We start from the raw sequence: 64,103 nt of genomic DNA, 5'->3' as shown, positions 1-64,103 counted from the left end.
TCAACTGATTCACCCACTAGAGCACGCCCAGATTTCGACTTGTCATTCGGAGGGCAACATTTACCATTTGGAGGGCGACCATGCAATTTCCAGCACTGATCCTTCGTGTGCCACTGTTTATTGCAATGTTCACAAACTGGGGGTGTTTTACTATTCTACTTGTCACCATCAGCTCCAGCGGACTTTACCCCGAAGGCAGCTGACTCTACAGTGGTAACACCCGACCCGTTCATTGCACTCAATCTATCTTCTTCCAATCTAACCTCTGAACAGACCTCCATGAGAGACGGAATTGGTTTCTGCCCTAGTATTCTACTACGAACTGTATCAAATTTAGGGTGCATCCCGGCAAGAAAATCATACACACGCTCAACCTCTTCTATCTTGGAGTATTGAATTCCATCTTATGGGCAGTTCCAGATGATCTCCCGACATAGATCCATTTCTTGCCATAACAATGAATCCTCTGCCTTCCAGACACGCTCTTGAGGATCCCCAGGATTCAGTCGTGGTATCTCTCCAGTTAAATATCCAAACTTATGACGTCCCTCAAGAACCATTTTAATTGTTTGGGACCAAGAGAAGTAATTTTGCCCATTCAACTCTCTCCCGTGATCATTCCTGCAGAATTTCCAATTGTTCCAGATAAAAAATTAAAAGTTGGAAGAGTAGGAAACATTGATACCGGATTTTCTGAATACATCAGAGAAGAATCATGGCCATTCAATCTGGCTCCCAGGGCGACCATCTGTTGCTGGAGACTAACTAATTTTTGTTGGAGTTCCCCATGAGATTCAGATCTGGAATTTTTCTGTCTAAAAAACATGGGATTGTCTTCAATGGAATCACCCATTCGAAACTGGGGCTGAACTGGATATACATGAGGAAGAAGCTGTCCACCATGGTACTGTGAAGAAGCTACTGTCGAAAGTCCACCAGCGGCAAAGTTCGGCAACCCGTGACCAGCGCTGCTCCCAGACGGCTATGATGGTAGGTAACGAACAGAAGGCTCGGTGATCGGCTACGAGGTTGAAGAAATCGCGCCGATCTAACCCGACCCGGCAGCTGTATGCAAACCCAGTGACCGTTCTGGTGTAGATCCGGTTTCTGTTGCGACGCCAAGGTACGATCGGTGCTGAGATCAATCGCGTGCACCGGTTGGCTGAACGTGGGGAACGTGTTGGGCTGAAGACGGTTGCGTGCAAAGTCGAAGGACCGATCAGTTGTGATCCGTTCGCGTGCGTCGGCTGATGCGAAGTCGAGAGTTCCGTATCGTTGTGACCAGTTTTGCGTGCGCCGGTGGAAAGCGTGACCTTCCTCGATGGTGTTGCGATTGGAACGGCTGAGACTGGGAAGCCATTCGATGTGCCAGCTGGGCAAGCCCACCAGCCTGCTGTTCGGTCTCGCCTAGCAGTGATCTGTTCGGCTGAGCCACCTGAGAATGATGGTTTCGGAGGTAGTGGTCATACTGTGCTTGATATCACAGAGCCTCAATTAGTGGCAGCGTGACCTCAACTTATTCAAGTTTGATGACTAAGTTTCTTCTATCGGGGCTAGGGTTTCATCACCTTGCTCTGATACCATATTGAAAATAGAAGAAAAGAAGACGACACAAGGAGTTTACGTGGAAAACCCTAATTCAGGGAAGAAAAACCACGGTAGAAAAGGACTTATTATTTTAATGTCATATTTACAATAGAACCAACCTCAGATATAAATAGAATGAGGTGAAACCCTAATTTAGCAAATATAACAAAAATTACAAAAATGCCCTTAGGGCTAATTCAACGTATTTCAACACAAAACATAGCTCTTTACAAGACCTATCATTCCTCGAAGTGCATTTTTAGTTAAAGATGTAAATGGGAGGAGGGGGTTTGGTGTGGATTGGATAATTGGAAATGCATATAAAATAAGCTGCACGAAAGTAAAGATAGAAATGCAATTAAATGAAATGACCTAGCTTACATGATCGAAATTGCCCAATGTAACCTTGATCATCGAATTGTGTAAATATAATTTTACCTTCTTGACTATGCCTAGCCCAATTGGTTGGAAATCCAACTAATGGTCATAATTACCTAATTAGCTAAACATGCTAGATGAATCCATACGAAACATGATTACCAACTGCATTACATTAGGATGAACATTTAATTTTCATCGTCTAATAAAATATTCAATACGGTTTCCCCTAGGTTAATAGGAAAAATACTCTTCGTTATAGACAACAAAAATGCAAGCCTATCTAACCTATTGCTTCTCAATGATTAACTCATAATTATATGTCACATATTGCAAGTCAATTCAAAAGCATTCAAATCGCATAATAAAGCATTGGTTGTGAATCAATAAAAAAATCATATCATTCATAAATATTAAAATTTAGAATGAAAACCCATAGCCAAGATGAAAGATTACATTCAAACAAAAGTCCCAAGATTTACATTGTTCCAAAATCCTCTAAACTAGAAAATAACTAGAACTTACCTTCCTATGGAGGTGGAAATGACAAATTCTTGCATCGTTCCATTAATTACATGAGAGAAAGGAAGAAAATACAAGTGGAAGGAATTCGGCTGAAGGCCATGGGAGGTGATATACTACCCTAAAAATCAAAGAAGGTCATTTATACCAGCTGACAGCGTTGCGACACTCCAAAGCGTAAGCCTCACAGCATTGCAACGCTCGAGGTCATACGCGCTTCTACCTTTTTTGTCAAGAGTGCTCGCCCTTAAATTGATATTCTTCTTCTTGTTAGGGGTTCCTACAAAAGCAAAACAAGAAGTTAAACTAGAAAGCAGTAAAGGAAAGTAGTATTTCACCTGGCTCCCTCTAGGAAGGGCAAATTTTTAACGTCAATTGCTTAACGTGACCTATCCCCTGTCAAGGCATAAAAAAATTATGGTATTTCTCTGTTCCATTCTTAAATGAGTCGATATAGCTCAGTAAGGCTATAAAGCTCTTCATCTTTTGAAGAGAACCAGATAGGTCAAATTTGTATTCTTAAAGGAACCTCACTTTTATTCTATTTTTATCCTTTTCGCAATCTTCTTACTTTACACAAAAGAGGAAATATTATCTAAAGCAAAACAAGAAGTTATCCTTCGTTTTGGCTTGCCCACATGGGGTTACGTAAAAGACATCCAACTACGAGCAACGTCTCCAAACAAGGTGCCGAAACTTACTCATTCCTCAGGGGTACTTTAGCATAGAGGGAAACTATGGGTGGATAACCGCCCCGAGTTAATCATGACCCCAAAAAATAGGAGTAATCCCCTTAAAAAATAACATAGAAACTTACTTTTACTCTACAACATGCTTTGCCTTTTTACAAGCTTTCTTTTATTTACTCTACATTTGGCTTTTACAATACAAAACAAGAGTTTGGCTAAAAAAGGTGTGCATTGCTAGGTTGAGTTTTTAGTCACATAACACTGTTGAAAAAATCGGCATGCGCAGCGGAAATGAGGATCAATTTTACTCTAATTGCACAAAATTAACATACAACCCTAAATTAATTAATTGGGTTTTTTTTTAAATATTACCTTTGAAGCTTCCGAAACTCTTCTATCTTCGCTCGATCATGAACTGGAAAACCACTAGAACTGACCTACTATCCTCTGGACTCAGAACCGGGTTGTGGGACCCGATGGATGAAGAACCCAAGAGAGAGAAAGAGATGGAAATAGAAGATGGATTTTTGGGTTTTGAATTTTTCTCAAAAAATGGTGATTTTTTCCAGCCCAAATTTAGAAAACAATTTTGGCAAAATGTCAAAAGTCTTTTATCCAAATTGAAAGCCCAAATTTATAGAAAAAAGCCATACAAAATTGCATAAAACAAATTCATAAAAACCCAACACCTCAAAATCCACTATTTAAGTGGGCTTGATGTCTCCACTATAAGCCAACACCTAGGCCACTATCTTATTAGTGGAATTATCCAACAAAAGTTTGGATTTTCCCACTAACTTTAGTCAAAGGGCAAAATAGTCATTTTGTCAAAGTCAAACTTTCACCGAAAAGTCGACATTTTGACTTTTTATATTTTTTTTCCGTGTTGACTAATTTTGACCTCCTGAGCATGAATCCGCATTAATTTTCTCAAAATTCAAATCACATTTGAATATAAGATCGGTCAAAGTTTGATTTTTCAAAGTAAAAAATCAACTCTTTGATTTTTTACATCTTTAACCATTTCCATTATTTTCGAGCTTCCGAATATGAACGTATTCATATTCTTGATATTTAAATCACGTTTAAATATTAAAGTTGTATCTTTAAACTGAAAAAACGACCATTATATCACACATACTTATCAGTTTATCTCTCTTCACCTAATTCGAATAATTCAAATTATTCTATCATATTGTTCTAAGTTTATTCCATATGAGCTAGTAGGGGAACTTAATGGACCTATAGATCATGGGCTCCAACTATCCGAGATTAGTTGGCTAAACTCTTTAGATGGAGCTAATCAACATTCGTTAACTCACGGGTCATTCCACTATAGTCCCGTAGTTGCACTCCCCTCACTATAGATATATTTGTGTCCATATGATATAACCATGATTAGCAAGCTAATCCTTCACAGGTTGTTCATAATCTCAGCTAGGTCATAAAAACCGTTTTACCCCCGAGACTACGTCTTATTCCTTAAGTTCCACTGATTCTCTAATGAACAATTGGTTTAAGGTCCAACCTATAAACCGAATCCCTCTCGGGCCAAGGAGAGGGTGGGGCCCCTTGTTCAAGACCTGGATTCAGTACTAAAATGAACAACCTATCTACTATCCCTATAACAGGTAGGAGTGAATTCTGTCTTGCACCCTATTTTTCCAGCTATCCACCTGATCTTACCCCTGAAATGGGAGGCTTATTGGGCCAACGATAATGAGCTGCCCTCACCTATGTAGATCTAAGGATAATTCCGAGTGAATAGAAGTTCATAGTTAGCTCAAGATTAAGATTAAGTTACCTAGGTCATCAATTAACGAAATAGTCAGTTTTATATATTAAACGACGTTTAGAACATTAAAAGTGACTATTTCATGGTTCAGTCTTATGTAAACTCTTTACATAGGATACCCCCAGTTTCATGTCTCCACATGAACGGTTTAGGATCACATCGTTTGTACTAACTACAAAATGGACCGCATCCATAGTGTCCCCAGAATAAGGCGTCCAATCTTATTCATATACTATAGACCATTTTGGCTATATATTTGAACTTGATCCACATTTATGTCACTACATAAAGTTCAAACTTGAACTTAATAGCCTCGGATCCTTAGTTTATTGGATTAATGAATTTAGAATTTAAATTTACTAAAGATTTTCAATAACAGCTTTATTGAACAAGAATATGATATAATCTTGTTAGATAAAGGACCTAAAGATGCATGAGAGATAAGAAATTGTATTAAAACGGGTTAAAAATCATGATTATAATCTTCAAACATCATCTCATACAAATCTAATCACAAAGAGAGTGTGTCACAACTCTTCATCATAACAAACAAACCAAAAGATAAAGCAAGGAATTCAAGCACACAAACATTGTCTGAGTATAGCGCTTAAGGACCCCATCAGATCTATACCCCACCACCAACTTAAAATGATATATTGTCTGCAATATATCTCTAATATAAGCCCAATGAAATAAAAGAGTCAAGGGAACAAAAAAACTTCCCCTGATGAAATTTTCAAGAAAGTAGTATTTGAGATGAAGTAAGAGGGTTTGCCCTTGAATTGATCTTCTTCTTTTTTAGGGGTTCCTACAAAAGCAAAATAAGAAGTTAAACTAGAAAGCAGTAAAGAAAAGTAGTAAAATTTTCACCTGGCTCCCTCCAGAAAGGGAAATTTTTTAACGTCGGTTGCTTGACGTGACCTATTTCCTTTCAAGGCATAAAAAAATTTTGGTATTTCTCTAGTCCCTTCTTAAATGAGTCGATATAGCTCGGTAAGACTATAAGGCTCTTCATCTTTTGAAGAGAACCAAATAGGTCGAATTTGTATTTTTTTTTTAATTAAGCAAAAAAGGGAAAAAGAAAGAATAAAAAAACTCAAGTGACCCAAAATGGTTGAAAGAAAGAAAAGACTCAACAAACTTTTGAGAGCTAGAGGATGAAAATAAAAAAAAAAAAATATATGAAATATTAGGCATTAGACTAGGGCGAGGTCTTTTGACCTCTAGCTCTATCACTTAGATGTCGTGGGGTTTAGGCTCGGGATCCTCCTTAGCCTCACAAACTGGAAAGCATGGTGTGATGTCCTTATCATCACTAGAAAAGTAGCACTCCACAAGAAATTCTACCTCAGAGGTACAAACAATGAGCTGCTCTAGCACGTTCTCCAATCTCTGTACAATATCAGTCAGTTGAGCAACATGGTCGGCCATGCTTTGCAGTTGAGCTTGAGTGTCCACTGAAATGGAAGAAAACTATTAGCAAGTTCATACAGTAGAAACTCCAAAGTCATATATGGGTACGAATCTCGATGAAGTGGTTCTTCCTCCTCCACCGAGTCAACATGGACTACCATGCTTTTGAGCCTTTGACAAATCCAAGGAAGAGTCTGACAATGACTCATCTGGCCTCCTAACTGAATTTACAAGCTGAGCAACAAGGTCACTCAGACTTTGCAAATTAGTTCTAGCCTTTGCCTTAGGGCAAAGACTTTCCTGTTGGAAGTGCTCAAACTTCTATTGCCTAGAGAGCTTGTCCTGTTGAAACTCAAAACTGTTGTCAACAAGCTCCATAATCAAAGCCTTTAAAGACTTACCTAAACTAGACGATTGAGCATAGGTCTTAGGTTGGGTGCTGTGAAATCTTGGCTATTCAAGCTTTGTTGTCATCCTGAGTGTCAATGGTCAAAGAACTCCTTCCACCTAGGATGGTGAGAATCATGGTTCAAATGACCATAATACCCCTCTTCGGTGAATCCTAGTGATGTTGGGATCCACTGCAATCTCAAGCATGCTTGTGTAGGGTGTCCCTCGAGTAGGCAACTCTTGTAAACCTTTGCTTGTTGCAAACTCCTTCCCATCACATGGCCAACCAAGGAGGTTAACTCGATAATTCGACAGTGAAGCCCACTTACCTCATCGTCAGGACCTGCAACTTGGCTTTCAAACATCCAAGATCAATTCAGAAATTCGGTCATGCTTAACTGACACAAACATAAAACAAATCAAAGCAAAAAAAACTTTACCTAAAAATTAACTAATTGACTTCCTCGGCAACCATCTCTCTGCCTATCTAATTGGTTAGATCTCTAACTAATTAGCTTCCTCGGCAATGACGCCATTTGAAGGAATGAAAGAATGGGTGTCGTAAACCATCTCTCTGCCTATCAAATAATATTTATAATCTCGCAGACTAACTATCTACACTAACTAGTAGTACAAGTGGCAAGTTTAGGTCGAATCATAGGGAAACAAAGAATATTAGTTCCTCAAAGCACATTTTTTAGTTAAAGTGGTAAATTTGGGGGGGAGGATGGGGGTTGGAAATGCATAGAAAATAAACTGCAAAAAAGTAAAGATAGAAATGCAATTAAATAAAACAACCTAGCTTAGAGGATTGGAATTGCCCAATGTAACCTTAATCATTGAATTGTCTAAATATAATTTTACCTTCTTGACTATGTCTAACCCAATTGTTAGAAATCTAACCAATGGTCTCAATTACCTAATTAGCTAAACATGCTAGATGAATCCATACTAAATGTGATTAACCAACTGCATTATGCTTTAGAGCTTACGCTAGGATGAACATTTAATTTCCATCGTCTAATTACATATTCAATATGGTTTCCCCTAGGTCAACAAGAAAAATACTCTTCATTGTTGACAAAAAAAAATGCAAGTCTATCTAACCTATTGCTTCTCAAGGATTAACCCACAATTACATGTTATATATTACTAGTTAATTCAAAAGTATTCAAATCACATAATAAAGCATTAGCTATCAATCAATAACAAAATCATGTCATTCATAAACATTAAAAATCAGAATGAAACCCATAGTCAAGACGAAAGATTACATTCAAACAAATTCCCAAGAGTTACATTGTTCCAAAATCGTCTAAACTAGAAAATAGCTAGAACTTACCTTCCCATGGAGGTGGAGAGGACAAATTTCAGTATTGTTCCATTAATTACATAAGAGAAAGGAAGAAAAATACAAGTGGAAGAGAGAAAAGTGGAAGAAATTCGGTTGGGAACCAAATGAGAGGTGATAAATTGCCTTAAAAATCAAAGAAGGTCATTTATACAAGTTGCGCAGCATCGTGGAACTTGGGATAGCACTGTGGAGCCCTTGTCAAAGCATAAGTCTGGCAGCATCGTAATGTTGCGTGCAACGCTCGAGGTCGTGCATGCCTCTAACCTTGCTATCAAAGTACGTAGCATCACGACACCATAGAGTAGCATCGCGATGCTGTCTTCATTTTCTCCAAAATAGCATTCTCTTCCTTTGAGCGTAACATTACGCTATGTAGAGCGTTGCAATGTTCTCCTCGGGGGCATTTTGATCATTTTACATCCTTTGAAGCCCATATGCTCAATTTCACTCCTAATTGCTCCAAATTAACCTCAAACAGCCCAGAATGGTCGATTCTACCTCCCAGGCACCCAAAACCTGTAAAAACACTAAAAAAAACACATTAAACACAGTACAACCTCGAATTAAGTGAAACAAGATAACACATTTTCGGTGTTACCACATGGGTAGTATCATATTGTGGAGTACATCTAGATTGGATGTTGTGACTAATCCAAGCTTCATTTCTATCATCCTCTAGGTTACATGGTTTAATATTCTCATCTAGTGAAGACAGGATGGGAATATTATGTGTTGGAATGGTTGCAAACCCAAAGTTTTGACTGGTTGGAATGGTTTGAATTGTTGGATTGCGCTGCTGGTACATATTATCTGTGTCTACTTCATGACTTTCAGGAGGTGTAACTGATACAAACAAGACGTTCGAGATGCATCACTCCCTTTTAAAAAAAAAGTTAAGGTCTTCATTGTTGACTATGTCAATTGGGGGAGCTTGGACCAATAGATTGTAACAACATTTGATGTGTATATCAAACATATCTGAATTGATATTCAGTCATTGGTGCAAAATACTCACTAATTCACTACAAGTTATATCATTTCCAACCTTCAGACCATTCATATGCCCCCAACATAATTGCTTCCGGACTGATCCCATTCACCACCAAATCATACAAAGATACGAAATAGTGTCATTGATCTGTAATCAGAAAATTGACAATTGGATTCGAATTGCTATTAAAGTAATTGATTGCCTTGTAAGTAGTAAGCGATCACTCAGTAAGTAATAAATGATCGCCAAGTAAGTAATAAGTGATTGCCTATATTAATTTAAGCAATCATTTAGTTGTATATAAGTGATCGTTTACATAATACTAAATGATCGCTTACATTATGGTGAGCGATCTTCTATCTTTATGAAAGCGATCCTGGAGGAAGAATATTTCATAAACACTTACATTCTCTGACGAGCAATCTTGCTCTATACCCAAAGACAAAATGAACTGAACGAAGATGAAAGAGATCAACAATGAGAATGTTGGATTGAAACTCTGAGAAAACAATGGGAGAAGAAGTTGGAAGTTCAAAATAAGGTGAATAACTGAGAGTGACCTTCCATTACTTATCCCATTCTTGTTATCAATTGTATTCAATGCTGTTGGTAGAATGTTAGTTGAGAATAAATGCTTTGGTGGAATATTAGTATTGCATTGAATACATATGTTATTAATCGCTGAAGAAATCATTGAAAGAGAAAGAAGATAAGGAAAAATGTACAAAATGCCCAAAACGCTTTTTCTATGATTGACCTCTTTTTAAAAACTTGTTTGTTATTGATACTTTTGGCATGTGAAATACCACTTTTATCCTTGATATTAATGCTCTCTTCTCTCCCTTGTATTACCTACGTCTCTTTTGCTCTTCCCTTCCAACAACAACAAAATGAAATTTCAAAGTCATTTAAAACTAAAGATACTTTAACATTTTGCTTACGTTATAAGCATCGTTGGAAAGAACACAAAAAATTGTTTGAAAATGAGTGTTCGTTTAGTTAAAACGAAGTTGTATCAACAAAGATATGACAAAGACAAAATTATCGTTTGTGTAGAAAAAGTATGTGTTCACTGACACATCAATATATACGATCGCTCACATTAGCATAAGCAATCGCTTACATCAGCATATGTGATCACTCACATCAACATACGTGATCGCTCCAGTTTTCGTTTTGCAATTTTGTTTTGTTCATATTTTCATAGATATAATTCCCTTTTTGCTAAATGCCCACTCGTTTTTATACTGTTTTTCATGTTCTTTCCAACTATGCATGTAAACTCAATAAAAACTTAAATAATCTTTGGCTTTATTATCTAAAGGTAAATTTTATCTAAGTTTAAATGTTATGATGTAATTTATATTCATTATTCTTTTAGCATTTTTTTCTCAATTTATAAGCATAATCAGAAATAACATGAAAAAACGTATGAAAATGAGTGATCATTTAGCTAAAACGGAGTTGTATCGATGAAAATATAACAAAAACAAAATTGGAAAGTAGTTGCCCTCCATGAGGTCAGTAATCACCCACCATGATGTAAGCGATCGCCTACCATGACGTCAACGATCGCCCCCTTTTCTGCACGAACAATAGTTTTGTTTTTGTCATATCTTTGTCGATACAGCTACGTTTTAGCTAAACGACCACTCGTTTTCATATTTTTTTTGTGTTCTTTCCGATTATGCTTGTATATTGAGCAAAATGCTAAAAAATCATGAATACAAATGGGATTATAACATTTAAACTTAGATAAAATTTAATTTTAGAGTAATAAGTTGTCATTTAGTAAAAACAAATTATATCAATGAAGATATGACCAAAGCAAATTTGCAAAAAGAAAAGTGAGTGATCGCGTAAGCTAATGTAAGCAATTACATACGCTGATGTCAACAATCGTTTACGTTGATGCCAGCAATTGCATATGCTAATGTAAATGATCACGTACATTGATGTCAGAGATCGTATATGCTGATATCGGCGATCGCACACTTTTTCTACGAAACTATAATTTTGTTTTGTCATATCTTTATCGATTCAACTCCATTTTAACTAAATGACCACTTATTTTCATAGGATTTTTCACATTTTATCAACCATGCTTATAAAATAAACAAAATGTTAAAGCATCTTTAGTTTTAAATGACTTTGAATTGTTGTTTTGTTGTTGGAAGGGAAAAGCAAAAGAGACATTGGTAATATAAGAGAAGAGATAATTTAATATTGAAGGCAAAAGTGGTGTTTCACATGTCAAAAACGTCAATAACAAGTTTTTATAAAGGTGTCGGTCATAGAAAAGTTTTTACTTTTTGGGTCATTTTGTACAATTTTTCATAAAATAGGCTGATTGAGTAAAAGTTTTAAATTTAAGGATAAATTTGGTATTTCACATGATAAAAAGGTTCATAGTAATAAATATTATTAGCAATTGGTCAATGGTAAAAAAGTTTATTATTATTATTATTTTGGGGTATTTTATGAAATTTTCCGTATACATGGTCTTTGCTTTCAAATCTCTCTCAAGGCAGACAAAAGAAACACAAAAATGGCTGAAAATACTGATTTTGAAGCGAAAGCCGCGGATTTGCTGAGCCAGTTCGAACGAATTTTACAATCTGACCCTCTGATGTAAGTATCCAATTACAAAAGTTAGATTTTCCTTTGTTAGAGTTTGATTTCACCGAAAATTCTTGTAATTTATCGTCTCATGATGAGGAAAAAACCTTTTGTTAGTTATGGTCTTAAGATCGTCGTAGCGGAATACAAAATTAACGTCTAGTTACAGTTATAGTTGTAGAGAAGTTTCATTTTGTTGAAATTGGGAAATTATCCTATTGACAAGTTCTGATACTCCACAGATTCGAAACCAAATTTGTTCGATCATGGAGATAGCATTTCTTTGAATACTAGTACATAATTTTTGTTGTTCGAGTCTTGTCATATTTGGTTATTGATTGACCTTCTTTCTGCCCTACTATTGCATGAATCCAGCGATGAGATTGGATTTGTACATCCATCCCAGTTTGTCAAATTGAATGAAGAGGTAGGCAACTCTAAAAGTGCTACCTCTGGAATTACGGGGAACGAAAATTCAGATTTTTGGCTACAAGATCATAAGTTAGGCATATCAACGCAAATCCTTCATCCTTTGTATATAGCAACTAGAGACTCATTTATGGCTGCTACTAGGAAATATAGGAGCTCTTGCAACCAAGATGATCAAACTGTGGCTGGAAATTCTTCATGTGGATTATCAAATTCATTGAACATTGTTGAAAGTGATGTCATGAAGTATAGCAGGGCTCTTTTGTTGCTGAGCTGCGATTTTGGCACTGCTTGGAATTCAAGGTTTTTGCTTGTTTCTTATTTGGTTTACCTTTTCCCAATGTTGAAATGCTAATTATTTATTATAATTATTTTATTGTCTATCACCATGTCCTACTTCCCTTTTTAAGAGTTTAGTTCTAAATTTGGAAGTATAAATCCAAGTGTTCAACTACTAGTTTGTTACAAGCAATTCACTTTAGGAGCAAAAGATAGTATGCCCTAGCCTATCGGTGAAAGATCTGTTGCTTATTTAAATGGAAGGACCATGGCTTATTTTAGAATGGAATAAGAAACATCAAACTTATATTGGTAACAGTAGTTATTCCAAAATTAAACCAAAGAACCGGGCCTCCTTTGGTTTAGAAATTTCATTGACTTGCTATCTCGTGGTGTAAATTGGAATAGGAACCATCTCTTCTGATTGTACCATGTATATAACCTGCAGGAAATTCATATTGTCAAAGAAACAAAATCTCTCGATGTATTTGGATGAACTCCTCTTGTCAAAGCTTGTACTTTCATATTTCCCCAAGAGTGAACAAGCATGGAGCCATAGGTATGGATTCAGAAATTGTTGCAAGTTTATCATGTTTGTGGATGGGATATTATTACCCTTCAGGCACTCTAATTGGGGATAGTTTTATTAATAAGAAACCCAACCCTTTTCTTTATGGCTGCATTTTATAGGCTTCAATTCTTTTACAATAAACAAATTTTCTTTATTCCTTGAAGGAGTTGCTGCATTGGTATATCGTAGGGTTTTTTTGCTTTATCAAAATGTTTTTAAGCTTGTACTGTTTAATGATACAGAATGAGTGGGACAAAGTTTTTGAGATGACCAAATTTTATCATTCCTCATGGTGTTCCCTTATCTAATTTGTTCTTTAATCATCCTCCTTTTGTATTTAGTTCTAATTGTGGAATATTTTTGCAAGCTTATGTAGGGAATGCGATATTTTGTGTATTATTTTTTACAACCTCGATAAAATAATAATAATAATGATGAGTTTCCTAATTTTCTTAAAAAGATTAAGCACGTCAGTTCTTGGCAGGCGGTGGGTGATCAAGCTGCTTGTGGAAAAAGGCTATACTGTAGAAGAAATTTTGAAGAAAGAATCTGAGCTAGTGGAAAGAATAGCTGAGGTTCAAGGACCTGCATATTACTAAAATTTGGAGGTTCACTTAACTTTCTTTGTAAAGTGAATCTGTATGACATGCATTCTGTTTATTGCTGTTCCTCTGGAGGATTATTCATAGACTTCACAATGACTTCCAATTTAAGATTGAGCCATTACTTTTTTCCTCTAACTTTTAATTTTAATCAAACATGGAACAAGGGCTGTAAAAGATCACACTCAACATAGGATGCTAAAAACTCAACTAAAGAGCTCCCACTGAAAGCATGTTTTTTTTTTGGGCTTCAGTTTCAAAGACTTTATGTAATTATTCTCTTGGTAACATTTTACTTAGTTGGAAACCTTCCTTTAGTGGGGTTTTCGTGGGCTTGCTTATTTATATGCCTTGTATCATTTCATTCTTTCTCAATGGAAGCAAATGTTCTAATATATAACTCAACTAAAGAGCTCCCAGAACTTGGAAATTGATTGGCATGGAATTTTATCTTTCCTAATTTTATCATTCCCTGTCAACCCCTACTCAATAATATGGAGAAATGCAAAGTTTATTTAGGAATAGCTGCCCTAGCGATGAAGTCAGTCTTGTGGCAGACTTCTTTGCTATTAAGTTGGGCATTTGACTTGAAAGGAATAGTAGAATCTTTAGAAGGGTTGAGAGATCGGGAGAGGAGTTTCAGGAGGCAATTAGATTAATTCTGTCTTTGTGAGTGTTTGTTGATCAGACTTTTATTATGCAAGTATCCACTCAGATTTCACCTGCAATTTTACTAAAAATCCCCACAACAAACAGAAAACTAGTGAAAAATGTACTGTTCTGTTGAGACAGCTGGAAGCATTCAGAATTTTTGGTCTCTCCCTTGAAGGTCCCAGTCCCAGTTGGAGTAGAAGTGTTACTGAATGATCACAGTAGGAGTAGCTGCTGTTTATTAGGTGGGGAATTCTTGGATGATCTTTCCTCCACCTCAGTTCGCTTCAAGGGGTTGGGCCTTCCACCTGAAGGACTTTGGGTTGTCCTTTGGCTTGCCTAGATACCTGGATGAGCGGCTACTTGAGATGCTAAATGGTTGCCTTCTAAAGAGCAAAGCTAGAATTTTGAGGAAGTGTGCTGCTCATGCCTTCTAGAGGTCCTAAATGGTTGGTATTTAAGAGCCTTTCCCCTAGGCTGTTAAACTGCAAACAGATACATCACTGGGGTCTAATAAATTGCCGGGCTTGGTCGTTTCATAGCAGAGTTCTAGATTTTAGATCTGTAAGTCTTGTTAAATTCTTGCCGAAAGATGCTTATTTATTTTGAACTCTTTTTGCATGCTGCAATTATGTTCGAACAATAGATTGTCACTGATCCCTTGTTACTACCATACTGTAACAGTAGGAACTTTGTCTCATCTAAGTCAATTTCATTATGGTGTAGATGTCAAAAATGAATTATCGTGCGTGGAATCATCGACGCTGGTTAGTTTCTTACATGTCAAGAGAACAGGTGGGATTTTCTTCTTTTTTCTTGTTTGACATCTCTGAGTCTGGGGTATACCATTTGTTATTGTAAGACATTTGCATAGAATTGAGGGTGGTCCTGTATCCATGAGTCATGCAGCCCCCTTGGCCGAAAATGAATTAATTGACCCCTTCAAAATTGAAAAATGGCAAGTAATTATTGGATGAAAAAGAGAATTTGCATGGGAATTCCAAGAATTGCCAATCTATTAGCACATGTCAAGATTTCTAATTCTTCACACATTTGGTATAGTAAGGTACAGCATGCACCTTCTGTAGGGATTATTATCTTGTTTGCGAAAAATGTTTTTCTGGGCTCAATTGCATTGTTCTTATGGGTGACTCCAAAAACATCTGTCTTCAGGCATTGAATGCGTTAGAGGAAACCAGAAAATGGGCAGCATTGCATGTTGCTGACAATTGTTGCTTCCACTATCGTCGAGTGAGTTCTGTAAACTGCTGAATGATCTTAAAATGCTCAAATTATTTCAAAATGTCAGAAAGTTCCGATGACTAAGTTCTTTTCCTTTTCTTTTTTCCCCTCCAGCGGCTTATGCTCAAAATTTTAGCGGAATCAACTTGCACAGAAATGAGTTCTGGTTTCAATATTGACATTTATCAAGTGTGGAAGGTAAATTTGTCTATAGATGTTATTTTAGTAATCCCAAAATCCAACTCTCTGTTAGTCAATCAATACCATTATTAAAAGGATCATGTTCAGCCTTTTAAATTTTACTATAATGACTAGAATTGAAATCCGTTACTTTCTCTTGAATAGAATTTTAATGCTGTTAAATCTCAACATTTTCGTGTATTCATGCTTTTGATACTTACATTACTTCTGCATGAACTTTTTCACTGATGCTAGCACACATGAATCTTTTTATTCTATTTTTCCGAACACTTGAGTTCTCTGTCTCTCTTGGAGTAAATTCCTGTTTATTAGAGTTGGACGTTTGAATGTTCTTGAGATCTGTGAGCTTACAGTAGCAGAAAAGTAATAAATAGTAAGCCTAGGAAGGTTCTCTATAACAAGTGCCTGTTTTTGCTGCGTTTAAGATGATCTTTAATTGTCTTATCCATTTTCGACTGGCTTGTTAAGGTCTTGCTAATTGTTATATTGAAAGGAAGAGCTTGATTGGGATGAAATGCTGATAAAGCGATATATTGGAAGAGAGGTACACACTTCTCTCTCTCGATCTGTTTCTGTTGGGGGTAGGGGGGTATTATTTCTTTGGGTCAATTAGAATTTAGAAATGACTATGAGCTGGACACTCAGGTGATTGATTTCATAGATATTCAATTGGAGGAGAATATATTCAGAGTAAGCTGCTGAAGGGTCAATTTACTTTGTTGCTTGATATACCCCTCTTCAGTCTAGTTCCTCTAGTCCTAACTTGCAGTAGTATCTGGATCAACCTAAGTACACTTTTTACATATGATCTGCACTTTGGCTAGATGGTTTATGAATGGTTGAGAGCATTTTATTCTTCCCGATGTGTTCCTTTTCAATTTTAAAGAGTTTGAAACTTTGTTGCTGGCAGTTTGATCCTCTTTGTTTTCCTTGCATGATATCAATTCTGACAGGCTTTGTGGATTCACCGTCGATTCCTTTCGGTGTGTTGGATGAGACATTTTGCAACTGATCACAAAATTTGTGAGCAAGGGGGGGGAATAAAAATTGACATCCCTTTCTTTATAGAAAATGAATTAAATCTTGTGAATTCCTGCTCATTTATCTCGAATGTAGACTTTGGGGATTTTCAAGCACAAGCAACATGTTCTGGTGCATATCTCTTGTGGTTGATCAAGGTGAAATTCAATTATTCTGAATCAACGTCTTCATTTACTTTTATTAATCCAGGCTTTTTACCCAAATTGCTCGACTGATTCCTCCATTTTTTATGCTTCAGAATTGTCCAAAGTCAAAAGTGGATGAGAAGCTTAGAACATACAATTTGAAAACTCTGCTTAATAAGGCATGCCCAGAAAGGTATGCCCTTTGGGACTCTTTAATTGACTCCATTGAAAGCTCTAATTAATGTGTTCGAAAATTGATCTCAACTTTGACTTCATTCCTTTCCCAACTGTAGTAATTCTTGCTGCAATGTTAACTTATAAACTGTCGTGAAATGGCGGATTGGTTTCAATTGATATCGTAATAGATATCAAAAAAGTGAAACCATGTAGACTTTGGCAAATGAGTTTTGAGATGGAGAGATGAGAAAACATCATATTGCAAGTATTGTTGTTTCTGTAAACTGGGAAGACAGATTGTTTATTTTCTCTGTTGCATCAAGTAAAAATGTCATCCTGTCCAGAAAATAAATAGATGATGATAATATAAACTAAGGCTCTTGTCTTTTATTAGAAGTTTTGAGTTTTACTCTCTTTTTTACCACTTTCCCATGTCTTGTCCTTTCAGTGTTGACCATCTTTTTCTTTTTCTCCACCCTTCTATTCTCTCTGTTGCACCTTTATGACTCCTCTCTCCTTCTATTAGATCTTCAATATCCCCAACTAAATATTGATTTCAAAAAAAAATTATTCATTTAGATCTCGCTTGGTAAGGATTTGGTTTTTGAAAATTAAGTCTATAGATACTACTTCTAAGTTCTACCCCTAAATTTCCTTATCTACTTTCTACCCATGGTTTTAAAAACCAAATCAAAATTTGAAAACTAAAAAATGTAGGCCCCATTTGGTAATCATTTTATTTTTTGTTTTTTATTTTTGAAAATTAAGCCTACTTTTTACCAATGATTTAAAAAACCAAGCCAAATTTTGGGAACTTAGAAAAGTAGCTTTTAAATACTTGTTTTTGTTTTTGAAATTTGATCAAGAATTCAACTAGTATACTTAAGAAGGATGCAGATCATTGTAAGAAATAGAGAGGAATTAGGCTTAATTTTCAAAAACAAAATAGTTATCAAATGGAGCCGGAGTTTTTATAAACTTATTTTTGTTTTTGGAATTTGACTAAAAATTCAACCTATAATAAATATGCAGATCATGGTAAGAAATGAGTAGGAAATAAGTTTAATTTTAAAAAACAAAATGGTTATCAAACGGAGTCTTAATTTTTTAAATTGCATGTTTTAATCCACAATCGTTGCCTATAGTTGCTTCTTGTTTCGATTTAGCATTTAATTGCGGTTCTATTAAAAGCTTTTTTAGTATAACAGTCTGAGGTGGAGTGATTTAAACTTCTAATTTTTTTAAGTTAAGAATGTGTGTCTTGTGCCATTAGAACTATATTTATGCTCGTGTTATGGTGCCATTAGAACTATATTTATGCTCGTGTTATGGTTAACCTTCAATAAATGAAAGAAAAGTAATGGAAAATGCTGTTGCATCATTCTTGTCTCCTAACCATGGCATGCATGATTTTGTTTGTTTGTTTTGATTTTTGTAAATGATTACCCTTTTGATTATTCATTTATTGTTTTATTTTATTAAGGCATTGCTTTGATTAACGCATCACAAAGTTGTTCCGTGGATATTTATGTACTAAAAGTTTTAAATAGAAGGATTTGGTATCGATATATGAAGTCAATCAAGTATTTCGAGGTTTAAATCTTATTTTGTTCATCTCAGGAGAAGAAAAAATAAACCTTATTTGTTCCTTCGGATTTTTATATTTATTTTGTTTAAATTTTTAAGTCTTTGTTTGAGAACCATTTGTTTTTTTTTATTTTTAACTTTAATTTTCAAATATAAAAAATCAAATGGTTAGAAGTGGGTCTAAATATTTGACCTTATGAATTTTGAATTTGTTTAGAATATTACACATGTATGATGCATTGGGGGTAATAGCTTGAATTTATAGATATTTTAAAATAGTATAGATATTTTAACTATTTGGTTATGCTAGGTGACATTTTTTTACCAATGTGTGGGTAGGGGATCAACTTCTGATCTCACAGATTGATAGTGCATACTTAATGACGGTTGAGATATGTATTTTGGCATGTGACATCTAACATTTTATCTTAAATGTTAAATTTTGTATACAATATCGAGAAAACTAAATAAGAATACTAATAATGGAATTTCTAAAATGTCTATTTTGTTATTAAATATGTCTATTTTGACTTTAATTATTAGTTACTAAATATAGTAAAAGTTGTTAAAACTAAAACTTATATTATAATTAAGGGTCTACTGCACAGATAGCAATTATGCCCCAAGTATAAACAAATTTAACAGATATGACACAAAATTAGTGTCAGGCATTTGGGAAGACCATAAAAGCCCAATCTTCAGCCCACAGTCGATTTATAACTTCTAAACGGTCCAAACTTTAGTTCAGTCTCACATTTCATAAATTATTGGCAAAAGGAAATGTCTCCTTCCTTCATTGTGGTTATAATTGATAACTTCAATTACTGATAATATGCTACCAGTGATCTCACTGATAATGATATAAAATCGATTGTATGCTATCAATGATATCACTAATAGTATCGCTTGATAACTTTTATTTAATCATATTTAGTTCACTAGTATATTTAACATATGAGATAATTTATTTTAAGTTGCGAGTTCAGTAATCTTACAAATATAATCTTCTAAAGTTCACGATGCTTTTGAGATAAGCTTATTACAGATAGTGTACTTGCCCTAAATATTAGCATTTATAGCATTAGTGGGAAAATATGGGAGATATAACACAAACTTAAGCCCATGTGTTTGAAAAGACTAAAAACGCCAAAGCCCACAACTCATAACCAGGCCAAACGAAATCTGAACAAAACCGATGGACGAACGACCCAAATCTCTTTTTCAACTTTTCCTCCAAAACCTCATGTTTCACAAATTATCGACAAACGAAATGTCTCTACTTTCCTTCATCATTCTATCATTAATACATACTATCAATGATAACTTTTGTCATTGATAACATGCTATTAGTGACCTCATTGATATCATGTTATAAGTGATAGCATCTATCACCGATAACATTTAAAATGAAATCTAATTACAAATAAAATTTATGGTTCATAAATAAACAACAATATAGTTATGGATAACTCATTTTAAAATACAATACAGTTAAATTTTATTTTTGAAAAGTTATTTTTTATTTTAAATGGGTACATAAATTAACTATAGATCATGAAATTAGAACAATTAAAATTTCAAAACAACGCAAGCAAAGTTTTAGATTACTCTTCAAATTAATCTCATTCTAGATATACATAACTGTAATTTTTTATTGGAAAAAAATTCCCCCTTGAATTGATTAGTGATTAAAACAAGGTTAAGATAATATTTATTTATGAAATAAATGGATTTTATACTGAAGCTAAACATTTTTTAGTAACTTTAAATAAAATCTACATGATTTTTAATTGGAGATGTTGAGAGAATCTTTATCTTTCTATTTTACCCTTAAATTCTTTATAACTTCCTATTTTGTTCTACTATTCAATAGTTGTAAATATTTGAGTAGAGGTATGAGCTAAGAAAACTTAATTCGATGAAAGTGGTTAGATGATAAAATAATGCATCTTTTTCGCATATGGTGTATCTTAAACCATGCATGTGAAATGAACATTCTAACAATGGATTATGTTGGAGAATTTTGCCTTACTATTTTACCTTCTTTTTTTTTTTCTTAAATTTCTATTTTATCATTCCTTGCAAATAGTTTTTAACTATTCGAGTTGAGGTGTCCGTTAAGAAAATGTAATCAAATGGAAGTGACTACATGGTAAAGCGAGACATCTTTTTTCACATATGGGTGTGATCTTGATAATAAATGTAAAATAACACGATCTAAAAGTGGGCTATAGAGGAAAATATGTCTTCCTATTTTGTGCTTAAAATTTTCATAACTTACTATCTTGTAATCCTTCAAATGGTTGTAACTATTCGAGTTGAGATATCTGTTGAAAATATTCAATCCAATTACAGTGGTTACATGACAAAGCAGTTTTTCCTTTCGCATATGGATGTGATTTAGGACATAGATGTGAAACTTCATGATCTAACATACATATGATAGAGATCGTAGATGTGAAATACCACGATCTAATAGTGAGCTATTAAGAAGAATCTTTGCCTTCCTATTTATATTCTTAAAACTGTCTTAATTTTTTATTTTGCCATTCTCTCGATGGTTTCAAATGTATGAGTTGAGGTGTTTGTTAAGAGAGTTTAAGTTCATAAAGTGATTATACAACAAAGTAGTGCATCGTTCCATATATGGAAATGACCTAGAATCATAGATATGTAAAATCATTAAGATAAAATCTCATTATCTGTGATACAACAAAAATGATAACATATATTCGACAAGTTAAGTATTAATTAATTAGCACGATTATTTCACTTTGTAACACATAGAAGATATTTTTCTTTTTCTTTTTTTCTTTTTTTCTTTTTTTTTTTGAAAACGGAAATATGAAAACATTATAATAAAATTTGTTATATTATTTAACTTAAATATAAAAGAACCTTCAAATTGTGGGTGTGGTACAAATCGAGACTTTTCTTGCGCGCACTACCATTCGTTGGGTTGGATAGGTAGGCATGCACGTTCAGGTAACCGCACAAAAAAGAACTAGTTTTTATTATACTTTTCATTTTCTTAAAACATTTTTTTATTAAATTCGTATCTATAATTATTGGATCTAGTTAAATTTTAACCTCCAACTTTTTTTCTTTCTTTGTCATATACAAAGAGTTTATCAAATTTGATATAGATTGATTTGAATTTTTCTTCTTACCATTATTCTGAGCAAAGTTTTCGTCGATTCCATTCCTTTCCCGACGAGTGATCGCCTGAGTTTAGAGCTTGTGTAAATCTTGGGGAGCAATAAAAACATGCGATTTAGCATCAAGGTCATGCCGAATTTTGCTTTCAAGACAGTGGATCTTTCACAATACAACAACAGTCTACACTTGATCCTAACAATATGGTCATTGATCAATAGGTAAATTACCAATTTTATCCAACCCCCATAAGATGTTACATTCAAATCTTTGTAAAAAGCATCAGTACTGCACTGTTCAAACTATAACCTAAAAAAAAGAAAAAGAAACAACTTGGAACCAACCTTCAATATTGCAAAGTGCTTGCCCTTGTTCTTTGTTTTCCACAACAAGGATGGCTTTGTTTGGTTGTAAGGAACTAATCGATCCATGGTAGGTGACCTCTCTTCGAATAGCTAGAGGATGTCAAACCATTAGTCATGAAGGTTCTCTCGGTAGTCTCTGATGGACTTTTTGGGGAAGAAGGCTGCTGGCTCAAAAGAAGAGGGAGGAAGATCCTTTTTTATGGTCTTTGTTAGAGAGGAATGGGAGTGGTCAATGGTAGCCAAAAGATTTTTCTTTTTTAAGGATTCCATGTAAGAAACCTTGGCACTAATGGCAGAGGGAGGTTGGTTAGGATAATGAATAAGAGAGCTGAAGAATTTCCATCCCTTCTTTTCTTTTCCCACAGGGATGATAACTTCATTTAGGTCTCCATTAACGCCAAGCTTTACAACTTCTGCACAATGACAATTTTGACTTGTGAGCTTTTCTACCCACTTCTTGAAGAACTTTTGGTTGGGGGGGCATCTATCAATACAACAAAACATGAGGTCAGCCAAGAACAGAACTCTTTCTTCAAAGATAGAGTGAAAGATCTATCTTTCCAAGCCTCGGTGATGTGCAAGCCATGATCAAGTTCTGCGGTAAAGGTTTTGATGTCGGACGATGGTGAAGGATGGGAGGAGAAATTAAAACGGCGAGACATGTTGATCAAAAAATGTTAAAAATGGTGAAGGGAAAAGGGACGAGGGGTACAAACAGGTTTCCATCCTCTCCCTTATGGACTCTGAAGTAAGGGATTCTTGTCTTATTTGGCTACAAACTCAGGCTGAAAAAGGGATTGATATGGACTTGCTTGATATTTGATCCTTCGTATGGTTCTATATATATATATATTGAGCTTCAATGACAAATTTTTGTACGTATCTTTTACTTCGACCTCAAATCAAGAAAGAATGTTTAATGTTTAATTTTATTGTTATTTTTTTAGGATAGAATAAACTTTTGTCCAATTTGAAATAATTTCAAATGCCACTTAAAAAAGTTACCCTTGAAATAAAAGTTGACACATGAGATCTCATTTTTCTATTAGTCAATTGACGGTCAACTTAAGTGAGGAACTATTTAGAACTATTTTTTAAATATTGCTTTTGAAACTTCAGGAACTAAAAAGACAGAGTTCAGACTTCATAGTATTTTGCCCCTTTTCCCGCGTAGTATGGAGGTTTCTCCACCGTATATATATGTATAAAAGAGTTGCAATATCAGCTCAATGCTCAAGAATAGTTGTATTGTTTCACTTTCACATGACCTGAGATTTGAACCCAACCACTTCAGGTTACAAGAGTAATGTCCAACCATTTATGCTAACTATGCATTTTCAAACAGAACTAATTCCCCATTCCTTCATTAAATTGCCAAAGAAAATGGAGAATGCATAACACTCTACAAGATCTATTCCTTCAAAGTAAACATCCTCCTCTCTAATGCACAATCACTTAATTTCAAAAGAGTTGCAGCGGAGAACAGAAAGCTCCATCAGATACTAACTTCGTGAAATTTCTGAACACTGGTTAGACATACGGTACGATCACTTGATTGACGATTATATTCCAGGCGTAAACAGAGATACAAGGATGCAGGTGACCTTTACTTGTGCAAGATACTCTTCTTTGGAAGCTTCGATTTCTTTTGTGTGTGGTTCTGTCATTAAATTAGTAGATTCAAAAACTCATCCGAATTAAAAGATCAAACATTGAAAAAAGCAAGAAATAAGGGTGCAACAGAACAACCCCATAGTACGTTATTTTACCTTGTGTCTTCCCAGGGCTTCATAGTCTGTCCTCTCCTTCCAATTGCTCTTTCTTAGTTTTATCGGCCTATTTCCGACGTACTTACCTGCAACCAAGAAGTGTCTTAGCACATAAACTATAACAAAAAGAAGTAGAAGGAAAGAAGAAAAGACTTCAAGGTTTAAAGAAGGGAAGGTGAAGAATAGTTTCAGAGAAATTCTAGTAAACATTAGGCATTGAAGCCTGTTAAACTCCAAATCTTCTTTCAAAACTCTAACTACCACAGCCTAAAAGACACAACTTGAAGATTAAACCACGAGATTCATCCATGCTAGTTCTTATAGATAGGTCTAGTTCATAGGGAAAATTCCTCCAAGGGAGGTGCTAATAAAGAAAATTTTGGAGTCTATTTAAAAGTAATCTTTTATTTTTGTTTGGTTCTTTTAGAAAAATAATTCCGTACTGTACTTTTTAGAAATACTTTAAAAATCTTGACGATCTTCACAAGATTGTGAGTTCAATTTTTTATTTCAAACCTACGGTTTAAAATCTAAAATTGTCTTCAAAATGTTCAAGAGAGAAAAGAAAAGTGCAAAATAAAGAGTATAAGAAAACAAGATTTTTTTTCTTTCATATTCTTTTAAACAAGAATGTTAAAATATTTATTTCCTTGTGGAGTTTGTATCTTTTGAGCATCAGTCACTTTTCATCGCAACAATGAAAAGTTTTGTTGGTTAAAAAAGGAAACAAACAAATGAAGTTAAATAACAACCTAATTGAACTTGTCCTATAGCACTCCACCGACAAGGGTGGGTTTATTTTATTACAAAGTAGATGTCATGAGAATTGAATAAGCACAAATCCAACAGAGAGATGAAACAACTGCGAACTGATATATAACTAAAATCAGCATATTACCATTCATTTCTTTAAGTGCTCCAGCAAGGTCAGTAGGATTGGAGAAGCTAACAAATCCATAGCCCTTGGTTTTCCCTGTTCGCTTATCTCTAACAACCTAAACAAAATTATATGCTGTTAATCCATTCGTAAATAGAAAATATTCCACAGAGAACAGTGTAATCAATAACCATAAGCCATAAATAAAATATCAAAATAATTTAAGTCAATCCACAAAGTCATAAAATAGTATAATTTCCAAGATACAGAGTTGAAATTGTTTCTCATAAAAGATGCCTCAATTGATCAAAACCACTTCCAAAAACGTATGCATGGGAAGCCTTTTAAACAATTGGGCAATGTCCTCGAAATTGACCGTGGTTCAAAACCTATAAATGTTTGTGAGAATTAAGTTGGTTCATCTATACACATGAGGAAACAATAACACAAATCAAATAAACCTTCCATGATAGGACCCAACCAGACATGACATGGGAGTAAAGGTAGTCATATATACTTAACAGCACGAATATACAATGACCACAAAGCACGACTATATGCACCTACATGGGGAAATCGCAGAATCAATCACTATAACAGCTCCTGTCTTCAAGATTCATGAGTGAATACCAAAAGAAAAATATCTCCAATCATTACTAAAAGCAGAGAGCTCAGTCTTCATGTCCCTCTTGAAAATTTCATGGGTAGTTTCGTGCCCAAAATTTTACGAGACTTTCCTCTTACCCCCACAAGCAGTAAGTTAGTCCATGAACTCGGTAAATTCTAAGAAGACCCACTTTCAAAAGTTCGAGAGCTAACCTGTCTCTGACAAGCTTAAATGACCCAACCATGTTACAACTCAAGCTAGTCCATGAACTCGGTAAATTCTAAGGGATACATACAAACTCCATAAAGAGGTTCCAGCTCCACAAGTCCCAGTCAGATGATCATCTCTTTCTTAAATAAAATTCTTAACCTCACAAATAATATTTAAGAAACATGAAAAACAGGTTTTAGTCCTATTTTACTCTGGAGCTATAATACTTTTTTCATTTTGGTCTTCCAGATGATTCTATTTTTGTCCTTCAGCTTTGCATAAAAGAATATTTTGTCGCTGTCATTAATTTTCCTTTAATTTCTATAAATCATTTACCAGAAACTTGATACGATACATCTTTTGTTCCTTTATCTGTTGAGTGTCGACATAGATAAGTATTTGGAGTTACACAAATCAGATAGCAAATTTCAAACGAAAAACAAAAAGAATTAATACCAGTGACTAGATTAGTTTATTATACACAGTTCCAAGGAGAAAATTGAAAGCTTATTGACCAAAACAGAATATTTAAAAGTTAACCCAAACAAAATAATATAAAAGTTTGTTTAGACCAAAATAGAACTTAAACCTAAAAAAATATAAAAAAAGAAGTTGAAAATCAAGGAACAGATACTCAGAAGCTTCATACGCAATCATAACCACAAGTAAATGTACAAACAAGATGTACTTAGATGCATTTCCACTTTTCAAACAGACCACAAGACTTTCAAGGAAACTAATGATCATGCAGAATGCCAAAAACAAAAAATTGAAAATAGAAGGTGAATTGTGTAGAATATTGGACTAAATGAACTTACTCTAGCCATGTTAAATGAAGGAAATCGTGAGAATGCTTTAGAGAGCACGTCATCATTCACTTCATTGCCAAGATCTCCACAAAATAGACGGTAATCATCTACAAACAACAATGGACATTTTTTCTAAGAGATACTTCCAGCTAAAGATGATAGCAATAGATACAAATCTCAAAAGTTAGGGGAAAGTACTGCATAAAGACATTCAAAGCGCTAATTCAATTCATACTCTATAGTAGTCATTATTTCTAGAAAAGCCAACAGGAAAAGGAAATCAATCAAAATCAATGGAAAAATATAAGAAACATGAAATGCATCACCAATACAATATGACACTAACACAGCAATATGAATTGCTAAAAAGGTTGGGCATTAAACATTGGGGATATGAATATTTTTTCTCCTTCAAAAAACGTTATCTATGTGTACAAGCGAGCATGCAAGCACAAATATGTTAATATTCTTAATAATGTAAAATAAATATAATAACTAAATCTCAACATCAGAACAAAATTAAATAATTAAAACAGTGATAGACAATCATTAATATTCATCATCCAATAAGGGTGTATTTTTTCGTTCTTTTTTCTATTTTCTAATAAGAAACAAAAAAAATATATTGATTGAGAGAAAGTAGGATGAAAGGGTAGATGAATTATCTTTGTCAGACCAAAGGGTCACAAAAAAGACTCCCAATTAGCCAAAATATGCACAAGATCATAATTACAAAAAGACTTAGAAAGAGAACACCAGATGGATGCGAAGAGTTTGATAGAGGCCAAAGCTTGTCAAGGCTAGTTGTCTTCTCATTGTAGATCCTCTAGTTCCTCTCAAGCCACATTTTTCACAAAGTTGCCATGATGGCATTATACCATGAAATATGACCACCATCCTTGAAGGGAGTTCCAAAAATAAGGCGAAAAAGAGCCCCATCATTTCTTTTAGGGAACACCAGTACAGCCCAAAAAAACTCAATAATCTCGCCCATAAGGAGTTTGCCCAAGAGCAAAGGAAGAATAGATGATGCTGATTTTCTTCATTTGATCCGGGACATGTAAAAAATTTGATTATTCTACTTTGTAGAGCATCCCTTGTGTTTAACTTGCCTTGAATGACGACCTATAGGAAGGTTTTCACTTTCTTAGGGACTTTGGCCACCCAAATTGCCTTTCATGATAAATATCGATGGGGCCTGATGAGTGCTTAGCTGAGGAATTAAGGAATTAACCAAAAATTAACCACCTCTTTTGAGGCTCCAAGACTTAGAATCTTCAGTATTCGAAGAATATTTTGTCTAAATGAGGCTGTAGAACTAGATCCACTCTCAAGTTTTATTGACAGTCAAATTCCTTTAAAGGCTAACCCAACTAAGAGGATGTGGACCAACATTGATTAATAAAGTTGTCTATTGAAGAAGCACTATTGTAAATTCTTGGTAAGGAAGATTTAAGCGCCAATGACCAATCCACATAGCCTCCCAAAACCAAAATTTACTGTCCTTTCCAAGGTTAATTTTAAACCATTGCTACACAGCAAGCCTTGAAGATGGATTTCCACGGACCTTTGCTTGGCCCATGGCTATTCGGCTAAGGAAACCATTCTTCCTTAAAAGAGTATTTGTTGGCAATTACCTCCTTCCACAAGGCATTATTTTCTTCCATGAATCTCCACCCCTATTTCCCAAGTAGGCCGATAGTTTTTCTCATTAAATTCGGGAAGAGAGGAGAGATGTTGTCTTCCAATTTATTATTTACTAGAACGCTGACATTTTCTTTTGCTGCTCCTCTCCAAAAGAAATCACGAATAAATCTTTCCAAGCTCTTTAGCACTTCCCAGGGCATTAGAAAGTAAAAAGATGATGATTGGGATGCTAGAAAGGACATCATTTGTTTTTTCAAATTGTGTCAAGAAATTAAAGAATATTGAAAAAGTACACTTTTTTCATATGCCAAGTGTGTGTTGGAGCATGTCTATGTTTGATAGGCATCCAATACTTGAAAAAATGGAGCATTTATATTTCCTAGGCATAAACATAAGCCTTCCTACCTTCGCAGGTCGAGGTCCCTTCCCACCACCAATTACCTTAGAGGATGATTCTTCAAACCATTGTTTTTATAAAAGACGAAAGAAAGAAAAAAGGAAAAAGGGCAAAGGGTCAATAAACCTGAGGATTAGGGATGAGAGAGCCTCCGCCACCCAAAAAAGAAACAACATACAAACAATCTTTTTTTTTTTTTTTTGAAACGGATACGAAACTTTTCGTTAATATAATGAAAAGAGCAATAGCACAATCACAATGGGACAAAATACAAAGAGACAAAATATCAAACCAAAGCAAACAAGAACTGAAAACTGAGGATTAGTAGGTGCACCCGGACCTATCAACTATGTTGACACCCCATAGCATACTCATCATATCCAATACGAGATACACGAATTCAAAGAGTACGAACAAACTAAATCATTTGACTTGATTACATAGAGAATAAAAACGCATTCCAATTAAGACAAATATCTTGGATAGAATAATCTTCAAAATGCTTGGATTGTGCTCCAAGTAGAAGCTAGTAGTCGGGTTGACCCCATCTATTAGGCCAATCTATAAATTTATCATGGAAAACTCTCTGGTTACATTCAAACCATATCTCAGAAACCAAAGCTTTAACTGCATTTGCACATAGTATCTGAATTCTGAGCTCTATAGGCAAGAGAAGGACCAGCCAACAAATGAAGAATGTTGTCCTTAACTGAATTCCCAAAAACCCATTATACACCAAAGCAAGAAAATAATTTCCACCAACAATTACTTGAGAAGGAACAATTAAAAAACAATTGTTGCATTTCTTCCCCGTTAGCTAAGCAAAGAGGACAAATTGAGGGTGATATAAGTTTGTTTTGTAGCTTGTGTTGCAATGTGGATGAGCAATTAAGGGAACCATATAGAAGAATCCACGCCAACCAATTTGAACCAATTCAATTTGCTTTTTTGAATTAAGTTCCTCTCCTCCAAAAGGTATAAATTCATAAGATCTCCATTGATGGCTAATCTAATATCCATTTCAATAATTGAAAGGTCTTCTCTCTCGGCTTTTGAATCAAAAAAGGTCAACTTAGATAATAAATCTTTCTCTTTTCTTTTTCTTTCTAGTTCATATTCTGCAAACCAATATTTAACTTTATCTTTTACCTTGTGCAACTTAAGGCTATTGTAAAACCTGCCCAACCTTCTAATTGATCACGATCCAAGACTTTTTGGATGACCTTTGAGCACTCATTAATCCTCATCCAACTATTGCAAAAAAGAAAAGGGGAAGGACCCCAAGAAACTACTCCAGCTTCTAAGAGCAAGGGAAAATGATCCGAAAAAAGCCTTGCTTTTCTACTAACTCTTGAGTTATCAAATAAATCGTCCCGTTCTTTATTGATGAGGAATCTATCTAGTAGAGAATGTGATTTTGAGATACCATCCATAGACCATGTGAAATTTCCATTGGATAATGATACTTCTAACAACCCTGCATCTTGAATGAACTTAATAAACTTTTTCATTCCTCTTGTAACTCTTCCAATAGGAAATCTTTCGTGATTCCATCTTGTTATGTTGAAGTCTCCTCCAATGCACCAAGCTTCCTCACAATACTCCGAAATTAAAACAATTTTCCAATCCAAAAGAATCATAGGTAAATAACCAAAGAATTTGCTATAATTATGGCACCACCAAAATGTAGTAAGTTGTAGGGAATCTCCAGAAAAACTCAAAAGAACTAGACTTATCTTAAAAAACCCTTTTATTTCGTTCCAGCCATAGGTTCCAAAGGAGAGCTCTCGAAGCAAACTACCACAAGAATCTAGCTTTGTTCTTCAAATTGCATCCTCTCAAAGACTCCAAGAGCCAAAAATTCACCTTCCTGGGGAGACAAGGCTGCATCTCAAAAAAGCTTATCAACCTGGCCCAACAACTTCTAGCAAAGGAACAGTGCAACAGAATGTGATCCAAAGATTCCATCACAGTGCAGACAAAGCACACAAATAGAGGGGCTAAGAGTAATAGAGCTTTGCTATGGATCCTCTCTTAGGTAGTTAGGTTCCTGTGAACCACCGATTATAAGATATTCACCTACTTAAGAACCTACTCCCAAATCAGCTTCACCAGAAAACACTTAAGGAAAGGTGTCTTGAGGTGACCAGATTAAGGAAGAGAGACTTTGTGGAGAAAGATCCCAAGGGATCCAAGGACTAGGGAAGTTCAACGAACCCTATGAAGCACGGACACGAACACGGGACATGGACACGGACACGACAGGACACAGCGATACGCCAATTTCTAAAATACTAGGATACGAACACGTTCGGGGTACGCTATTTTTTAATTATATTTTTATAATATATTGTAAATTTAACATAAAATACTAAATGTCTTTCACTAAAAAAAGCATAAAATGTCAACTGTCAAGTTAATTAACCAAAACCATTATAGTTTGTAGATGTACAAATCAACAAAATACGTTGTCCAACATTCAACATAACAAAGCTCTCAATAGAAAATGAAAGGAAATGGAAAGTAGTTCTCCATACAAAAAGTAAAAACTGAAGGCTAATGAAACTATAAAATAAAATATTTGATTACTCCGAATGGCAGTGGGTTAAGAACAAAATAAAACATTTGATGATTTGAAGTTGGATGGTGGCGTGGACAGTGGGTGAAAGAGTTTCATCCTAACATTTAAAAATAATAATACATACTTGAAACTTGAAAGTTGATTTTATTACTGATAAGCAGCAATATAAATTATAAAATAAAAAGAAAGGGCAGTGCACTAGAATTAGAAATGTAAAATAATAATAATACATCATACTTGAAAGAAGAAGTGAAGAACTAATGAATCACAAGCAGCGTCCACGTCGAGCAAGCAACAGCGACCGGCAAGCATGGAACGGCATCCCAGCGGCACCTTCTACTCCAATGAGAAAAGTTGAGATGTTGAATCAAATGGGTTGTGACGTTTGGACTGCTGGTTTCCGTGAGATGCATGACAAGGAGGGAGGTGGAGAGGAGACGTGGAGTTGAAAGGTTATATTCTATTTAATTGACTTTCTTGTGTTATTTAAAAAAGAGAAGTAATGAACTTTTAATTTGGGCCCAATTTCAAACCATTTCCTCTTCAAATGTTCTGTTCAGCGTGTCAGTGAAGATTCTTCACCGTGTCCCAACATGTCCAAAAAATTTTTTAAAAAAAAGGGACATGCAAATTGGCGTGTCGGACACGTGAATCAGTGTCCAACACTGATACCACCTCTAATATGAAGTGTCAGTGCTTCATAAAACAAACCCAACCAACCCAACCCAAAGTATAAGGTTGGGTTTGGTTAGAATTGATTTTAGGTTGGTTTGGGTTTTGTTTTGCAAGAACTGGCCGGTTTAGTTCGGTTCTCGAGTTCAAGAAAAAAATCTCCAGTTCAATTCAAACTGAATCGTTCAGCTACATATATATACAAATATATATTTTAGGGTTTCATAGTTTTCATTTCATTCTCCATCTCCATCAAATCACATCATCACTCACAACCTAAAAGTGGTGTATTTACCATTTGTTTGAACACTATTTAATTGGATCATAAAAAATACCCATCCAAACAAATCCTTCTATCATTTATTGGTGGCAAACATTTCATTTTTCCAAAACCTCACAATATACTACTAAGTTGTAAGTTGTGCCTTTCGACTTCCTTAAGGAAAATGGGTTTCTTCTTCGCCATTTCTTATAATTTTGATTCATTCCATGCTGCTATATTGATGCCTAAAAATAAAAAGGTTGGGTTGCCTTCATAGGTAAGGTTGATCAGTATCTGACCAACCAGAATTTTCAAATTGGTCCAGAAAACTACTCTAACCTGACCCAACCTAACCCATGACACCCCTACCAAGGACCAACTCACTTTATTAGCATCATGGCCCAATCTAAATCCATGCAACCTCTCTGTCAAGCCAATCCATTCACACAGCTCTGTATCAAAAATCCATCTTCTTTTTTTTTTTTTTAACAGAAACATAACCTTTCATTGATGTAATGAAAAGTGTATAGTGCTCAAAGTATAATGATACATAAAAGCTAGTTGCAACTTAAAGAATGGGGATCAGCAGGCGCACCCGGACATCTCAACTAGGTTGACACACCTCTAGCATCCTCATCATCCTAACAATCCATCTTCTAAAGTTAAGGTTCCAAGTTCTCAGCTCATCATCCTAACAATCAACCACAGTAGCATTTTTCTTCAAAGAAATACCATAGCCTATGGATAGGTATTTTTAAGAGCGCTTGAGCCGACCCAGACATCTTCCTGAGATACAAAGGCACAATCTTTGTGACATCAAACCAAGACCCGTTCTTTGAACTACCCAAGGGCAAAGAAAAACTCCAACCTAGCGAGTCTTCCCTTAGATGTTGGCCATCACCTTCCTCCAAAGCGAATCTACAACACTATTTAGTAAGGAGAGCTAAATTTCTTTGTTCAAGAGAATCGATCCCAAGGCCACCCTAAATAAGGGGTAGAGAGGCGGTCTTCCAATTCACCAAATGTGATCCTAGATTACAGCCACCTTTGTTCCCAAAAAAGTCTTTGATCAACTTCTCCTTGCTATTAATGACCCCTTTACGAGCTTTAAGAAGAGAAAAGAAAGTATAGAGGCAAACCATTTAATACCAATGAGATAACAGAAAGACGCCCCCTTTAGAAAGCAAAGAGCTTTTTCATTGCCTCCTTAGGCTTCCTTGTAAAACCATCCATCTCCCTTCTTTCCATTATGTTAGCAACATCCTTATTCCTCCCTGGCTCATTACCACCTTAAGAAATATTTAGCCAAAAAGAACCTCTTGTTTTTGTCTTTGTTTTATTTTGTACTGTTTTACTTTTTCCCAGAGAGGAAACAAGTAAACTAATTCATTGATTAATGAAATTATAGAAAGGTAAAACCCAACCACTCATCATGGGTTCCAAAAATAATATCCAAGAAGTGACTAATGAAGTAACTAGTAAGGTCTTTAAACGGATCCATACATTTAGATCACATAAAAGGGATAAAGAAAGAAGAGATCCAAAAATTGACCAAAGGAGAAATATAACTATTGAAAATCCTCAATAAGAAAGCCTTGATGAATGATCATAGCCTCCCATAGGAATTTCTTAGACAGTTTAAAAAAATGACCACCTATATAGTTGCAAGACCATCTTAGATGTTGTCTGGCATGGCTCATGACGACCAATCAAATGCCTTCAATATTAAATTCCAAGATCTTTCGGCAAGTTTGCATTGAACAAATAAGTGAATTTGAGATTCAGAGACTCCTCGAGACATAATTCACCAATGTGGTGATAATGAATGAAAAGGCATCCTCGTTTGCAACATCTTTCCTATATTCAAACCACCATAACTCAGCCCCAAAATAAAGGTTTGGTTTTCTTCAGACAATGCCTCTTCCAAAAAGACTCAAATGGAGGATTCTTACCTTTTCCTTTTAAAATAAAATCATCCATGGGGGACTGGACTAAAAATTTTCAATAGGGATCTCAAGTCCAAAGCCAAGTATTTGGTCCTTGCTTGAAATTTACCAAGGCTAAAAGTTGTGATAGATCTAGTAACTAAAAGGAACATCTATTGGTTCAAGCTGATATAAAAAGACCCAAAACAATTATAACTATTCCTAGCGAAACATTTTTTAAAAAAGGAAAAAGAAAGGACACCACAACAAGCCCAATGATTGCAAATACGTGAAAGCAAAGAAAGCAGATAATGCATACTTTCAGGCCACTCAGCAAGTGTTGGATCCTCCCAAGATTGCCCGGCAGCTTTGCGAGGAATAGCTTTCTTTTTTGTTTCTGCTTTATGCTCGATCTCACTACTTGCAAGGGCAGCTTTAACACTCTCAAGAGCTTCCGGTGTTATCGTTTGAGCATCCCTTTGAAACAATTGTTGGGCCTGTTTATAATAAGTAAAATTCAAAAAGAAAAAGAAAATTACGAGATGCTAAAGCCGTAAATTGAACTAAAAAAATCCCATTAGCCATCAGAAACGTCCCGCTCCACAACAATTCCCCACAAACCTTATTCAAAATAGATGAACACCACAATTTCCCAGTAAAAATTCAGATCGTATGCATATTTTGCTAACCTGCTGGTATTGAGGGAGAGTATAGACAGCAGGAGCCGGAGCAGGAGGCGGATAAACAGATGCGACGGGGAGGGGAACTGCCGGAGGACCTGGAGGGGCGACATAGGGAGAGGGATACTGGGGGGCAGCCGCTGCTGGAGCAGACTGCTGGAGATGGAACGGTAAAGGAAAGTAGGAACCGTTTGAATACGTAAATTGGGAACCTGATGAGGAAGAAGGTGCTGAAGGAGCCGAGGAAGGACCCGCCATAGCCAACAGCAAATAAGAAAATGCTCCGATTTTCAGGCTGGGAATCGCGAGCTTCGCCGGGTAGCGCACTAGAAAATTACAAATTAGAAGCTTTAGAACTTCTGGATTGAGGTTACCGAACCTTTTATTTCAATAAGGCATGCTAACTTCGAAAACATAAATATGAAAACAATGAATTTAAATGAAAACAAAAAAAATACTGAAATTGAATTCTAATTTAAATAATTACTTTTTTTAAAATATTATTTTCAAAGTATATAAAGATGAATCAAGATATTTATAAAATATAACAAAATTTCAAAATCTATCAATAATACACTTAAACACCGATAGAAGTCTATCAGAGTCTACGAGTGACATTGATAGACTTCTATCCGTATTTATCAGTGACATTATAGACTTCTATCAGTGTCTATTAATGATATTGATAGATACATTAGTGACACTGATAAAAGTCTATTCGTATCTATCACGGATAGATTAGGAAAATTTACTATATTTTGTAAATATTTTTAGTAGTTTTGTTATTTGAAATAATTTTCTTATTTAAAATATATTTAATGTTATATATTTTTAAATTATAAATCTAGTTGGAGTTATTCATTAGTATTTAGTTCACGATAAATTATTATTATTAACCATTTATAAATATAATTTATGTTTAAAATTTTTATGTGATTATTAGTTTATAATATGATATAATTTATAAAATATATGAGTTTATAAAATGACATATTGTATTTTTAAATATTTTTTCTTTATTTCACATAATCTAGAAAAAGTTTTCAAAAACATAAAAGTAAAAATATTATTTTCATAGTTTGTACTTTTTGGTTTACATAATCTGTAAAAAGTTTTCAGAAACAGAATATGAGATTGTCTACCAAACACATATTTCTTAAATTTGTGAATCTAAAAACTTAAAGCAAAATTTGAATTATCTACCAAACAGACCTTGAATTATACAAAATACCCGCAAACTCTAAATTCCATACTTAAAAAATATTTTTGAACTTTCAAAAGCCTTAAAATTACCCATACACTTCGAAAATAAGTTTAAAATACACATACCATTAATTTTAGATGAAAAGTGTTAGTGTTTTGTGTCAAAAATACTCCTAAACTTTCAAAAAATTTAAAAATACTTTGAACTTTTAAAAAGAATCTAACATACATGTTAATATATACAACCGTTAATACGATCTTATTTCTTTTTCTTTCTCTCTTTTTCTCCCCTCTCCTTCAATACCCTCTTACTCCCATTTTTGTTAATAGTTTGATATTTATTTATCTAAAAAACAAACAAATAAATAAATGAAATTGTACACTTCACTTAAGATATATAGACTACAATAAGAATAAAGAGAATAATAGAAGCACCAGGTAATTTTATGGCTTAAATGTTTTTATAAAGTTGTAAGTTAGTAGTTTTTTTAAGGAAAAAAATTAGACTTTAAGGTCAAAATTATAAATAAAACAAATATGTCAAATACGAATTCAACGTAAGTGGTCATTAAAAGTGTCAAATCCAACCATGGCTATTTAGAAATCCAAATGTAAAAGATTATTTCATAACTCTTCTCTATCATTTCATTTGCCTAATCTTCTCTAGGAGTGTTCAAAAAATCCGATTAACCTAATTCATTCCGTGCAATTTGGGTTGGATTATCAACTCATTTGGGTTAGGTTTGGTTCAAATAAATGAAAACTTTATGAGTTGGATTGGTTCATGAGTTCACTTAATATAACTCAAACCAACTCGGATTTATTATTAACTTTAAAATATATATTTTTTATTACTTATAACACGATTGTTTATATATATATTGATTTTAATTTTATTTAATTTCAATATTTTTTAAATAAATTATTATTCAACAACTCTTAAAAGTAATTTCTTTACTCTTTATAAAAAAAATATTCATCATATAAATTAAGATTGAGTTGTTAATCTTAATTCAATGTATGAAAATAATTAAATTAGATTGTTACATATTTATGTTTTACTTCTTTTTAGAACAAAAATTTTAATAAATGATTCGATTCATCCGAATCATTATAATCTAAATATTTAATAATGGAGTTGAATTTATTTTTTAGTAAGAATTATTTGGATTACAATTCGAACAATTGGACCCAAAAAATGTTTCAACCCAACCAAGGCATGAACACCCCTAATCTTCTCTGGTTTGTCTTCTCTTTTGATTTCCATCAATGGGTGTCTCGAATGATCTCTCGCGAGTTTAACCTTCTTTGTCTGCTTTTGGGTTTCCTCTTCTCCATTGCTCTTTGATCGTCTAGCTCAATCCTCATTATTCCAAGAAAAGATAGAAAGTGCAAACAAGTACATCTGGTGCGAGTGACCGTCATAGAAAGTGAGGGTGAAGAGAGAAACTTGGTGGGTGACCGTCACCGATCTGTTGCGGCTGAATGTCGATGGGAGAAAGGAGAAACAGAGAGAGAACAATAGAAATTGAAAGAGGCGCAAAGAGAAGAAAATGATGGGCTCCAAGGTTTCTTTCTTTTTTATAAATATATAAAAATATAATAAAACTTGGGAAAGTGTGATGAAAAGTATTTTATTCTTTTTAATTAATAAGATTAATGATCACTTTTAGTCCTTAAATTTTTATCAATCATTATTTAGTTCTTAGACTTTCAATTTTATAACATTTTAGTCATAAACTTTACTACATAATAATTTAGTAATTAGTGTTAAGATTTAATGAGATTTCTTGCATAAATATATCGATAGACTAATTAGAGACTCGATATTTTTATAAAATACAAAGTCTTACATCATAAAATAATAAAAATTAACATCTAATTTTAATAAATTTATTTACGTTAGGGACTAAATTGTTATGAATTTAAAAGTATAAGGATGAAATTGTTATCTACTAAAGTTCAAGGACTAAATTATTACAAAATTGAAAGTATGTAAACTAAATCGTTATAAACTAAAGTTTAGAGACTAAATTGTTGTTTTTATGAAAGTTTAGGGACCAAAAATATTTTGTAACCTAATAATTACAAGAGTAAGACTACTTTGGTTCATCGAGAATTATTAATAACAAAATTAAAAAGTATTCCTTCAAGAAGGAGCTCTCCCCGGTCCTTGAGAGTCTTCCTCTATCCGGGGATTCTTTACTTTGGTTCATTTAAATTCTAAACTTGGGGAAAAAATATATTTCTTTTAAAATTCTTGAATCTTTTTTATAAGATAAATTATTTCAAATGGTAAAACTGTTGAAAATATTTATAAAATATAGCAAAATTTAGAACTACCAATGATAAACGTTGATAAACACTGATAGACTTCTATCAGTTTCTATCAGTGATATCGATAAACATTGATAGAAGTCTATCAATCTCTAGCAGTATCCGTGTCTATCATTGATAGTTATAAAATTTTATTATATCTTGTAAATATTTTAGTTTATTTTTCTATATTTAAAAACAATCTTTTTTATAAAGTTCATTTAGCGACCTTGGTTGTCAAAACAAAAAAAAAAAAAAAAAAAAAGACCTTGGTCCTAATAAGCTCTTCTAAAAAATTACCTAAAGATGATTTTCAAAATGGTTCTCGTCTTTGGAACGTTTTACGGATCTTCCTCTTGCTTGTTTCAATAAACCAATAGCTAAAGAACTCTTTGATTTAAAGTTTTATAGATACATAGAATAAAGAACGTTTGAGAATAAGATTTTTTAGAATCAAAGATGGTTGTGTTTGATTAATTTTATGAATAAAAATTATGTTTGTATTTAATTTGTGAAAGTAATATAAAAATCTTTTATAATTGTAATAGATTAATATATTAACCAATAAACAATATTCAATATATCAATAACAATATTAATTAATTATGAATCAATAATAATTTTAGTTATAAATATTTGAAAAATGAGTATTTATAATTAAAAAATAACCAATTAATATATTTAATGAACATATACTAATTATAATCCAATATCTAATTATTTTTATAATCGGTCAATTTCAACATTAGTAATTTTAATTTTTAATTAAATTATATAAGAATATATATTTTAATAAACAATAATTTTATAAAAAGTAAAAAAGATAAAGATAAAAATGATTTATTAATAAAGGATACTATTTCTTTTTTTTTTTTGTAAATATGATATGCTAATAATGAATGAAGTAATAGAAGTTAATAATAATAAATAGTTAACTGATCAATAATGATTACATGTTCATAACAAATGATCAAATTAAAATTGATCTCAATAAATAATTGCTTGGTTATTAAAAAACAATAAAGTAATAAATTATTATTATAGAAATAGATTTTTTGTACTAATTAAATTTAACTAATCCTAGTTTATTAATTAAATATATTTAAGATATTGTTAGCTAATAAATTATTAATTTGTTTAAAAAAGTAATTACATTCATTTAATAAAATTTTATTATAAAAATAAGTTAAATAAATATTTTAATAGATTATTATTGATTTATTCAAATAAATATTTATATTATTTTTATTAAATTAATATTAATTACTTAATTAATTAACTATATTTAAAGTGAAATTATATATAAAATAAAAACAGATGAAAAAGAAAAAATAGAAAACTCACAGTTTTGAAAGGAAATAAAAAACTCTTCTCGGTGAGAAATGAGAATGTATGGGAATGGGAATAACTTATTCCTAGGAAAATGGTTGGAAAATGGTTGAAAACTGTGAACTATACATGCGATTTGGAAGTCTGTGTCAATTCCCATGCAGAAAACCCTTCAACCAAACAACCACGAAAATGCTATTGGAAAATTTCTTAATGTGGTGGATTGTGATGAGTATGGGAATGATTTGAAGTCTAGTCTTCAGTCTGTACGGATATTGATGTCTCAAAACCTCTTAGACGTGGCATCATATTCAAAATTGAAGAACCCTCTTTAGTAAATTGGATCCTTCTTAAACATGAACGTCTTCCAAACATTTGTTACTTCCGTTATTTGCTTGACTATCTTATTAAAGATTGTGTTTAGGCTTCATCTAATCCAAATCTTCATTTAGGGAAAAATAACTATGGTTCCTAGTTAAGATATCAAACTCCATCTATAAGTTCCCCCCCCCCCCCCCCAAAAGAATCAAGATTCTGCAGACTTCCAATCTCCAAAAAAAATCCTAAAGGTAATCTTGATTTCATCCCAGAACAAAGATAATAATGACAAGATGTATTCTTTTCCCAAGACAGCCATGAATCTTAAGTTACTAAGGTCCTTGAATTTGGTTGCAACTCTAAACTTGTTGGCTCTACCTCGAAACCTATCAATCTTTCTCTCTCTCTCTCTTTTTTTTTTTTTTTTTTTTTTTTATCATTTCCACCACTTCTGAACCTATAAAGATTGGGTATAAAGTATGTCTTAGAGTACATGTCTCAATAGCTTTAATACAAGTGGGAGACTATTGGGATTTGTGCTCTAAAGCCTCGTAATTAATTAATTATTTAATAATTATTAAATATGTAATATCAAATTATATGTTATAGAAAAAATCCAAGGTTATTAGATGTAATATTCAACAATATGTGATTGAGATACAGATGGATCATATTCAATTAATAACTTATGAGTCTATAGTATAAGGTAAGGTTTGGTGTCTTATCTTAGTAACATTATGGATACGATCCATTTTATAGTTGTTACAAACGATTAGATCCAAATTGTTTATGTGGAGACATGCGAGTGGTGGTATTTTATACAAAGAGTTTGTATGAAACTATATCGCGAAATATTTAATCTTTTTCTATTAGTTTGTTGATTGAAGAGGTTTGTATTTCACATGATGATCATATGTAACTCGGTCTTAATCTTAAGTGAGTTATGAACTTTTTCCTGTGAGGGCTCATTCTTTGATTTGTATGGGTGAGAGTGACTCAAGTCCCTGACTCAATATGCCTACCATTTTAGGGATTTGATCAAATAAGAAGCTGAGAACGTAATTTCACAAGATGGAATTCGCTCCTTCCCGTATAGGGAAAGTAAACGAGTAGTTTCCTTGAGTGTTGATTTCAAAACTTGAACAATGAAGCTCCACTCTCATTGGCCAATGAGGAACTTGGTTTATGGTTGGATCATAAACAAATTGTTCATTAAAGGATTAGTGGTACTTAAGAAGGTAGAGGTAATTATAGGGGTAAAATGAACTTTTAACCTAGCTGTAATTACTAACAACTCTTGAAGGATTGACTTGCATGTAATGGTTATACCCATGGACGAAACTTGTCTTACAGTGCATAAGAGTGCAACTACGGGTTTATAGTGGTTTGCCTTATTGTTAATGAATGAAGATTAATTAATTAAACAGTTTAGATTCATCATGTATTATTGGACCTTATAATCTATAAATCCTTAAGGTTCCCTTATTAGCTCACAACGAACCAATAGGGATCAAAGGTATTGAAAGAATAGTTTGAACTTTTAAAATTTATGTGTTAAATTAAGAAAAATATATTAAATGTATTAGATATAATATAAGTATTGTTATAAAGTTGATTTGAATGAGATTCAAATTAGAATTGAAGAATTAATATATTTAATTATTATTTAAATAATTGTCATTTTAATATGAGATATTAAAATGAATAATTATAATTAATAAGGTTTAACCTAATTAAGTCCTATATAAAGGACTTTATAGAGTGGAGAAAAGCAGAGAAAGAGAGTCTTCATCTTTAGTATAATCAAACAGAGAACAACTTTTTGAAAACTTTTTCTCCCTTTCCTTTAGTTATTTCAAGGATACTAAAAAGCACCTGAAAAGTGCTTTCTTGGGCTTAGATTTTGTTTAATTTTATTGCACAAATGAATTATTTGATTTTTTTTTTTTATTATTTTGTAGGAAACAAGCAATTAGAACGGAACAGTCAAATGTGATGTAGAAAGACCAAAATACCCCTTAAAAAGGTCAAACTTTGATTTAGAGCAAAAGAATAGTAAAAAGGGGGCTAAAAGGCGTGGAACAAGGGCAACACCATGCACAACGGTATCGTGCCCAACGCAAAGAACCCGAGGCTACAAAGCAGAGTAGACGCTCCAAAAAACTGACGTACATGATTTCTAAAGGAAGTCGTGCCCACTTATAGCGACACTATGATGACTCTAGTCCTATTTAAGTTTTTTTTGTTGTCTTTTGAAAGGAGTCTGACTTGGAATCACTTAAGATTTTTTCACAAAGACCAAGAGGCTGTTGTTCAGAGAGATTATCAGAGCTTGATCGTGGAGTTGATTAAAGTGGGATCAAGACGAAGACGTTGATGTATTTTCAGCAACAGATTGATCGACGACTAATTCTTTCGTCCCTTTAATCTCTTTCTTTTTATCTCTGTACAACATGTTTGGGGCTTGTATTTTGAACATAAATGGCTACGTTATTTCGTAGTTCTAGGGTTTTATTGATTTCAATGTTGTTTATGGATGGTTATTGATTATTTTGATTAAAAGAATGTATTGGCTTTTTATCATGTTTGCACTTTTCCCAATTGAATGCTTGATCACCATTTAATTGAGTAAGGATTTTTAGTCTACTTGAGAAAGATATTTTTAAACCAAAACTAGCATGATAAACTACATTAGAATATGCATAAGAATGATAGGAAAATGTTAGAGGCTAAGAACGAAGAGGTTTAATGCTACTTTTAGTTTCAGTTGCATGAAAATAGAATTGGCTTCTAGACATAAGAAAGAGTGCGGATCATAGACCTTTTAGGCCTATGTTGATACCTTGATTTAATTGAAAGAAAATATTTTGAATCTATAACAATGTTGAATGAGATCATACCCTAGGACATCTTAGTCAAGTGAATTCCTAGTTAGAACATTTATTCGCCTTCTTTAATTTATTGCTTATAAAACCATTCCGTTTTGATTCCTTAAATAAAGTCGAAAATATTACTTGATAGATAGTTAAATCAAATATCTAATTCCCTGAGAACGATACCTAGTTTATTTTGTTACTTTGATGCATACACTTGCACATGTCAAGTTTTTGGCGTTGTTGTCGAGGAATTAGTTTTATTATATTTTACTAATATTAAGGTGATAAGAACGATTTAATTTAGAGTGTATTTTATTTTTATTTTTTTGTGAGTAATTTTTCTTGTTGTTTTTATAGTGCATGCAACATAGTCGCCGGTCTGAACTTCTTCCTTTTGATCTAGAGATAGAACGAACTTTTAGGCGAAACCTAAGGAGAAATTAAATATCCGTGTTTGATTCCATGGCTTTGCAACCAGTACTCAAAACGATTCAAGACTACTTCTAACTAGTTGTTCCTATAGTCCAGCCTGGGATTACATATGTACCTCTTAATGTTAATAATACACTCCTTTTTGAAGATTTGCAGTACGGTAAAAATAGACGTTGTTACTCCTGATGATATTCATTTATGTTTATTTCCATTTTTGTGCAGGATATGGCCAAGAATTGACTTGATTCTCTTACGCTAGGAGAATCACCACTTGGGATAGACTGGCTCAAGCGTTTCTGAACAAATGCTTCCCTCTACAAAATTGACGAAGCCTAGGATTGAAATTGCAACCTTCAGGCAGGGTGAAGGAGAACAACTATGTGAAGCCTACATTATAAAGAGATGTTGAGGAAGTTTCCTCAACATGGTTACTTAGATTGGTTGCAGATCTAGCTATTCTATGATGGCCTAATCGTTCTTCTCGGATCGTTCCAGTACGATGGAAAGAGGGGGTCTGCCAGAGGAAATGCAAGACAATAGAGTAGTTCGCTCCGTCGCGTAAGATCTTCGAACCTACCACGACCACCATCAGCAGCCTATTTTTGTTCGCTTCCCCGCCTGGGAAGGTGGATCAAAGAAAGGTACCTTGCTTCTCTCTTGGACGGATGGCGGCTTATGTAGTGGTCGACCTTCCTACCAGGATGCCTCCTTGGTCGAAGAGCCTCTTTACTAGTACTAATAAGGGCGCAGGAAGAAAAAAAAAACTTGCGCGAAGGATATTTTCTTCTTCACCTTCTCCTCTCAAAAGACTTAGAGACAACATCCCTTTCCTTCAGTAGATCTTTTAGTTTCCCAATAGCTGGGGCAAAGCCCACTTTCTTCGCTCCACGAATGAAAGAGAAACTCAGAGGAAAAAACACGTTCTCTCTTTGCGAGTTCCGAAAGTGGAGAACGCACAGCATTCTTTAGGCACATAGAATTAAACATAAAGTTGCGCTTTCTTGGCGAAGTTTTAGGTGGCAAGAGACTTTAGGGCTTGTTGGAAGTGTTGAGCATAACGAATCGAAACCAGAGACGGATCAAGGTAGCTTACCTGCCAAGCGATAGGCGAAGGGCCGAAGGATGGAGCGTGCAAAGTCAATCGTGCACCTGTCGTGTGACCCGTTGGTCCTAAGCAATGTCTTGCGCGAAGCGACCCACCTAGAAAAGCTCGCCTTTATGTTAGGGGGGCACTAAAATGGAACTTCGATCGGATGGGGGTATCCAATCCGCCGTGAGATGTCAAACGGATTCCTGGGCGTTGACGAATGGCGGCCACCTTTTACGTTAGAAGAGGAAAAGGCCGGGCATAGCTGGATGAACCAATGTGAATGAGTGTAAGCTTCGTTACCGAACACGATTGGTGCTACCACACTAGTGCTACCGTGGTAGCAAGAGAGGCCAGTGACATTGAGAGGTTGTCACTGAGCATTCCTAGTCACAGGAAGAAGGTCAAATGGCAGGCCATACGCCCGTTTGGCTCCTCGCGAGTATAACTCACATCCAAACATCTGATTGGGGAACGGGCAACCCATGAAGCTCGCGGAAAGGGAAGGCCTGCCAGGCGTATGCCATGGGTGCAGGATTCTTCGAAAAAGCGGGGCTGACTCGGAGACTGGGACCTTGGCTTAGCAACAATGAAGGGGAGCTCTTCGAGCTTCTTTGCCAGTGGCTTATGTAGTGGTCGGCGGCGGAAAGTCGCTAAGCTTTGCTTCCCTCCCCCCCCTTCCCCTCTCCTTCGGTCGAACGTCTTTGAACCTTCCTTTTTCAATGAAGTGGAAAGTCTTCACTTAGTAGTCGGCATTCTATAAGCACTTGTCGAGTCTAGAAGCTTTGCTTCTTGTAGTCGGCCCGTAATCCTTCCTTTATTTGCTTGCCTCCTTCCACTCAGAATGCGTTCGCCTTTACTTTAGTATTAGTATTAAGTAGTAAGTTGACAAAGGTGAACAACCCCCTCTTCTTATAGTCGTAAAGGGCCTCTCAGAAAAGTTAGGAAGGAGGCATTCGAAAGGCCGACCACTACACGACTCTATACCAAGTCATGAAGATAGCGAAGCCAAGCCCCTATAGGCGAAGGGAGAAAGCCCGAAAAAGCCTATATATAGTAAGAAAGTACGAAAATTAGTACGTTAAGGTTACGAAATTTAGCGTCTACAAAGGGAAAGGCTCGGTACAGATCACGTCAACTGTGGATATATACTAGGTAGGCTAGTTGGAACGAGGTCCTAAACTATGGACGAGACTACACTAAGGAACAAGGAAGCTTGACTGAGAAAGAAGTCAAGGAACGAAGTGTTTCTCTAATAATAGCACTTATTATAGTTGGCAAGGCTTTTTTGAAAGTCTTTTTTTTTCTATTTAGAGAGAGGGCTTTAAGTTCTTAGGAAGAGCGTACGAGGAGCTCACGTACGGTCGGGAGCCGAGCCCCAACAGGGGCTTAGGTCAACACTTATTTAATAGCCAGTCATCAATTGGAAGCGGGCAAGATGGTGATGAATTGGGATTGGTCCAAACCTTCACCAACGACTTAATGTGACCCGCCCAGAATGGCCATACATACTAAGACCTTATTCAACAGCGAAGAAAGCGAATGGAAGGGGCAGTCAGCTGGTGCTTCTTGGCCACGCTCCCCCGCCCACGCCCCCCCGCCCCCCCCCCCCCTGGCAACTAGATACGAGATACTTTATCTAAATTCTCAAATAAGAAATTGCATACAATTCGTCGATATACGTATAGGAACATGGGTACATGATATAGAATGTCATCCAGGTCAAAGCACAAAGCAGGCTCGAGCCGCAAGAACTTTTGCTAAAATAATGAAGGAACCACCACCCCCTACACTCTCTCTTAGGCTTGTGCGGCTACCTTCGGGTGTTGAAAAACAAATAAAGTCCCTCGCCATTATTCTATTGGTGGTAGCGCTACTTTTTCTCTGGAGCTACTGTATTAATCAATTAGCGGCGGATACTGGTTTTCTCTTTGTGCATCGTTCGGGATTGATGGGAGTAAAATCGAACTACATTGGGATTGATTCCGAGGTTGAATCAATAGGTAAGTCAAACACAAGAAAGAAGTTCGACCCCAACCCAACAGATGTATGCATTCGTAAAAGATGAAGTCCTACGTGATAAGCAAGAAGATAGAAGAAGAAAGATGAAAAGAACAAATAGTTCTCGTTTAGCGTGTTTCAAAGAACATCTATTGTTAGTTCAGGAAAATCAATGTAACATACTATTTGACTCTGTTTAACAGATATTCTTCTTTACAGGTATAATCAATACAATAGTGAGATGTGATAGCAGAGTTACTTATTCTCTCGGTAATAGAGTTGGTAACATAGAACCTTACAGATTGAACAGGTATTCTTCTTTTCACATTTATTCTGAACTGTAGAACTTCGTTGGCAAAATGTACCGGATTTGGCTTCTGCGATCATTACTGCAGAAAGAATGGTGATGACATGGAAAAACCTATTCATTCGCATAAACAAAGGGGAAACTTCTTCGAGGCAATAAGATAGGTGGAGTGGAGAGTAAAAGAAAGGAGAAGAACATGTTACCAGAGAGCTGGGAACAAGCCTGGTAAACCTAACAAAGGGTTGGGGTTGTTTCATTTGTGGAGGTCCTCAAAGAGCTCGTGACTGCCCAAATCAAGATAAATTGAGACTCCAGTCACATGTGCTCGACTGAATATGCAGCCATGGAACTACAAAATCCCTCGTGAGACTCCAGTTCCAGTCAATCATGCTTGTTAGCCTTCGTCAATGCAACTTTGGTGACCGACTGAACAAATGCAGTGACACGACTTGTGTAGCGAGGGGTTTTCCACAATGGAACCTGTCGACGTTCAGTCTATGAATCCACAGTGGGACATTCACAATTCAAAGTGGACTTTGGGGTCAAAGCCTAGACTAAAGGTGCCTAATAGTAAAAGGAGAACACATCGAGTAGCAAATCCATCCTCAGTTAAACCAAGCCCCGGGTTGTAGCCTAATCGAAGAAGTTGAGCTTGTGCCCAAGCCGACCTTTTTCTAAAATATCAATCTGGTCTTGAGGAGGTTTGGAACCTCATCGTTAATTTCATGTGGGATATCCACCAAAGGATACCAAGAATGGTCGTGGATCAATACAGGATCGAGGAGAAGGGACTGCACGTCGAATGAAGCTTGGGTTGACCCTTTACCCGCTCGAAGGCAACTATCCCTTTTCCTTGTATGTTTAACTACGACCCTTTGTTCTACCCAGTGGGGTACATACACAACCTTCGGGCTCAACGGTTTGGTTCGACTTTGGTCTCATCGGACACCCAATGAAAGGCTGACATTCAATTACGAAGCGGGCATATATATGAGATGAAGCACACCCGAAGACAAGGCTGTCTCGACTCTCATTAAGTCATCGTTAAGTAAACTCATAACATAGTATGGAGGGATTAAGACGACTCTCTGTAAGAGACTTTATCGAGGTTTTATACAACAACCCCTCAACTATACCTACCTTTCATAATACGTATAGCGTTGCATCCATGCACTTATTCTCTTTTTTTAGCTTTCCTCCACCTATACTTTCCTGGTCCTGGGGCTTGCGTTCCTTACTTCACTCTGTCTTTCAGTATACTGGCCATCTTCTTCTTAATGGCTACCTGCCATCTTCTTTGTCGCCATCCTTTGGCTTGGCTTATAAACTTTCAACGCTATCCTGTCTTTCTTTCTACCTTGTTCTTTGGATGCTTTCCTCGAATCGGGGTCTTAGCTACTCGCTTTTGAACGATCTTCCGCCATCTTCTGAGTTCTGGCCATAGACTTTATCTTTCGGTCTGGGTTGTTGTTGCTGCTCTTGTAGGTAGTCCTTGTTGGAGAGTCATAGCTTATCTCAATTGAGAGTCCTGCGCCACATCTTATCTAGATCGCTGCCTTAGCTAGATCCACTGTAACATTGGGGTAAAATGTGTCCTGCCTTGAACGAAGATGAATAGAGACTCATTGGGACGTCAAGTTCAGATCTTGTTCCTTTTTTAGCAGAAGTCAGAACAAATACCGAGACTTTTTTTTATGCCTTATTAGTTATTTAAATGGATCACTTTGTTTGTAATAAAAAAGAAAGAGAAGGCAGCTGTAAATCTCAAGTCTTTACGGGCAATGAAAGCGGTAGGGCAAGTGAAACATTCGAGATTTGTCATGCTTAAGGTAAAGAGCATGAGAGAAAGAAAGTTCTTGTTTCCAGGCTCAACTACAGGAATAAGAGGAATAAGGGCTGGCAGTAAGTGAAGAAATTCCTTCGGGTAGTGGATGCTGGTGAATCAAAGTCAAATCTCTCTTTTCGGAAGCGAAGTCGTAACTTATACCGTTCGATAGGCGCTCCAGCCCTTATGGTTATTGATAAGGATAAATAAATAGAATCGTTTGTTCTTTCTTTGCGGTTACAGTAAGCAAGTCTATTAGTACACAACACTCGTTTATAAAAGAAGATCCTAAGGGAAGAAGAATGAAAGGGATAAGGTTGCAAGAAGAACCTAAAGAGGAAGCTCCACCGAAAGAAGAAGAGGAAATAAGACTCGAGTTTCTAGAAATCTTTCAAGAGGGAGTTCCATAGCGAAAACAGAGAGAGGAAAATTCAGAAAAAGAGAGAAAAAAAAGAAGAAGATTGAATGGATTATCCTGAACCTGCCTACGCCACTGTCGCCAAAACCATTTATGATGGCCGCATCTAGGTGGATTGCAGTGCTACCATTCCTTTAGGATACCTTTCGGCTTCAGTCAAAACTCTTCCCCCTTCATTTTTATAAATATTCAAGTTTTTTTGGGAACCATAAATCAATTTTTAATGTTGCTACAGGAGGTTCGATTTTCTCAAATACAATAGAGGAGACCCAAACATTATTGGAAAATATGGTCGTAACTGGTTATAATTGGCCATCTGAGCGAGACACTACTAGAATAGTTGGTCTACATGAGCTTAATAAGGTAATTGCACTAAGGGCTCAAACGACCACTGTAATTAACACTTTAAATTAACTTATTGTTTCAAGTAACCAACAGTCTGTTGCATCAATGGTGGCGACCAATGCATACCCAATGATGGACACTTCTGATATACAACAAACGAGTTATGTACACCTTCATCGAGGCTAACAAGGACATCATGCTCAACACTCCTAGAATTTACCCACTCATTATAACCTAGGTTTGTGCTATCATGAAAATTGTTCTTATGCTAACACTGGGAATACATTGCAATGTCCTTTAGGGTTTAGCCAACAAAGTGAAGAGAAGCTTACTATAGAGGATGTGTTGGGTGAATTTATTAAAGAGTCAAGGAACAGAATGACTAAGTTGGAGAACACAACAGAAAAACATGAGAAGACCATTCAGTACATTAAGACTCAAGGTAGGTAGATGGCTACGACTATTAGTGCTATGCAGAAGGGTGAGGCCTCTAACAGCTCCAAAGGAAAACAATAGGAGTAGTGAAAGGCGGTGACTCTTCGAAGTGGCAAGCCTTTAGTGAATCTGACTGTAGAAGTTTAAGATTGAAGTTGTTAATGTTGAGAAAGAGAAAACTGAAAAAGAGAAGGATATACCCACAACTACTGATTCAGGGAAGTATTTTGATTCTGTCCCTGTTATTCCTTCTAATATTCCATATCCTCAAAGGTTTAGAAAGAAAAATTTAGAAGCTCAATTTTCAAAATTTTTTAGAAATATTTAAAACTTGCACATATATATTCTATTTATTGAGGGCTCTTAAACAGATGTCTAACTATGTTAAAGTTATGAAAGATGTGTTGTCAAGGACGAAGAAGTTTGAGAAGTACGAAACTATGAGCCTGACAGAGGAGTGTAGTGCAACACTGCAGAAGAAACTACCCCAGAAACTTAAAGTTCCAGGGAGTTTTACTATTGTTGGGATTGGTGTTTAAACTCTCTTTTATTCTTGTAGTTTGTAAACTTGTATAAACAAATTGTTATTAATAAAAATAATTATTATTTTATGTGCATTAACTCAATCTAATAAACTAAGATCCTAGGTTATTTTATGTAACTTAAACATGTGTGTGGAAAATACAGGTGAATCATGTTTAAGTAATAACCTGAACGGTCTGTAGTAGATGGATAAGGCTAGGTACCTTATCCTGGTAACATTACGGATATGACCCACTTTGTAATTGTTACAATTGTTGTTGTAAAGTCTTACAAATGATTTGATCCTGATCATTCATATAGAAACATGTGAGCGGGGGTATCCTATACAAAGAGTTTGTATAAGACCAGACCACAAAATGTTTAGTCTCTTTTTATAACACCGTTACTAGAAGAGACTTACATTTCATTAGGATGATCATAGATAACTTGACCTTACTCCTGAGTGAGTTACAAACTCCTACCTATGAGGGTGGTTTTTTTATTTGTATGGTAAAAGTGGCTAGATTCTCCTTGGGGATTTGTCTGAGTGAGGAGCTAGGAACTCAACTACACAAGATGAAATTCACTCTTTTTCTTTTGTTAGGGTAAGTAGATGGATTGCTCTATTAAGGGATGATTTTGAATCTTGAACAATGAGGGCCTTCACCCTCTTACTGCCCAAAGAGGGGTCTAGTTATAGTTATACTATGACTAATTGTTCATTAGAGGGATCAGTGGTACTTAAGGAGTTAGATGTAATAATAGAGGTAATACAGTAATTTTGACCCAACTGTAATTACGAGCAATTTGTGAATGGTCAACGCACTATTGATTGGTTATATCCAATGGGCACAAAAATATATTTACAATACAAATAATGCAGTTGTAGATCTTTAGTGGAGTGACCAACAGTTAATGAATGTTGATTAATTTGGTTAAAGAGTTTAATTAATTAATTAATCTTGTATCATTGCAGCTTCAATTTGTAGGTCAATAAGGTCCCCTTGTTAGCTCATTAAGGATTAATGAGAATCAAATTAATTTTAGTTTAATTTGAATTGTTCAAATTAATTAATTGGAATTAATTGTATGAGATACCATTAATATAATGTAAATGTATATGATACATTAAAATAAAAAGTTCTATTGATAGAATTAAATATTTGAATATGATTCAAATATTGATTATATGAATATGGTTCATATAAAACTATAGGTTAAATTAATATGAATATGATTTATATTAAAACTATATAGTTGGATGACAGAAGTTGTTATTTGAATATGATTCAAGTATTAATCTATATGAATATGATTCATATAGAAACTATAAATTAAAGTTAATATAGATATGATTCATATTAATACTATAGGCTATGTGAGAGAAAATAATTCATAGGTTATATGTGATATAATAATGATGGATTATACATACATGCAGCGAAAGAAATCAAAATCAATAAGCACTCTAATTACACTTAATTTGAGTTGAAAAGCATGCAAATAAACTATTTTCCAAAGAGGGTTTCAAGATGAACAATACCTTTGATGAAACTCTTCAATTCCAGCTCCTCTCCATGAATTAGATCTCCAAAACACTAGTAGACCACCAAAATCATCTTCTCTACTATTCTCCAACTTGGATTGTGTGGAAACACTGAATTGAAGTCAATTGGATGAAAGGGAGAAGAGGGTTTGAGAAAGAGTGGCGAATTTTAGAAAATCTCAATCCATCCTCTTTTCAATGCTGAAATTCAGCATATTTATGAAGAATAAGCATGCAACTATTGGGTTTTACGTCCTAAAACTCGTAGTTTGTAAATATTAGAACTTATTATGAGAATTCAATAAAGTTGTTGTTGAATATATTGTTTTTATTGGATTTTATGTCCTGAAACTCGTAGTTTGTAAATTAATAAACATATTCTATTTTTTTTTCAATAGTGTTATTGAAATTGTAATCTTGAATCCAATAAACTAAGGTCTTGAGGCTATTTAATGTAGTTTGAACTTTATGTAGTGACATAAATATAGATCAAGTTCAAACATATAGCCAAAATGGTCTATAGTATATGAATAAGGTTGGGCGCCTTATTCTGGGGATACTATGGATGCGGCCCACTATGTAGTTAGTACAAACAATGTGATCCTAAATCATTCATATAGAGATATGTGAGTGGGAGCATCCTATGCAATGGTTTGCATAAGACCGAACCATGAAATAGTCATTTTTTACGTTCTAAATGTCGTTTTATGTATAAAACTGACTATTTCGTTAATTGATGACCTAGGTAACTTAATCTTAATCCTTAGCTAACTAAGAACTCCTATTCACTCGGAATTATCCTTAGATCTGCATAGATGAGGGCAGCTCATCATTGCTCTGTCTCTTATACACATCTAGATGTGTATAAGAGACAGATTCACTCCTACCCGTTATAGGGATAGTAGATAGGTTATTTCCTTTAGTACTGAATCCAGGTCTTGAACAAGGGGCCCCACCCTCTCCTTAGCCCGAGAGGAGTTCGGTTTATAGGTTGGACCTTAAACCAATTGTTCATTAGAAGATCAGTGGAACTTAAGAAACAAGATGTAGTCTTGGGGGTAAAACGATTTTTATGACCCAGCCAAAATTACGAACAACATGTGAAGGATTAGCTTCCTAATCATGGGTATATCAAATAGACACAAATATATCTATAGTGAGGGGTGTGCAATTATGGGACTATAGTAGAATGACCCGTTAGTTAACGAATGTTGATTAGTAGAATGACCAGCTAATCTCGGATCGTTGGAGTCCATGATTTATAGGTCTATTAGGTTCCCCTACTAGCTCATATGGAATAAACTTATAACAGTATGATAGAATGATTTGAATTGTTCGAATTAAGTGAAGAGAGAGAAATCGACAAGTATATGTGATATAGTGGTCGGGTTTTTCAGTTTAGAGATACAGCTTTAATATTTAAATGTAATTTAAATATCAAGAATATGAATACGTTCATATTCGGAAGCTTGGAAATAATGGAAATAGTCAAAGATGTAAAAAGTCAAAGAGTTGACTTTTTTACTTTGAAAAGTCAAACTTTGACCGACCTAATATTCAAATGTGATTTGAATTTCGAGAAAATGAATATGGATTCATACTCGGAAGGTCAAAATTAGTCGATATGGAAAAAATCATAAAAAAATCAAAATGTTGACTTTTTGGTCAAAGTTTAACTTTGACAAAATGACTATTTTGCCCTTTGACTAAAGTTAGTGGGAAAATCCAAACTTTTGTTGTATAATTCCATTAACAAAATAGTGGGCTATGTGTTGGCTTATAGTGGTGACATTAAGCCCACTTAGATAGTGAATTCTAGGTATTGGATTTTTATGGATTTGGTTCATGCAATTGTTGCATGTTTTTTTTTTCTATAAATTGGGCTTTGAAATTAAAAACTTTTGGCTATTTTTCCAAAATTGTTTTCCTAAATTGTGCTGTAAAAAAAAAAAAAAAAAAGAGAAAACCCCAAACCAAAAGAAATTCTGTTTCTTTTCCATCTCTTTCTCTTTCTCGGTTTTCTTCATCCATCGGGTCCCACAACCCGTTTCTGAGTTCAGAGGATAGTAGGTCAACTCTAATGGTGGTTCGAAAGAGTTCGGATCGAGATTCAGCGTGGAAAAGTAGTTTACAAGAGCTTAAAAGGTAAATTCTAATTTACTGATTTTTCCCTTCAATTGCATGTTTTTTTTCCTTTAAATTAAAAGCAATCAGAGTGTAATTAGATCCTTATTCGACTGCGTATGTCTCGTGTTCCATCAGGTTTTTAGAAATCCAATAAACCTAAGTCCCTTGACTACTATATGAGTACTTGAACTTTATGTGAAGACATACAAGTGGATTAAGTTCGGGTAAATAGTCAAAATGATCTATAGTATATGAGTAAGATTGGGTACCTTATTTTGGTAACACTATTGGATGCGGCCTACTCTGTAGTTGTTACAAAGTGTTGTAAAGTGCTACATACGAAGTGATCCTAATTCGTGCATGTTGAGACATGAGGAGTGGGGGTGTTCTATGCAAATGAGTTTTGTGCAAGATCGGACCACGAAACTTGTCACTCTTACTTTATAACGTTGTTTACTATTTAAGACTGACAGTTTCAAAGCGATGACCTAGGTAACTTAACCTTAATTCTGAGCTAACTATGAACTCCTGTTTATTCGGGATTATTCTTTGATCTACGAACAGTGAGAGTAGACCAATTGCCTCTGCTCAATAAGCTTACCATTTTGGGGATAAGACCGGATGAATAGCTGGAAACATAGAGTGCAAGAGGGAATTCACTCCTAACCGATTAGGGTTAGTAGAGAGGTTGTTCCCTTCAAGTGCTAATTCTGGGTCTTGAACAAGAGGCCTCACTTTCTCATTAGCCTGAGAGGGAATATTTGTTGATTGGATCACAAATCAATTTTTCATTAAGGGATTAGTGGAACTTAAGGAACAAGAGGTAATTTCGGGGGTAAAACAGAGATTCGACCCAACTGATATTACGAGCAACCTGTGAAGGGTTAACTTACTAATCATGGTTATATCGAGTGGACATAATATATCTATAGTGAGGGGAGTTCAGCTATGGGCTTTAGTGGAATCACCCATTTGTTAACGAATGGGGGTTAAATTGGTCTAATGAGTTTAGCCGATTAATCTCGGATCATTGGAGCCCATGAATCTGTAAGTCCGCGAGGTCCCCCTCTAGCTCGTAAATGGGTACGCTTTAGGGTAGCTTGAGAAATTAATTTAAAACGTTCAAATTAAACGGAATAAGAAAATAAAATATTAAATATGATTTAAATATATAAAGATGATTATTGTGCAAAAATTAATTTAATATTTGATATTAAATTAATTAATTAATTTTTAAAATTAATTTAAGAAAATCCATTTTTAAATTAAAATGATTTAAAAGTCATTTTTTTTTATATTTCAAAAACTAAAATGAAAATTCGTCTGCATGGGCTGTACATAATGAAAAAAGAGTTTTTTCCATTATCATCATCTTTATGCTCACACACAAACCATGATTTTCTCTACCTTGATTCTCCAAGCATGATCTGCAAGCCATGCACTCCAATAATAGGCAGAAATGTATATTATCATGGTGCTAAGTTCTTAAACAATGTTCGCTTACGTTGATAAAATATGTTAAATTGCGTCCATTAAGCATCAATTTCATAATATTGTGGTCGCATGCATTCATCACATTAGAATATTTCATTTTTGTATTTTTGTGCAGAATATGCGTTGACGCAAGGCAGAAATTGCGATAATAGGAAATCATCGATCAAGCGCAACTTCACCGCAAGGCTTTGCAATGATTGTGCTTGCAAACATTTGCTCAAAAAGGATTGCCACAACCTGGTCAGCGCAACTTGGTGGGCACATCTGGGTGAAAAGCTAATTAATCGCGATGGGATAGAAAGCTGATGATAGTCGAATCTGAATTAAGTTGACAGCCGATAACGATCAAAAGTACATTTAGCTTTTCGGTGACAAATATTCAGCGTATCAGTCAAGAATTAAAGCCGTCCCATCTGTGCAATCATGAGAGAGAAGCCGCCGTTCACCTTGGATGTTCTATAAATACTAGAGGCATCCTTCAGAAAAGAGGTTCACCATTCATTAGTTCAGAAGTCTGTTCATAGTTTAGCCTTGTTCTTAGATTTATTTTTATTTTAAGGCGGACGCGAGAGAGGAGGTAGTGCCGGCAGATCATTCCAGTAAGCTTGGGAGAGTGCCAGAAGCTTCAAGGATAGAGAGAGGGCCAACGCCTGCGGAAGCAGGAACATCTTTGAGACCGAATAAAGATTTACAGTGTAAAAGCCTTGGTTAGTAAGGAATTGCTACCAGACTCTCTACCTTTAACTTCCATTGTATTTTGCACTCCACTCATTTATTGAAATGGAATTCACTTCTATATATCTGTTCACTCTCTGTTATTTACGCATGAGTAGCTAAATCAGTTGAATGGGTTGAGAAGCATTTAGCTAGCACAACTAGGGAATCTTCATTCTATGCGATTATCTTGTATTATGTATGCTTCATTCGTCCATTAGAGATACTTGAGAGGGTAGGTCTAAGGACAGGATCTAGGCTTGGGAAGGTCAGGTTAGAATCTAGGCTCGGGAGAGTCAGATTAGAACGCATAATCAAGAGATAGGAGCTTAGGAATAAGCACTATTTGTTATCAACGCATCACAGCATAAACTAGGAGATAGAATATGATTGTATGCGGCACCTTGCTTTATGCATTTTGCATCATCGCATAGGACAAGAGTAGAGACTAAGGGATAAGCCTCTATGGACACTTTTGCATTCAAACACATGCATCCTAACTTAGGAGTATCGCATTTGCATTGGAAAAATGACTTGCTGTGCATGGTTTGTAGCATGATCGCATAGTCTTACGCATTCCAAGTAACGCAGCTAAAAGATCTTCTTATCCCGTTCATCGCATACTCAGTGTATCTATCACACAACTGACTTTTCTCAAATCCGCCGCATTTGTTTATTTTCTCATTAAGCAATTCACAACAAACCAACAATTTAATTTATTTGGTTACCACAAAGTTTTTCCTAAAAATTACCAAACACAACTGTTTTCACAAGTCCTGAGTTCAACCTGGACTTACCAGGAAACTCAGTGAAATTTATACTTGGATTCCACTGAGGAAACTTGAGTGCACAACGCAATTTCATCAACGACCACCTAAATTTTACTTCATAAAATAAAGCATCAAGTTTTTTGGTGTCGTTGCCGGGGACTTCAACAAAATAGTGTACTACTGGTAATTTTTTTGAATTCTTTGCAAACTCTCAATCTCTGGTGAATTTAACGACCAGAAAGATTGAGAGGACGTTTAGAATGGAGATTGAGAGATCGCCAAACAACAACCACAGTTCAAATAAAGAAGAGATGGCGGAGCAGCCTGAAAATGGAGCACCAAATGATAACAATGTCATGGCGAATCCAAATCCTTCTGCCGAAACGATCGCAATAGACCCAATCAGAGACTATGCATCGCCAAACCTCTATGATTTCTCTCCAGGAATCATGAGGCCAGCCCTCGACATAAGCAGATTCGAAATGAAACCGATGATGCTGCAGATGATGCAGATTGCAGGACAATTCGGAGGAAGGCGTGGCGAGGACCCGCACGCCTACCTCCGAAGCTTTATTGAAATCTGCAATACTTTTGTGTTCCCAAACATATTTGTCGAAGTGGTTCGACTAACTTTGTTCCCATTTTCTCTCTATGATCAGGCAAGGAAATGGGCGTATTCTCTCGAATCGAGGAAGATAACTTCGTGGGAATAGGTGGGAGAAAAGTTTATGAAGAAGTATTTCCCACCAACCAAGAATGCCAGGATAAGAAAATTAATAACAAATTTTGAACAAGAAGATGACGAATCGCTCAGCGATGCCTAGGCGAGGTTCAAGCTACTGGTAAGACACTGTCCACATAATGGCTTACCAGACCGCCTGCAGATGGAGATCTTTTACCAAGAACTGAATCCCTCTTCGTAGACCACTGCCAATGCGGCAGCAGCTAGTGGTCTGTTCGACAAAACATATGAGGAGGCAAAGAGTATACTTGATCGCATTTCTAAAAATCACGAGAATTGAAGGGAAAATGGTCAAAGATTAAGAATTAAAGATGTTCACGCGATGGATGGATGCCCAACAAACCCGCAGTCGGTATGCTTCATGAGAAATAATCCCTATTTCGATACATATAATCCCGGGTGGAGAAACCACCGCAATTTTGCATGGAAGAATCATCAACAAAACTTCCAATTCGTGGCGCAAAAAGAAAGGCCACCTGGATTCTTCCTACGCAACAATGGTCAGACAAACAATCAAGCAAGTAGCTCACAACCACCGTAATCCTCTTTCTTAGAAAGCTTGCTGAAGCAATACATTGAGAAAAACGAATCAGTACTTCAGAATCAAGCTATATCCATTAGAAATCTCGAAATTCAAATGGGACAAATTGCAGGCGAGCTGAAAAATAGACCGCAAGGAGCATTGCCGAGCTCAACTGAGCTCCCTTGCAATGTTGAGGGTAACGGGATGGAACAATGCTTAGCAGTCTCCTTGTTAAGCAACGATATGACTGCGGAAGTAGGGGAGAAGCCCATTGCGACCAACTTGAATGCGGTAACAACCGAAGACTCGTTGACCCATCGTTTGGAAAAGCCTGAGAAAATAGACCCTGAAACGTCCACCCTTAAGCCTCTAGATTTTGAGATAGAAGAAGTCTAACCACCAGCAGCTCCACAAAGAGTGAAAGAGAAACAAAATGAGGAAGAAAAGATCGCAATAATAGCCGCAGTGCAAAATGTTATGATTCGACCGAAAATGGGTGACCCAGGAATCTTTACGATACCATGCTCAATCGGAGGGGTCTATAGTGGCCAAGCGATATGCGATCTTGGGGCAAGCATAAACATAATTTCATTATTAATCTTCCAACGATTTAGTATTGGCACACTCACGCTCACAAAAGAAACTTTCCTGCTCGCAGACAGGTCTCGAATACATTCTGAAGGGGAGCTGAAAAATGCTGCAATCTCAATTGATAAATTCATCTTGCCGGCAGACTTCCTCATTTTGGAATATAAAGAGGATGAAGATGCGCCCATCATATTGGGACGACCACTCCTTTCAACCGGTCATGCTCAAATTGACGTGTGCAAGGGGGAGATTGTAATGAATATTCATGGGAAAAAACTCCAGATTAAGGTAGTAAAGATCCCAAAGGACAAAGAAAAGAAGGAAAAGCCACCAAGGACGTGAACAACCCAACTTGAAATAAGTGGTCTCTGAGTTATTATATGAATCAACCTCATCAAGGACACAACTCTTTTGAACATCCTTTTTCCTGCATCATTAATTCATGAACTTTTAGCATACTCGTTATTATCTATTAACGCAATTACTTTGTGCTATCTACATTTTTTTTATTAAAAAAAAAGAATTTTGTTTTATTTTAAATAATTTGACCCTCTCTCTGTTTGTTTACAACGATTAATGCACAGGATTGCGGAGATGTTACATGAAGCAGAAAATTATCTCACTCCATCACCACAATCCAAAGAAGAGAGATCGCCACAAAGATGGATGCATCAATACACAATGCGGGCGACAACGCAAATTTGAGGGTGTATTCTTCCTTATCTCTATTTCAAATTTTGCGCTATCACATCGCATTTTAGTTTTAAAAGTTTATCACCGCATCCTCTTTGATTACCGTAATCATTCGACATAGATAAATTTAGTAAGTTACCGCATAATGTCTCTTTGCCAAGTATGATTTTAATGATGAAAAACATGCTTCTATATCTTTCACATATACTAGAGTTAACTTAATCTTAAGATAGTCACCTCATAAAATATTTCTAGAAGTTAGAGGTTTACTAGCTTTCTTACAAACTCTTTTTACAAAGCTTTCTGAGAACATCGCATGACTTATTTCAATCTTTTGGCAATGAGGACATTGCCGCATTTTAAATTTGGGGGTGAAGTATTTATTTTCGGCCTTGCTACTTCTAAAAAAAAAAATTGAGAATAACAAGTCAACACAATGGGAAACCCATGTTGATAAAAGTTAAGTTCTGAAAGGCACTTACCCGTAGTTGGATATTCGCATGATACACGTGGGGGCAAGCCAAAACGAAAGTAAGTCATCAGGATTAACGTATAAATAAATGATCGCAAATCTACTGCCAAGTAGATATGAGTTTAGTCTGAGAAAGAGTGCATTGCTTGTAGTTGGATGTCTGCATGACACCCGTGGGGGCAAGCCAAAATGAAGGCAAGGCACTTGGATCAGCGCAAGCTCAGAAAAAAAATAACAATGAAAAAAAGAAATATGCAAGGATAAAATCATTTGATGCCTCGGTGAATTTTTTTTTTGTTTCTTTTTTAAATAAATCATGCGATGTTCTGAGAGTTAGTAAAGTCTTTTTGAAGGTTAAGCTTGCGGTCCCTAGGTCTTAAAAATATTTTGAGAGAAGACTTGAATAAGACTTAAGGAAATTTTGGTATATAGGATTTGAATGAAGTATCCTTGAGAAATCTAGGAAAAGAACATTGCGGTTGACTTGTTAAAGGAATCTTTAGCTTATGCTTGAGGACAAGCATTGTTTAAATTTGAGGATGTGATAACAGGCAGAAATGCACATTATCATAGTGCTAAGTTCTTAAACAATGTTAGCTTGCGTTGATAAAATATGTTAAATTACGCCCATTAAGCATCAATTTCATAATATTGCAGTCACATGCGTTCATCATATTAGAACAATTGATTTTTGTATTTTTGTGTAGAATATGTATTGACGCAAGGTGAAAATTGCGATCATAGGAAATCATCGGTCGAGCACAACTTCACCGCAAGGCTTTGCGATGATTGTGCTCACAAACATTTGCTCAAGAAGGATTGCCGCTACCTGGTCAGCGCAACTTGGTGGGCGAATCTGGGTGAAAGGCTAATTAATTGCGATGGGACAGAAAGCTGATGACAGTCGAATCCGAATTAAGTTGACAGCCGATAACAATCACAAGTACATTCAGCTTTTTGGTGAAAAATATTCGGCGCATCAGTTAGGAATTAAAGCCGTCCCATCTGTGCAATCATGAGAGAGGAGCTGTCGTTCACCTTGGATGTTCTATAAATACCAGAGGCATCCTTTAGAAAAGGGGTTCACCATTCATTAGTTCAGAAGTCTGTTCATAGTTTAGCCTTGTTCTTAGATTTATTTTTATTTTAAGGAGGATGCGAGAGAGGAGGTTGTGCTGGCAGATCATTCCAGTAAGTTTGGGAGAGCGTCGGAAGCTTCAAGGATAGGGAGAGGGCCGACGCCTGCGGAAGCAGGAACATCTTTGAGACCGAATAAAGATTTACAGTGTAAAAAGCCTCGGTTAGCAAGAAATTGCTACCAGGCTCTCTACCTTTAACTTCCATTGTATTTTGTACTCCACTCATTTATCGAAATGGAATTCACTTCTCTATATCTGTTCATCTCTGTTATTTACACATGAGTAGCTAAATCAGTTGAATGGGTTGAGAAGCATTTAGCTAGAACAACTAGGGAATCTTCATTCTATGCGATTATCTTGTATTATGTATGCTTCATTCGTCCATTAGAGATACTCGGGAGGGTAGTCTAAGGACAGGATCTAAGCTTGGGAAGGTCAGGTTAGAATCTAGGCTCGGGAGACTCAGATTAGAACGCATAATCAAGAGATAGGAGCTTAGGAATAAGCACTATTTGTTATCAACGCATCACATGCATCCTAGAGATAGGATATGATTGTATGCGGTCACTTTGCTTTTATGCATTTTGCATCATCGCATAGGACAAGAGTAGAGACTTAAGGATAAGCTCTATGGATACTTTTGCATTAAACACATGCGTCCTAGACTTAGGAGCATCGCATTTGCATTGGAAAATGACTTGTTGTGCATGGTTGTAGCATGATCGCATAGTCTTACGCATTCCCAAGTAACGCTAACTAAAGATCTTCTCAGCCCATTCATCGCATACTCAGTGTATCTATCACACAACTGACTTTTCTCAAATCCGCCGCATTTGTTTATTTTCTCATTAATGCAATCAACAACAAACCAACAATTTATTTATTTGGTTACCGCAAAGTTTTCCTAAAAATTACCAACACAACGTATTTTCACCAGTCCTTGAGTTCGACCCTGGATTTACCAGGAAACTCAGTGGAAACTTGAGTGCACAACACAACGTAGTTACCGCAAAGTTTTCCTAAAAATTACCAACACAACGTAGTTTCCGCTAAGGAAACTTGAGTGCACAACACAAAATCATCAACGCATATCACCCACAGTTGCTAAACGATCGTTTAGCTCCAGACGCTACACGATGAGAAAAAAGGCTATACGATCGTTTAGTAATATGCGCTGGTCGTTGTGATGTTGAACGTTAAACGATCGTGTGCCTATGGAAGCTAAGCGATGCATTCATTTGCTATATGATAACATTATGCGATCATTTAGTTTAAGTTGTGGGAACTAGACGATTCGTTGATTTTGCTAAACGATGGCGCTATATGATCGTTTAGCAACAATGCGCGCTAAACAATGCGATGAAATGCTACGCGATAGCATTGAGCGTTCGTTTGGTCGCAGAGCTAAGCGATCGTGTAGATAAATGCTATACGATGTGATAATGTTCTATACGATGGAGCTATGCGATCGTTTAGCTGCGGCGGATACTGAACGATGACTGGAATGCACTGGGCGATGGTGTTATGCGATCGTTTAGTACTATGCGATGGAGCTAAACGATTACATTGCAATGGAACTAAACGATCGTCTAGTCCTATGTAATAGAGTTAAACGATTGTCTACCTTCCAGCGAACACTATGCGATCATGTACTTCCTCTCAACCCAAGGCGACGACGCTAGACGATTACCTCCAGGCGCTACACGATCGGCCTTAGTAGCATATTGAGGGTGGACCGAGAGCAACCGGTTCGATCGATTTACTCAAGGTTCAATCCAGTTCAGCCTCAAATGGTTGTGGTTGGTCCGGTTCAGACTCGCCCTGGGTTCGATTTGGAGTGGTTCGAGCGGTTCAAAGACGATTATGAAGTTGTTTGTAATAGTTTGCTATTTGTTTGTTTGTTTATGCCAAAACGAAAATCATAACAGTTAGTATTTAATTGTTTATGCATGAGATGTATGTGATAATTAAATAAATTCATGTATATGCATACAGTATGCCATATAGATTTAAAACCCCACTGTAGGAAGCATGTTACATGCATTGACAGTATGTTATAATTGTTATGATATATAGTATGCATGTTAGGGTTATGTTTAATATAATAGTTATATTAGATACCTTCGTTGTTTGTCGTGGATGTTAAGCATGTCTAAATTTTGTAAGCTGTTATAAAATTAGTTAGACGTTTAAAATCCATAACAAAGAACAGTTACATGTTCACTTAGGTTAACCACTTGTTTTAATAGTTAAAATAGGTCGTTAAACTTGTAAAACTAGGGTGACAAAATCAACTAGTATATAATCCTGTCGAAGGCTGGGGGTATTTAAGTCGACGGTCTATAGAACACCTCCTACCTGGGGATTATAGCCGAATAATTAGAATTGGTAACCGGTTTTATGAGCATTCGTGAGCGATGTGAGGTAATAAAATGGTTTATCACCTAGACATTGTAGGTTAAAGCCCGTGCTTATATTCTCGCAAGCCTATCTAACATTTTGGCGAAAAAACACGAGGGTATGAACACTGCCAAAGAGATTATGGAATCTCTAAGAGGGATGTTTAGACAACTGTTCTTTACCGTGAGGCATGATGCTATCAAATACGTTTACAATAGTCGCATGAAAGAGGGGACCGATGGTCGTGAACATGTCCTGGACATAATAGTCCACTTTAATATGACTGAAGTGAACGGTGCTATGATGGATGAGAGATGTCAAGTTGGCTTTATTCTAGAATCTCTTGCGAAGAGTTTTCTGCAATTTATTACCAATGCCTTGATGAATAAAATTGAATACAACTTGACAACTCTACTTAATGAGCTGTAGGCTTTTCAGACCATGTTGAGAACTAAAGGTCTGGAACCAGTATCAGAAGTAAATGTTGCTTCTACTGAAAAGAGAGGAATGTCCTCCAAGCCTGAAGTTGCCTCGTCTTCGCAGACTAAGAGTATTCCAGCGAAGAAAGACAAAGGGAAAGGGAAGAAGCCTGCTGGTAAGAAGAGCAAGAAAAACGCTGCAGAGAAAGGGAAATGTTTCCACTGCAATAAGTTGGGGCACTGGAAGAGAAATTGCGCTAAATATATTGCAGAGAAGAGAGCAGAGAAAGGCAAAGAGGCTGCTTAGATCCTGGAGACCGTTTTCTCAGCTCATCTAGTAAGAGAAGTTGCTGATGAAGATGTAAATTACCTACTTTTGTTAAACCTTGTGATGAACCTTTTGTACATATTTTTGTGTTAAATGAAATGTTCATTTTCAAGAAATATGTTTATTCTATCTCA

General features: G+C 35.4%; 2 protein-coding genes, 1 non-coding gene and 1 pseudogene across 7 annotated transcripts; 2 read left to right on the top strand and 2 right to left on the bottom strand.

The window, feature by feature from the left end:
- The first annotated feature begins 11,600 nt into the window (after positions 1 to 11,600).
- On the top strand, positions 11,601 to 17,452 carry LOC120080039 (protein prenyltransferase alpha subunit repeat-containing protein 1). Of its 5 annotated transcripts, none has more exons than XM_039034579.1 (11): positions 11,601 to 11,750; positions 12,114 to 12,470; positions 12,895 to 13,005; positions 13,478 to 13,592; positions 14,997 to 15,065; positions 15,444 to 15,521; positions 15,627 to 15,710; positions 16,207 to 16,257; positions 16,667 to 16,736; positions 16,830 to 16,891; positions 16,993 to 17,452. In XM_039034579.1, the coding sequence occupies exons 1-11, from the start codon at positions 11,668 to 11,670 to the stop codon at positions 17,119 to 17,121; spliced, it is 1,209 nt and encodes a 402-aa protein (XP_038890507.1). In that variant the 5' UTR covers positions 11,601 to 11,667; the 3' UTR covers positions 17,122 to 17,452. The 5 variants fall into 5 exon arrangements, with proteins under 5 accessions (XP_038890507.1, XP_038890505.1, XP_038890506.1 ...); XM_039034577.1 differs by having other exon boundaries at positions 16,667 to 16,891; positions 16,993 to 17,072; positions 17,173 to 17,452; XM_039034580.1 differs by having other exon boundaries at positions 11,661 to 11,750; positions 12,114 to 12,165; positions 12,312 to 12,470; positions 16,667 to 16,891.
- A 5,873-nt stretch (positions 17,453 to 23,325) lies between these two features.
- LOC120080352 (RNA-binding protein 42-like) lies at positions 23,326 to 34,983 on the bottom strand. Its single transcript, XM_039034995.1, has 6 exons — positions 34,610 to 34,983; positions 34,240 to 34,417; positions 26,446 to 26,543; positions 24,832 to 24,928; positions 23,934 to 24,019; positions 23,326 to 23,824 (listed from the first exon to the last, which is right to left on the bottom strand). Exons 1-6 carry the CDS (start codon positions 34,856 to 34,858, stop codon positions 23,771 to 23,773), a joined length of 762 nt encoding a protein of 253 aa, XP_038890923.1. The 5' UTR covers positions 34,859 to 34,983; the 3' UTR covers positions 23,326 to 23,770.
- An 8,555-nt stretch (positions 34,984 to 43,538) lies between these two features.
- On the top strand, positions 43,539 to 45,694 carry LOC120079202 (annotated as a pseudogene).
- Positions 45,695 to 57,426: 11,732 nt separating this feature from the next.
- On the bottom strand, positions 57,427 to 57,533 carry LOC120080664. Its single transcript, XR_005482614.1, has one exon. It is a non-coding gene; the product is annotated as a small nucleolar RNA R71 (small nucleolar RNA).
- Positions 57,534 to 64,103: the final 6,570 nt, after the last annotated feature.

This window comes from Benincasa hispida, chromosome 6, assembly GCF_009727055.1.
Source record: "Benincasa hispida cultivar B227 chromosome 6, ASM972705v1, whole genome shotgun sequence".
NCBI classification, from domain to species: Eukaryota; Viridiplantae; Streptophyta; class Magnoliopsida; order Cucurbitales; family Cucurbitaceae; genus Benincasa; species Benincasa hispida.
Note: the sequence above shows the minus strand (reverse complement) of the source record. Positions and strands in the feature narration are given on the sequence as shown.

Bases quoted from the DNA above. Each gene is read 5' to 3' on its own strand.
- LOC120080352 (XM_039034995.1), bottom strand. From the start codon at position 34,858: ATGGCGGGTCCTTCCTCGGCTCCTTCAGCACCTTCTTCCTCATCAGGT. The intron at 34,418-34,609 runs GTTAGCAAAATA...TATTATAAACAG, and splicing joins CTCTCCCTCAATACCAGCAG to GCCCAACAATTGTTTCAAAG. The intron at 24,929-26,445 runs GTAAGTTCATTT...AATTTTGTTTAG, and splicing joins CTTCATTTAACATGGCTAGA to GTTGTTAGAGATAAGCGAAC.
- LOC120080039 (XM_039034576.1), top strand. From the start codon at position 11,668: ATGGCTGAAAATACTGATTTTGAAGCGAAAGCCGCGGATTTGCTGAGC. The intron at 13,593-14,996 runs GTTCAAGGACCT...ATTATGGTGTAG, and splicing joins TAGTGGAAAGAATAGCTGAG to ATGTCAAAAATGAATTATCG. The intron at 15,066-15,443 runs GTGGGATTTTCT...ATCTGTCTTCAG, and splicing joins CTTACATGTCAAGAGAACAG to GCATTGAATGCGTTAGAGGA.